This window comes from Quercus robur, chromosome 2 (genome assembly GCF_932294415.1).
Source record: "Quercus robur chromosome 2, dhQueRobu3.1, whole genome shotgun sequence".
Classification (NCBI taxonomy): Eukaryota; Viridiplantae; Streptophyta; class Magnoliopsida; order Fagales; family Fagaceae; genus Quercus; species Quercus robur.
This window is the reverse complement of record NC_065535.1, coordinates 88,797,179-88,853,020: the sequence shown is the minus strand read 5'-3', so window position 1 is coordinate 88,853,020 and position 55,842 is coordinate 88,797,179. Positions and strand designations below refer to the sequence as shown.

Genomic DNA, 55,842 nt, shown 5'->3' with positions numbered 1-55,842 from the left:
GATCAATTATATATGATTTTTTTTAATTTATTAAAAAAATAGAGAGAGAATTGGATGGGGTGACTAAAATATTTTTCCTACTTAGGCCTTACGATAGTAGCATCCTACCTATTGGATCCAAGCTTGAAAGTAGGGGAATCAATGAAGTATAGCTGTTATCCCAACTCCACAAGAACGCTAGTGAGCATTAAACCAAGTGTGGTAGATTATATGTGATATATCACAAAGATATATAATAGGAAGTAAGATGTTTTGACTAATCAGGGTGATAACCAATAGTCTCATATCTCTCACCAAATAAGAGATCAAAGTTTGAGGTGCAAGAAGGACAAGCGGAGATTAGTTCTGAGCACATCCAGCCTATGAGCTGAGCTAAGGAATAAATTTTACCTGGCTAATCAGGTTAATACAAGGTGTGCTTGTCAAACATGCCCGCAATAAGTAACCAAAAGAATGCAATATTATTGAAGAAGAGATGAGAGGTTAGTTTTTCTGGGTTTTTTTTTTTCTTGTAGTTCTGGCATCTTTGCTACCAAAAAAGAAAAAGACTTTCTTTGGTTTAGAAAGAAGATACAGTACTGTCTGATGTCTGGTGTTAAAACCAAGGACTCAATTAACTATAGGCACAATTTTTTTTTTATAGAAACTTTAGGCACATCTAACTATCTTAGTAACATCAAGTATGATTTCGAGCCCACACTTGTGGACTACGACTGTCAAAAAGGTTTACTTCGATTCAACATAAATTTTTATATCTACACCAGACCACAACCCCGTATCATCAATTTTCATAACTGCTACAATGCTGGGCCATACAATGTATTGGGTCTGGTCCCATTTATACAAGCTTTGGGCTAATAAATCTAGACCAAAATGGGGCTAACTGGCTAAGTGAGAAGTGGGCCAATTCAAAATAACTTATTTCAGTAAGGGACCATACTTCTAGGCCAGTTGAATACTTTTCCCAGAAATAATTTTCCCAGAAACAAAACAGGAAGATTAGTTGAAATTTTTTTGATGCACCTTTAAATCTCATTGTAGCAAGCAATATGATTGTTCTATCATTTATGCCACAAATGAGAGGATAGAAAAGATACTTTAGTAATTACCCTCTTTGATAAGCTTTCTTGTTCCAAAAAAAAAACACAAAGAAAAGCTTCAACAACAGAATCCTTCACCAATCCCTCTGGGCCAAGTTCTTTGTAAAATAGGACATTAAGGGTGTGTTTGGCAAAAATTAAAAAGTCAGCTTATTTTACTATTTAACTTATTTTTGCTACTATTCATGAGCCTCATTGCACTTTTTGGTATTATTTATGAGCTCCACTGTACTATTTCAGTTAACTTTTATCTTTATCTACAGTACTTTCAGCAAAAAAATTTCAGTTTCAGCAAAATAAGCAAATTCTAATCAGACCCTAAATCCATTTGGTCATAGAGGCTAGAGCCTTGTCATTTCTCGTGGCAAATAGAGACTGCAAAAATTCCAACCTCAGTTTTATCCTTCTGCATCAATTCTTTCACATCCTTATGAATCTGATCTGAAAACAGAAAAGTTACTCTACTAATAATTCTACCTTCATTTGTGGCAATAGGAGATCCTAATGATAGATTTTGTAGAACTCAATTACCACCTGTTTAATTTTAGAAGGTTTATCCAATCTTCTTCCTGTGTTGCTGTCTTGCTGATAGTCAATCTATTCTGAGAATCTGAGATGCTATAGATTTTTCCAATAGAATCCCTTTTTTTATTCCCTAATTTCTGGAACTCATTTTCATCTCACCATTCTATCATATTCAATGATTTTAGAATTGATTATTCCCACAGTTATTTACAGAGTGACTATAAAATTTACATTTAAAGCATTCCGCTGGATGCTTGCTAAATTTTTAAATTCAAGCATTTGTTCTCATTTGAGCAGGACAAGAATAAGAAGGGCATGTTTGGAAATTATGTATCTAATTTATTTTAAATTCTTAAAACCAATTCACGACTTATATAAATAATTGTCGGGGACGTTTTTGCAACAAGGGCCGAAAATGCGAGAATGGCCCAAATCTCCCCTTGGGTTCTTTAGAAGTATTTATTTGTAGAGAATCAAGCCCAAAATTCCAAATGTATAATGAACAAAAGGCTAATGGTGCTTTGACAAGAGAAAATCAAAATGTTAATAATGAAAGTGCATAAAAACATAAAAACATAACAAGTCTGAAATTTTGACCCACAATCACATAGAAGAAGAAATTGAGTAAGGTTGTAAGGAAAAGAGGGAAGGTTCCCCTGTACCCATATTTCCACCCCTAAGGTTTAGAATTGTGAGAATGTCTCTTGGCTAAGTGGGTTTTTGCTCTCAAGTTTCAGCTCTATAGGGAAAACGTGGTTTAACAAGTCTAAAACTTCGACCCACAGTCACATAGAAAAGGAAATTGAGGGAGGTCGTGAGGAAGAGAAGGAAGGTTCTCCTGTACCCATATTTCCAACCCCAAGTTTCAGAATTGTGAGATTATTGACTGGTTGAATGGGTTTTTGCTCTGAAATTTCAGGTCTTTAGGTAGAACGTGGCCTCACTTTTTATAAGCTGAAGAGAGAGTTTTATATAGAGTTTGGGGTGTTGCTCTTGGCTGGTTTTTGAGTAGTGGAAGCCATTGTGCGTTAGCGTTTTAGAAAGATTGCAGCTAGCACGCCCCTATTAGTCAAGCTTTTATTTGAAGCCAGCTGAAAAACGGATGCGCGCTACTAGCGCGGCTCGCTTCGCTTTTGTTGCAGAGTGGGTGCTTGCCCTTAGTTGGGTTGGGGGAAGAGGGCATTTCCATCACGAAGGAAGGATTCAATCCAGCCACAGGTTCCCCTACGGCTACCTTGTTATGACTTCACCCCAGTCAAAGACCCCACCGTGGTATGCGCCAATAAGACCACCAAAAACCTTTGTAGCACTAGTGGTACACAGAAGCCATGGGTGATCATTGGTCTGATGCTTCGGGCGAAACCAATTCCCAGGGTGTGACGGGCGGTGTGTACAGGGCCCGGGTAGATATTCACCGCGGCATGTTGATCCGGAATTACTAGCGATTCCAACTTCATGTTCCCGAGTTACAGAGAACAATCCGAACTGAGGCAATCTTTCTGGATTCGCTCTACCTTACAGCCTTGCTTCCCATTGTAATTGCCATTGTAGCACGTGTGTGGCCCAGCCCATAAGGGCCATGCGGACTTGACGTCATCCCCACCTTCCTCTAGTATATCACTGGCAGTCCCTCGTGAGTGCGACACGCACCTTTTTGTTTGTTTCAGAGCCATTTTGGCGGGGCGTACTAAACCCACTACGTACCACACTACCGGGCGGCTCGCCTGAATGCCGAGTCTTTCTCCGCCGCCAACTTGACGTCGTCGTCACCTGCAAGATAAGGCCAAAAACTTGACTTTACTAAACAAGCGAGAAAATCCCTTTCTGTGTTACTAGTAAAGCGCGCTAGCTGCAATCTTTCTAAAGCACACACTAGAAAGTGCTTTGAAAGGTGTCGGCTCCCTTCTTACTGACAGCACAGCTACGTGCTGGCACTCAATTAGTAGCGCTGGCACGTCACTCAGCTCCTTAGCTCACTTCGGTTGCAAAGACTTTCTCCTTAGGCGCATGTCTCAGCAACACAAAACGAGGGTTTCGCTCGTTATAGGACTTGACCAAACATCTCACGACACAAGCTGACGAAAGCCATGCAGCACCTGTATGAAAGTAAGTACCATCCCGTTAAGGGCAGGTCCTGTTGTTCATATGTCAAGGGCTAGTAAGGTTTTGCGCGTTGTATCGAATTAAACCACATGCTCCACCGGTTGTGCAAGCCCCCGTCAATTCCTTTGAGTTTCAGTCTTGCGACGGTACTCCCCAGGCGAAGTGTTTCACGCGTTAGCCGGGCCCCTGATCCGTGTAGACCAAGGGCGAACACTCATCGTTTACGGCATGGACTACTAGGGTATCTAATCCCGTTCGCTGCCCATGCTTTCGCACTCCAGAGTCAGTAGGGACCCAGAGAGCTACCTTTGCTTTTGGCGTTCCTTCGTAGATCTCCAAATTTCACCCTTACACACGAAATTCCACTCTCCTCTGTCTCACTCAAGTGAATTGGTTTCGAGAGCATTCCACCAGTTTTTGGCGACTTTCACTTTCAACCCGATTCACCGCCTATGTGCCCTTTACGCCCAGTCATTCCGAAGAACACTTGCCCCCCCCCCCCCGTCTTACCACGGCTGCTAGCATGGAGTTCGTCGGGGCTTCTTCCTCGAGTCCTGTCATGATCGCGCACTCGACGAAAGAGCTTTACAAGCGGCATTGCCCTTCTTCACTCACGCGATATTGCTGGATCGGGCTTTCACCCGTTGTCCAAGATTCCCCACTGCTGCCCCCCGTGGGAGTCCAGGCCGTGTCTCAGTCCCAGTGTGGCTGATCATTCGAAACGACCAGCTAAGCATCATTGGCTTGGTCAGCCTTTACCTGACCAACTACCTAATACTACACGGGCTCATCAAACAGCGCTTTTTAGCTTTCTTCAGGATTTGGCCCGAACTGTTCGGCAGATTCCCACGCATTACGCACCCGTTCGCCACTTTGTTCTCAGCTGTTCTCACCTCCTAGGCAAGACAAGCTACCTTTAGCTAGGAGCCTATTTTCCTTCTGCCCAGCTCCCCGAAAACGATGTCGACTTGCATGTGTTAAGCATATAGCTAGCGTTCCTTCTGAGCCAGGATCAAACTCTTCTTTTGAGTATGATTTGGCCCCGCAGTGGTAGAACCTGGTGAACTGGGCATACTACTTCCCAACCTTCTGTGGACCTTGCTTCTCTTATGATTTTTGCGACTTTGTTTAGTTTAGTGATTGATATCTTAGAGAGTCTAAGCCCGTAAGCCGTACCCTATGAGGTCTCTGATCTTGGTGAAGGGAAGTGAAACGTAAGTGAGGAAGAAAAGAAAACGAAGCTCAGACAGCATAAGATCAGCAGAAGTGGGAGAAGGGGGAATTCTTTTTCGAAGAAACGAGAAAATCAATACATTTCTCTTCTTCCTCTCTATATTCTCCGATATTTTACAGGGGGTTTTAACTTACCAAATACATGGCGTAAGGCCCTTCAAAAAGGCTCTCGGATTCGCCAACATAACCTCTAACCAAATCAGAAATGGACACTTATCGGGTCACTTATCTACAAATAGAAGGCCGATCGCTTCTCGTTGTATCATTCATTTGATTGGCGATGGATCAAACACCAACATCTAGTTGGACCCGTGGCACCCCTTCGGTCGCCTTAAAGACAAGTTTGGCAATAGACTGAGATACGATGCAGGTATGCCCTAGGATGCAAAAGTATCCAACAATCATCTCCAATAGGCAATGGAACCCTCCTTCTCCCACTTCTGCTGATCTTATTGTGGTCTGGAGAAAGATGGATGAAGTTCAAATTCGATTCCAAGACCACGACGAAATGGTTTGGAAGCCAAGACCTAATGATCTCTCTTCCCTTCGCTTGGAACCAGGTGCGTGTATCTTATCCAGCGGTTTCATGGCATAGCATAGTTTGGTTTAAGGACTGAATTCCGAGCCAACGCTAGCGTTTTTAAGAACCACCGCTGTTTATCCTTATTCGCCTAGTAGCGAGACGGCCATATTCCCTTCTTCAGGTCCCACGAGCCGAGTCGTCGAAGTTACTTGGACTCCATCAGATGTCCCAACTACAATGGAGGTGGGGTCTCCTTATTCTATGTTTTCCTCCTTCTCAAGATTACGGTGAAAATCGGCGGTGCTATACTTAGAGAAAGAGATATTTTAAAAACCCGATTTGTCGAAATGGTGCAGCGAGGTCTTTCCTTTTGTTGTTTGACTTTGATTTGCCATTGCCATAGACGTACCATTTTCCAAAGACTCTTCCTCTGTATCCAAATTCATGCTAGGTGCAGGTTCCTTAATTCTTGTTTCTTCAATATCCATAGCCGTAGCACCCTTAATTTTGAGTCAATTTTGTCCTTTATGCATAGCTCAGCTGCTCTACTGCCTTCCCTTGATTTTCGGAAGATTTTTCTTCTCTTATAATATGCGTGGCAGACACTTTAACGTGCTTAGCTTTTATTTGAAGCCAGCTAAAAAACGGATGCGCGCTACTAGCGCGGCTCGCTTCGCTTTTGTTGCAGAGTGGGTGCTTGCCCTTTGATCCCCTATGATACCAATTTGGTGTTTTGGCTTGGGTTGCTTTTGTTTAGGGAAGAGTTTGGTAAGTTTTTTACATAATTTTGGAAATAAAGGAGGTTTGCTCTAATTGGTTGCCTTTGGTCAGACATTTCAGACCATTGGAAAGCTCACCTAAGTGAGGTTTAGCAGATGGAGTTGGCCAATGGGAGCCAAATATGTTTTAAAGGTAAAAGTGGGTTACGGCAGAAACTTTAGGCCACAGTCACCCAGAGTATAAAAACTATTTTGGGGTGGAAATTTTGAATACAAGACCTATTCCATGAGCTTGAGGTGCTACTAGTGTCCCTTGCCCACTTGGTAGCACGCATGGGCTGGGCTTATGCAAAAGTCCAAAAGGAACAAACCAATATCCTCCAAACCACACTTCCTCAATTTCCCCTAATAAGTCGCATGGGCTTGGGCCATACTTAAAAGAATAAAATATAATATAATACATGAATTGAGCTCACAAGGAAGTCGGGCTTGGTTGAATCGGGTTTGTAGAAAATGTGTCGCGAAAATGGATATCAACAATAATTAAATATGATAACGTTTTTTTATTATTAAATTTGTGTAATATTTTTTGGGGTTAATTATGTCCTAGCCATTAGCTAGATACTATTGTCTTTTTAAAAAATCTTTTTTAACTATTTTAAATTACTTAGAATAAACAAACACTGTCCTACACAATTCTTACCTAATCCTACCATGATAATGTTTTCCTAGGTAAAATTTAAAATACTGATTATTAATCCCAGTATCATCAATTTCATATTTATGTACTACACCAGGTGCACTCGAGGTTGATAATTATTTTATCGATAAAATTTAGTTACAAAACTAGTTGTAACCTAAAATTAGAACTTTAATCCATAAAATAAACATTACTACATATTTTGAAATTCTAACCTTTGAATTGCATGTTTTTTACACTCTTAATACATATATTAAATTCTGTGTTAATTGGACATTATTTATTATATGATCTATAAGTTTATATTTTATGCATAATTTTAAACTACAAAGACTTGCAATTTAAACAATTTATTGATAACATAACTATTCATTTTTAATTTTCTAGAAATTTTGCAAGTATAGAGGATATAAGAAAAAGATGTAATCTTATGGTAGATTTGTCAAAATTCACCTAAAAAAAAAAAAGATATTGAATAAAGTTGTAGCCTTAGGTTACAACCAATTTTATAGCTAAACTTTGTCCTTGTTTTATGGCATCCAGATTTTCTTCTTTTTTCTGTGAAAAGATTAGACTACTGCAATTTGGACTTAAAATTTAATAATTTATATATTAGTTACTTTTAATTTCTAGTGTTTTTTCTTCTTCTTTTATATATTTATACTAGCTTTTAACCCACGCATACGCATGGATGAATTTTAAAATAAACACATTTTTAATCATAAAATATACATAATTAATTAAATTATTAGAAAAGGCAAACGTAATTAGATGCGTGTTAAAGTTTATGCCTAAGTTTAGTACTAATTATAATCATTTTTAATAAGATAGAACATGTAGTGATTTTTGTTTTGTAGTGATTTTTGTTTTGTGGTGATTTTTGTTGAGTAGATATATGATTGGTGTTTTTTTTTTTAATAATTCATTAACATTGGACTTTTAGTATTTTGCACTCACTAACACACTAGACACAAAAATTAAAAACTTTAAGTGGATACATGCAAAAAAATTAGTCCACAATCGAAATATAATTTGAAATCTAATCGAATTTTCTCTTAGTTTTGGCTTTAATATATATATATATATATATATATATATATGAAACAATACATATCACATCATGTTGATCTTCTAACCCATTAAAAACCGATAAGGGTCATAAGCTTTGCAACCTATTTAATCTAACATGTTTCTGGCCGAATATAATTTGACCCATATCCAATCAACTCAAACACCAATATGTCCGCCGACTTGACATGTTTAGGCCTAATTGGTGGTTCCTGTGGACACCCCAACAATGAACAATGTAAACCATAATCCCTTCTCACGTTTCCATTACTTTTATATTTTTTTCATTAAAAAGAAGCTGCCCAATATAATATGAAACAATCATTTTTATTATTATTATTATGGGAATGAACTGTTTTTATAATTTTATACATTATAAAATGTGTGTATATATATATATATATATATATATATTTTTTTTTTTTTTTACAATATAGAAATTTTACTCTAATCTAATCTAAGTGTATATGTGTGTGAAACTCTTTCCTAGAGACTTAAACCCCGACTCTTAACTCCCACACTTTACAAGCACTTATACTTATGGACTGGAGTGATCATCGCGTTAAGGATGCATGATAATAAATGTCAATATAATTAAGTGGTATTGAGTATTCTCTTTTATGAAAAACTAGTTATTGGCCCATGTTTTTCACAGTTTTTTACTCAACTTATTAATTTATAAATATTATTAATAGTCATGTTATAGAAAAATATTCTTTATTTAAAAACAAATGTGAGAAGTTTTTTGTTGTTATCTTATGTTGTCCTGTTTTAATTTGTGTCTAAATTTTATTAGAATTTTTTTACCTTTAAAATATAATTTCCAATTTAACAATGTTTATTTGACTTTCTTTCTCTCTCAACTTATTTATTAAAAAATCTACACACATATAGTTAATAATAGTAGTGACATTAAATTTGCTATTTAACAAAAAATAAAAATAAAAGCAATTGGAAGCTTATTTGAACATCAACAACAATAGAATTCCATTGGATCAAGAAAAGTGATTTGACAAGCTTTGCACCTCTCCTTTTATCTCTAATTAAAAAGGGAGTTTTTAAATAGAACTTCATCAGCATCAATACAGGGAAACCCACAAAGTCCATATCTCTCTTTGTCACCTGCCTTCAAGATTTGTTGAATAGAAGTTGAAAAAGAAGTTAACAATGTCATTCATTTGTTAGAATTCTATTTTTGCAATTGGAATTTTGTTATATATATTGAAATTATCATTTATTAATAAAAATTAAAAGGTTTTTTTCTTCTTTTTTTTCTTTTTTTTTTGTTTTTTGGTTTTTGGTTTTTGAAGTAGGTGAATGGCTATGACTTATGAGTTACACCGATGCTAAAGAAAATGAAGAGTATGAGTTACAAAGGATGATATAACAACTCATTAGCTTTTTTTGGCATTCAAAGTTAATACCATGTAAAAAGTCATAGCTTTTACTATGACAATCCTACTTAGCAAATTGTAATTAACTGTATATTACTTTTATATTGACTCACAACTTTTTTTTTATCACTTACAGTCTACTAAGTAGACCGTTGTGATGAAAGTTGTATTTTTTTTTTTATGTGATTTTAGATTTTTGTTTTTTGGTTGGATGTAACAACTTATTAACTATACCTATGGGTTACAAGTTACAACCCATTAAATTGGCTTTTTTTTTTCTGTGTAACACAAAAGGTTGTCGACCAAAAAACAAGTAAGTTAAAGTGTGTAACACAAAAGTACGTGCATAGGTATTGTATTAATTGGCGTACTGTATTTAAATTGGCAAGTTTTTCTTTCAATGTGTAAGACAAAAGAGAAGTTCTAGTGCCAAAAACTAGTGCACAACTTGCCCATGTGATGAGTTATGGTTAGTGGAGGGGTGATAGTGGAGAGATGATAGTGGGTCACCCCTCCACTAACCACAATTCGCCACATGGGCGACCAAAAAAAAAGAAAGTAAAGTGTGTAACACAAAAGGACGTGCATAGGTATTGTATTAATTGACGTACTGTATTTAAATTGGCAGGTTTTTCTTTCAATGTGTAAGACAAAAGAGAAGTTCTAGTGCCACAAACTAGTGCACAACTTTGTGCACAACTCACCCATGTGGCGAGTTATGGTTTGTGGAGGGATAATGGTGGGTCACCCCTCCACCAACCACAACTCGTCACATAGGCAAGTTGTGTACAAAGTTGTGCACTAGTTTGTGACACTAGTATTTTTCAAAACAAGAGGACCAAATCACTTTATTGCATTAATTATGCATTCAATTTTTTTTCTATAAAACTTAAATGACCTATTAACTATAAGTGGCGCTGTATTTAAATTGGTTGGTTTTTGTTTTCATGTGTAACACAAAAGGACGTAAATCACTCTATTTGTCTTAATTATGCATTCAATTTTTCCCCCTACAACTTAAACGACAATGATAAATTGAAAATGAATAGGTGTGTATAACTAATACCAACTTAAAAGAGAATGGTAATTTTTTTTTTCCTTTGATTGTTAACTAATCCTCTAACAGCAATGGTTAAGATGTATATAATGTTTTATTAAATAATATTAGTATACACTTTCTAAAAAATAAAGTCAAACTATACACATATATTCAAAAAAGCACACAATTTATGTTTATAAACCAATGAATCAATTAACATATGTATTTTCTTTTTTGAAAAGTGTGCATTACAACTCGTAATTAATTGAGCATGTATTAGTTAGGGCACTCGTTAACAACTTAACATGACTTTTTTTATTTCTAAAACTCAAAACAAGATTAATAATTAATAGGTGCATTGACACATGTCATTGTTATATAAGGATACATGTAATCACAACATGCATATCCTCTCATTTTGGAAATCAAACTTTTATAATAATTAGATAAAGTTTGAATTCTCTCTCCTTTATTATTGTAGTTGTACAACTATTAGAAAAAAATCATGGATAAAATGAACTAACATATTTAATGCTAGTGATAAAAGTTGAACATGATATCTAATGACTGGCATAAGAGTAATTATTAAGTACTCTCGGAATATGGAGAATAGTAGTTTGGGTCCTCTCACATTCATGATGGGATCCACTCATTAAATTCATGATGAGGTTCACCATAAATATGAGAGGAAGGATCACCATTTTTCCATACTCCAGGAGTACTTATGAATTTTCCTTGACGCAGGCAAGATATTGTTACATGTAAAAATTACTTATGCTATATTGTTATATAAACAATCATTAAGCAAATGAATAAAACAGAATTGTATACAACTATTTTTTTTTATATATTTTTATACATGGTAAGTGAAGGATGGCAATTCAAGCCTTAAAATTTTCTATTAAAAACACCAAAAAAAATATCAATGGACCTAAATATTATAAACATATAAAACTATTAAGTTTGTATGAGCTTGAAATTAAGTTATCACCTACCAGGATTTGCATTTAAAGAACCTTTTAGAATATATATATATATATATATATATATAGAATATTCTGATATGGCAAATGATATCCTTATCGGATTATGATCAAGTGATATCCTCATTTCCCTCTCACAAAATATTTTTACATTTTTACTTCTTTTTAGCTTTTTTTTATTCTATGTTCGAGATTGATTTTTTTTTTTTTTAACTTTCAATTTCTGACATGAATAAGGATTACATCCAGTGCAATTCCTGGTCTCAATCCATCCTTATCACCGCTTCACTAGTAAAGTCTTCAATCTCTGAACTCTACAATTAATGCTATGGTTTCACAATTGGGGACCCCCTCATAATATTTGTCGTTCTTCGCCTTTTGGTTTCTTGTAATAAATTTTTCTTAACATCATGATTCATGAACCAAACGCAAACGGCTCAACAACCCCCACCATACATATTATTGTGGAAGTACTTGAATCGTATGGGTGAGACTGTGAGAGCAATGGCCAATTTCTTACTTCCTTTGTGAAGAGCGAACTTCAAAGTGTATGGTACGGACTTTAATCAGTTAAATGCGCCTTATTACCCAACAACTATTCCTACCGTTTTAGGTGAACCCCCTAATAACATAATTTTGACATGTTACAAGGAAACATGCCAAGCTTTTGCTCCTTGAGATTCAGAAGTCATTGTTTTTGGTTTAATTTTTTCTTAATTATTCATGCTCATTGTATATTTGTCGTGTTTTTTCCACTCTATTGCCAAAGTATCCATGGAGCTACTAAGCTGGATCAATGGTTTAATTTTTTCTTAATTATTCAAGTTCATTTTATATATTAACTTTATTTGTGCTATGGGTATACACTGATGCTAGATCTATCCCAAGTTGTTGGTCCTATTTAAAAAAATCTAACTTTTTAAGGGAATATATATTATTTGATGAGTTGTTTGTGATGAGTTAAAAGCATACAAGTTTTCAAAACTACCCTCATCAATTTAAACTCTAGAGAAAGAATGATATTGAATTTTTAAATAAGGTAAAGAGATAAAAGAAAATTTATTTTTATTTATTTTTCAAAGAGATTGCAATTTGAGATATCCCAAAATGGAAAAGATGACCAATAATTTAGGAGAAAGAGACTAATTATTTTATGCATATAGTAAGTATATATTTACATTATACATACATACAGGCAACATTGCAAATACAAAACAATTTATCTGATGAAATCCACATTTTACTACCATCAATACCTCCACCATTGTTGACATTGCTATTACAATTGTCATCGCCACTCTACCACCCACATGACATTGTCACCACCACCACCACACTATATCCGATACCATTGTTACCACCACTTTTATTGTCACCAAACCACCATTTTTGTCCCTGCTATCGTCACCAAACTAATTTCAAAACTACCACTATACAGGGACAAACCCAAGATCTCAAGCTAGAGGAGGCCGGAGTATAAGAAAAAAGAAATTTCAAATAGGCATCCCCATATAATATTAACAAATTATAAATACACAAAATCATTATTTCTTAATACATTAAAATGTAATCATTCACCAAAAAAGACAAAAACAAATAAACAAACAAAACAAAATAATGTTTAAAAAAAAAGACTAGGCTAGCTAGGATTTTTTTTATTTTTTTATTTTAAAGTTAGTCCATTTACAGTAAAGGTGCTAAAAAATTTAACTTTTAGCACCTCAAAAAATGAATTTATTTATTTTACCACCTTACTTTACAATACACCCAACATCAAATGTTCTATTTTTTTTACCACTTCATTTTAAATAATATAAACATCTCATTAAAATAATAAAGGAAGAGAGAGAATTTGAGTTTTTTTAATTGAAGGTAGAGAGATAATTTTAATAAAATATTGTATTTTATTTTTAATAACTTGCTACAGTCAACTGGTATTTATACCATTTTACTGTAGTTGCAAAAAAATTAGCTTTAGCTTCTCCAATAACACATGATTTTTTGGTTCTTTGGTGATTTTTTTTTTTTTTTTCTAAAATACAATCAACATTGCGAATGTTTTTATTGTTTTTGTTAAGTTTTGGGATTGGATAGTTGCTAGTTAGATAGGAGCCTAAGGTTTTGGAATGGAGGCAACTACAAAATGATGTATATAATTTGTAAAAAAAAAAAAAAAAAAAAAAGGACCTAGGGGGGCTCGGGCCCCCACCTAGGTCCGTCCCTGCCACGACACCACCATCATTGTTGTTGTTAGGTTTGTCACTTCACCTTTGTCGTTATCATCATTCTGCTACATGAAATATTAATAATTTTTTGGGCAAGTCAAGCTACATATATAATATTTTTTTTAGGGTTATTTTTAAGAGTTGCTACAAAACGAAAGAAAACAAATCAAAAAAATAAAAACAAAAACAAAAAAATTGGGAAAAAAAGAAAGAAAGAAAACAAATCACGAGAAAAGAATATCTAAAGAACTAGACTCACGCACTTTGCGCATGCAATAATTTTCTTTTTTATTTATTTGTTTTTTTTTGGTTTAGTGTTATAATATTTAAAAGTGATATACAAATAACCGTGTGTATTTTGTTTTTTAAAGAAATAAATAAAGTAACGTGGAATAATGTTTAAAAATGAGATAGAAATATTATCTTAACTTTTAGGCTAAAGAGAAAAGATAAAGGAAAAAAGCCTAAAACTTGGGAAAAGTAAATTACTCTTTTAAACAGTTTGTGTTTTTTAATTTAAAATTATTTAACTAAATGGTAAAAGTATTTTAGAGAGTTTAAGAATTTGTGTAAGGATATTTTAGTAAGTAAAAAGACAAAAACCAAAAAGAAAATCATATTATTGACAGTATAGATAATGTTGAGCAGTCCCATATTTCCTTAATTTTGTATCGCAGGAGATCAAATATATGCCAGATCTTGGGTTCGAGAACTAGGACAAAGCAAAGGAGATCAAATATATGTACTAGTAGGCAGGTAGAGGTCTTGTAGTTGGAATTAAGAGAGACCTTCTCTCTTTTTCTTTTTCTTTTATGATATTATATTTGGAAAAGAATATTTTAAAACACACGTTATAAATCAAAAAAAGAAAAGAAAAGAAAAAGTAGTCGCTCAACTAGGACTATTTTATAAACAAATGGGAATATATTGGTCACCCTCAAATAGGATAAGAGAATTTAGGAAATTAACCCCCAAAACCCACCACATTAGGCTCCCCACACATTTCCTAAAATAACATTTAGCTAAGGTGCTTCCTTGAATGTAAAGGAATTAAAGTACCATTCATTTCTAAACAATTGATCTATTCTTTTTTATGTCTTGATAACTGAAATAAAGAAAAAAAATATTGAAAAGAGAAATAAAGAAAATTTGGTGCTTTGAAAAGTGAGAAAACAATGTTTTAATAAAATAGAGAATCCGGAATATGGATTTTATGTCTCACTTTATAGTTTATATTCCACTAATCACATTCTGTCATTTTTTTTTTCTTATAAAATAATTTAAAAAAAAAAAATCAAACATATAGGTCACAATTGGTGGAACATAAAGTTTTGTTTTGTTTTTTTTTTTTTTTTTTTTAGGATGGTGAAACATAAAATGAAACAATAAATAAATCAAATAGTTTTTATTTAACAATTAGATATCAATATTAAAAAAAAAAACTAAAATAGAAAAAGATAAATACTTATTCAAAAATAGGAAAAACAATTTAGGATATCCAAGGTTATTTATATCCTTCCCTATCTACTAGTCACCAAATTTATTCTCTCACCTTCCGCCAAATTTGAATTTCCCAACGGAACAGAATTAACAAAATTATTTAAAACCGAACAGCATATAATAGTAACATACGCTATACACAACTCAACCAAATACGTGTCAAAACATAATTAGCCAAACCATAAAAAAGACACGTAGCCGAGCTCAAAAACAATTTTACATACTAACCCTCACTCTATCCCAACCCAAAAGAAAATGACAAAAACGTCGAGAAGCTTCACGGTTTTCATGTAGTAGCTTTATTTAATTGGCTCACACCGGTCCTCGCTGAGTATAAATAGAAAAGGACTCAGAAATTGAAGGAAATGATCGATCAGAACCTCTCGGGACTCGGACCTCACAGATCTGCCGGAGAGTTCAGATCCGGCGGATTTCTCGCCGGAGAACAAAATCTCAAAGGAAAGCTACGGCGACGACGATGAGCATCGTTCGCCGGAAAAGCGCGATGAGTCCGAACCGAGCCGGCTCGGAAACTCAACAGGAGACGAAGAAGACGAAGGCGGAGAAGAGGCAGAGATTCGAGCGGCGATTGGTGAAGTACGAGGAGTTGCCGGAATACCTGAGAGACAATGAGTACATATTGGACTATTACCGGTGCGAGTGGCCGCTCCGAGACGCGTTCCTCAGCGTCTTCGCCTGGCACAACGAAACCCTCAACGTATGGACGTACGTGAGACCGATTCTCAACCTTTCTTTCTCTTCTTATTATTAATATTATCCCTAGCATCATCGCTCGCACGCACGCACGCGCTACGCGCCTAGTAAATATTATTTCTAGCCTCATCGCACGCGCCTACGCATTACTCAATATTAAAATATTGAATATTGTGGTGTGTGCAGGCATTTAGGGGGTTTTGTGGTGTTTGTGGGATTGACGGTGCTGAGCTGGATGGAGATGGTGGAGCTCGGAGGTGTGCTCGCAAGTTGGCCTAGGTAATAAAAATAAAAAAAGATATGCTTGTCACTTTGAATTTTTTACTTTTTTTTTTTTTTTTTTTTATCAACTTGTTGATCACGTTGTTTTTGTGGGACCAGGGTTGCAGTTAAAGGAGGACCGTTGACGAATGTGTCTGACAATATATTTCCGGTCAGTTCATTTTCCAATTCCAACTCTCTTAATCGGTGCTTTATTCACAATTTTTTTTAGGTTCTTTTATTCCATTTTTTTGGGTAATTTTTTTATTTTCTCTACTTTTTACACTCACTTTTTATTGGTAAACTGTTCTACACACGGTTCCAAAAAATAATTAAAATCGTGAAGTTACCGTTTAAGTTGTTTGTTAGATTGTGTAAAATTGTACCGCATCAATGATTCAATATGGTATTAGTCGCTCTCTTCGTGGACGGAACCGCACTAGCCCTCGAAGGGGGCCCCTTGATTTGAGCTTAAGAGCCTAAGAGCCTGTTTTGATAAGGGATTTCTAATAATATTGTTTAAGTTTTGTAAAAATAGGCATAGGTTAAAAAATATGTAGAAATATGTATTCTGGTGTTAAACAACAGTTTTTATTGTTTAAATATCGTTATCAAATGGAGCCTAATTCAATTGAGCTCATGGAAAATAAAACTTAACCCATTTCTATAGAATAGCTCAAATCTTCACATATCAACCCAAACAATCACATTTCGTGTGCATTTGGATTGCACTAATTGCACGTTTGGCATTTGTATTTGATGTTTTAAATGAAGACAAATGCACATAGACAAAATATTCAACAATATTAATCAATATTATATTATTATATATCCACAATACAAATACACTAAACATCAACCATTCATTCAAATATAATTTTCTAGTCAAAGCAAATTTCAGTCAATCACTCTACTAACTTTTTGGCTCAATGCCCAACCATTCACTATCAGTGATAGGCATAGCTCCATGTCATGAAGTAATACTTCAAAATTATTTTTGGTGTAATTTGTTTTGTTATGTCATGATCGTATTAGGACTCATGTTTTAGATTATTTTGTTACAATTTTTTTAGTTTTTAATTTTTAACAAAATAAACGGTATTCAAACAAACATTTTTCATATTATTGGTCTCTAATATGACCAAATCATTTCAAACGATTTTTCTTTACATTTAAGGGGATTTTTTTAGAGAATTAAAATTTATACTTTTGAAACAAAATGATAAACGAACCACTAGGGTTGAATTTGAATAAGAGGTACTTTAGGGTCTATTTGGTACATGTGTTTAAAAATTGAAAATTATTGTTTAAAAATTTTTGTGAAAATACGTGTGGATAAAAAAATGTATAGAAATACGTAAAATATTGTTTAACAACTGAAAATTGTTGTTTAAAAACACTCACCAAACATCTTTTTAGTTTTTTTTTTTTTTTTTTCTTTTTTATCTTTTTTTTGGGCCTACAAACGCGAAGGCCAGGTGAGTTGACACCACTCACCATCATGCGAGAAAGATTCTCTCTCAGACGAAAGCTAATTTAAAAGCTTAGCTGAAACGTGGAGCCATGCCATGTGATATTGACGGATACAAATATCTTTATCATTTTTTGTGTTGTTAGTTTTTTTTTTTTTTTTTTTTTTGGTAAAAGTGTTGTTAGTATTTTATATTTCACTAAATGGCCATTTATTTCTAATTTTTTTTTACTTTTTTATAAAATAAGTGAAATTAAAAATTAAAAAAATCAAATACATAAAATGTAATAATTTTATTTTGAGAAACATAAAATATTATAAAGAAATGAAAAAGCTGCCAAAATAATAAAATATTTTTTCATTTTTTCATAAAAATTTGTTTAAACTAATTTATTAATATATTTTTTAAGGCATACGTCAGACAAACTCTAAAAAAAAAAATTAGTAAACGTATTTTTATTCACATTGATGTCATGCTCTATTGCCACGTATTATTTTTTAACGGTAGTGATACGAAAAGAATGGCTATCCAAAGCCGAATGATGTGGCTGTACTTTCCTTCAGATTTTGTCCATCACGTGACTTACCAACAACATTTAAGTAACGCTTTAAATTTAATTTTAAAGCTTTTTTTAATAGATGAATATATTTTTAATTCATGACCTTAATACATATAAATTAATTATTGGTGTAGATAGAATTTAAATCTAAATTCTTTGTTTAAGGACAATAAACTTTACCAATTGAATTATTTATTGTTAATTTAGTGTCAGTTTATAAGTTTTTTAGTTTTTTTTTTAAAAAAATTATGTATAATTTTTATATTAAGATGGATAATTTGACAAATTGTGAACCTAAGTCTTTTTTTTTTTTTTTTAATATATTAATAGTCTTTGGATTAAAGAGATATTTCTTCTTCTATAACCATAAACAAGTAGTGATTATTGTAGCAAGTGACCAGTGTTCACTTGTATGAACATATTCTTATCATAAAGATGAATTTAGGACCCCTTTTTTTTTTTTTTTTTTTTTTTATCTTAATCATAATTTTTTAAAAATATTCATCATGTGATATCTTTATTTAGTGTAACCAATCTGAAGGATGTCTTATGCCTATTCTTATTGATTCTTATTTGCAGGACTCGCGTTTGAGACACATTTCAGAGTCATCAGTGTTCCATGTAAACAAAGAAGACAGTTCTGAGTTTATTCCTAGATGGCCTTTGTTTGTTTTCTTAGCCGGAGCTATGGGCTGCTTGGTTTGTAGCTCCCTCTCCCACCTCCTCGCTTGCCACTCAAAACGCTTCAACCTTTTCTTCTGGCGCCTAGATTATGCAGGGATTTCCCTTATGATAGTCTCTTCCTTCTTCTCTCCCATTTACTATATCTTCTATTGCAACCCCTATTGGAGTTTCTTCTATCTTACCTCCATTTCAGTACTAGGGATCCTTGCTATCATCACCCTTCTCTCCCCTACTCTCTCCACTTCTCGTTTCCGTTCCTTCAGGGCTTCCCTATTCTCCATCATTGGCTTCTCAGGAGTAATTCCGGCAGTTCATGCTGTTGTTCTCCACTGGGGGCATCCACATATAATTGTTGCACTAGGGTATGAGCTTGCTATGGCTGTTATGTATGTTGTAGGAGCTGGGTTCTATGTTAGTAGGATACCCGAGCGATGGAAGCCTGGTGCATTCGATATTGCAGGGCATAGCCACCAGATTTTCCATGTGTTTGTTGTTCTAGCAGCAATTGCACACAGTGCTGCCACACTAGTTGTTTTGGATTTTCGCCAGCAATCACCAACCTGCGTGTCTTAGCCATTCAACTATTAGTCAGAGATTGACAGTAGTGATGGCATTTTCTTAGCCCCAGTTTGTCTGTTGTTGCTCTTGTTTGTTCAACTAGCATTGTAAAATTATGAAGAAGTTCCCTCCAAATGTATTGGAAAAGGAGTGCAGTTCTAGTTGTTTTGGATTTTCGCCAGCAATCACCAACCTGCGTGTCTTAGCCATTCAACTATTAGTCAGAGATTGACAGTAGTGATGGCATTTTCTTAGCCCCAGTTTGTCTGTTGTTGCTCTTGTTTGTTCAACTAGCATTGTAAAATTACGAAGAAGTTCCCTCCAAATGTATTGGAAAAGGAGTGCAGTTCATGTTGTAATTCTGTTGAACAAAAAACTTTTATCATTCCTACTAATGCATTTTGTAGCACCAGATTTGTATGTTGTTTATCCTAAACTTGTTTAAACTATAAGGCTATAAGACCATCTCAAAGACTCAAACGCAAGATCTCTGTGTCATTGAGACTGGTAATTTTGCAGCGGAACTTCTTGTGCAGGATTTTGGACAATGCCAATTGACAAATGTAAAAGATCAAAACTAAATACAGGCAAGAAAACTGAAGTTTATTGTTGTACATTGTCCATGCAGTCATCAGTCCTAAGAGTATGTCCTGGGAAGCATAAATAGTCCAAAGTTTATTTCTGTTTTCATAAGGCAACTAACAAAAATTACAGCAGGGAAAAAAAAAAAAAAAAAAAAAAAGGATGAAATGAACAAATATAGGGAGATTTAAGCCGTTGACTAACTACTCAGTAGGTCCTTCCGCGGTAGTTGTGTTTCTTTGGCTTACCCCGCTTATTAACTCGACTCAAAATTTAATATACTCCTTCCTCATCACTGCAAATTCAAACTGTACGAGTGTATTCACAATACCTGGGCTTGCAATCAGTTATGCCGTAGATTAGCAGAAAATGAACTTCCGCAGTCATTATCTGGCCTTCTGTAATTCACTGTACCTTACACTTCTGTTGTCTCACAGAAATACAGCACTGAGCTGTGAACAAATTAGCTGTCCAAAAAGGAATTCAAGATCCTTCTTCAACTCGTAACCTCAACAACCTCAGATTCACTGTCACTGTAATCTCCCCAACATTTGGTTTGTTTTTCCTCAATCACTGCAGTACTGCAAGTATCTGTTGCCACGACAGTGTCACCAGCCACTGGGACTGTATCTGTAGTTTTCTCTTCAATTTCAGGATGACTATTCTCATTGTCTGCAGCTTCATCTTCTTGCACTTTCTGCTCAATCGGCTGCTTTTCATGTGCAACATCTGTAGAGGACTCATCAGTACTCACCTCCACTGCATCTTCATTTTTGTTTTCAACAGTGGTGTCAACATTTACAACTGTTGGTGATTCTAAAGGATTGACTGGAGATGCTGGAAGCCCATTTTGAGTCACTGGAATACCATTCAGTGATGCTGGATATCCATTTGGTGACACCAGAACACCATTTGGGGATATGGGAAAACCATTTGGTGAAACTGGAATACCATTTGGAGAAGCCAAATAACCATTTGGAGATACAGGATAGCCATTGGGAAGCCAAGGATGGCCAGGTACAAACTCAGCTGCATGTGGGTTCATCATTGTAGGAGGGCTAAATTGATTCCCATCTCCAGTGTTTTCACCATTGTGGAAGCTAGCTTTATTACGTGGAACCCGATTTCCGGATCTGTTATAGCCACCAGATAGGCGTGGACCATATGGAACCCTTGCTGTTGCTGACTGATGGGGTGATCTACGGACAGGATTGACTGGAATTATTGGGGGAATATTAATTGGTGGGGGCAGAATTCCTCCATGATCTTTAAAGCCTGGAACTGGAACTGAGCCAAAGACAGGAATTGTGGATGGATTAAATGGAGGTGCAGCAGCAGATAGTTTCTTGGCTGTCTCCTTTCCAGTTTCTGCTTCATCTTGTTTTTCTCCTTCAGTTGGCATTGGCTTAACACTTAAGCCACCATCAGATAAATCATGCTGATTTTCATCTCCATCTGCCACCCTTTCTTTAGAAATGGAGGCATCTTTATCAGGCAAAACAGTAGTCTTTTCAATTAAAGCAGATCCTGAATCAGTGGAAGTTGCTTGGCAACCATCTTGCACAACTGTTTCCAACACTTCACTTCTCAAAGAACTAGTGTTTGAATCCACCAAGGTATCAGGATTCTCAACTTTAAGAACTACAACATTTCCTGTTTCTGCTTCATTGTCTTTAACAGCATCACTCTTTAATTCTACCTTATCACCTTTCACTACCATATCTCGAGAACCACTCTTTACAACCTTGAGGGGTTTTGTAGCCACAAAATCCTTGACTTTTGTTTCTTGCTTTTCTTCTTCATTGATGGTGCTTTTTGATTCCTCCTTAGAAACCTGGAGTTGTTTCTCTCCTTTGGGGTTTTTAACTGTTTCTTCCTCCACATCCTTTACTTTCGTCACTTCACCACGAGTGACCTCTGTCACAGCTGCCTCCTGGCTAACCTGTGGATTTTGTTCCTTGGGAACATTTCCTTTTGGCAACTGTTCCACCACTGCCTTCACAATTGTTCCAGGTGGAGCCAAAGCAACTTCTTTGTAGGAGAAAAGTTTTCCAGCTGCCTGAACACTGATTGAACTTGCCACATGAGCAGCCTTAGCAGCTTGATTAGTGGAAGCTGGGGTAGCAGGGGCTGACTTTGGGTTAGCAATTTTCTCTGCGACAGCCATTGAGGTGCTAGAATTATTTAACTTAGGGCTGAAGCTTGCACTCTTAACATACTTTTTCATAACAGGAGGAGCAGGTCCAGTTGAAGCAACAGGCTCATTTTGGGTCGCCCTTGGGGATGCGAAATTAGTGGACTTTCCACGGTATCTTGATGAAGGGGGTAAATTCATAAAGTTTGTATTAAGTTTTGCTAGGCTTGGCCTCTTTGAACTAGATTTGCGAGCTGTAGGTGAGCGACCCTTTGGAACAGCTTCTTGCCATCCTTCATCAGATGTGTCATCTTGTGCCAAATCATCATTTTTATTTAGTATCAATTGATCAGAAACGCTTGAATCAGGTTTGTCATCTCTAGGTTCTGCAAACTGAGCTTCAGATTTGTTTTCTTTATCACTTGCATTTTCTGCAGAGGGATGACTAGGCGACAAAATTTCATCCTTTTGATATTCATCTGATACTGTTTCCCCATTCTGGTCCAGTTTGCCTTTAACCTGTATGATAATGGGAAATCATATTATTTTGGTAATGAGAAAGAAGATGAGAAGACATAAAAGAAAACTAGGCTTTTTTTTTTTTTTTTTGGATAAATACATAAAAGAAAACTAGGCTTAAGCTAGAAGCTTTTTGACCTTGGCACGAGCTTTCCTTTGGGCATCTCTTGCTCTCATATCTGCATCTGGGGTTATATAATCCAGAAGGTCCGATACACTGATCCAAGAAGGGTATATATTATTTTTTTAATAAGTAAATAATCATTTTATTAAGAAGAGGAGAAATCTCTAGTACACAGGAGTATAAGAAGTGAAGATATTGAATATAATTGTTAATCAGCTGAATTAACTCATTTTTTTGAGGGACGAATAATTTGATGGAATTACGAATGGGCTCAGTATTACAAGTTTTTTTGTAGTACAGGGTATCAAATATATAGGAGGCGGCCGAATTTCTTCTTATCTTTTATTGTATCTATCCTATATATTAATATGTTATTAATTTTAATTTTCTTTTATAAATTTATAAGATAACTTAATAAGGTATTCTCTTTATCCTTTATTCCTTCAAATATTTCTAACTTCGAATTTTCTTGATTCCCATTTATTTTTTTACAGTGTTAAAAATTGATTAAAAAAAATGTGGTCACATAACTCAATTGCAAATTTGATTTGATCAAATTTCAAACAGTCTGTGTAGGGACTAACTTTGAAACATTTCAATTCATATATAAAAATCTGTCAATAGGTTTCTAATCACATAAACAATAATGATGACAACAACCAGCACCAGCAGAAAGAAAAGAACAGTATGGCCAAAATCATGCATTAACGAACTGCTGGAACCCTTTCAAACAAAATTGTTAATAAAGTTTGACTGACCAATCATAAATTAAGTGTGACCAGGGGCAGTGCTAGTAAGGAGATATGTTCCCCCCACCCCAAAAAAAAAAAAAAAAAAATAGTCAGCAATTTCTGGCTCTGCCTCTGAGTGTGACTACTGAATCAGCACATAATCTTGGTAAAAGATCTCCATTAACTTATCATTTAAGCAATGAATTCCATCTACAAGGACGCAAAACCTTGGAACACATAATGAGCAGATTGAATGCATATATCTTTTAAGTGACCAGTTATAATCCTTTTGGCTCTTTACCATCAGATGAAAGACAATCAGTTCAACAATATGGATTAAAGCAAAGGCACAATTATTTGGTTTGTAATTATTACCTTAAATGACCTTTGCTGGAGATTGAGGCATCTGGTTTTGGGGTACCATGGCGTGCAGCTTCTTGCTGCTCTAGAGCCTTAGACTCAAAGTACTCGAGCCATGCAGCCGCATCCTACATAAGTTCATTGAATACAAGTATGAGGAACACTAATTACTACATAGAATGAGAGGCAATCATCATATGCCAAACATAATCCTACCTGTGTTCGTAGATCCTCAGATCCAAGTTTGGCCTGCAGTATCTGTAGGGTAGTTTGTTCATGCTGAACACTTAAGGAGTATGCCTCCATCAAAGAGAGAGCAATTGCTATTGCATGATAACTGGCAGCAGTCTGAACAAGAGAGAATTATTGTTAAACATGGAAGGACACAAGCAATCAACTATGTTTCCAACTCAATTATACCCATATAGTCCTAAGTTCAAGGTATTAGGAATATAATGGAAGGACCTAATTGACTATCATCAAATCCTTTTAAATATGACTGCGCTTATAAAAATCTATAAATATTTAACATATTTTAGGTTCAAAATTATTAACATTTTCAAACAATGGGTTGGTTGGTTGTGATTGTTTAGGATCTTTGATTCTGCAATTGAGAGCCTCAAGAGGAAATTTCAAATCAGTGAATGTAATCACAGCTAGCTAGGTCAGTACCAAGTTTCATGATGATAAATATATTTTTTGATAATATAGGGAACCTTGACCCACCCTAACTTTACCCATTCTAACCATACTACCAAATCCATCTTGCCCATTTTGTTTTAGATTTAATTGCTTAGCGCTTCAAAGAAAGTCTAAAAAGTCAGTGAAGAAAATTAGACTGAATAAAATATAAAGAAGTTCAGTTGGTACAGCACACCAATGAATTATTTAACTGCTTGAGTGCAATAAGCTTCCCAAAATTTTTATTTTCCCTTATTATTTTTTCTTTCGGTTTGAATTAATTTATGACATGGAATATTTGAATAAAAAGGAGTGGAACATTGCCTATTGAACAGTTTTTTTTTTTTTTTTTTTTTTTTTTTTTTTTTCTTTTCGTGTAACCCTTTTTCTTGGTAAGTATTTTCCTCTGCAAAGTGTTTGGATTTCAATGTTTTTTTTTAACAGGTAACAAAACTTATATTCAACTTCAGATCATTGGTCACATACAGTTTTGTCTTGTACATCTTAATGAGGCTTGTAGCATTACTCTACATTTCAGATCATTGGTCACATACAAAATTTATGCTATTAGTAATAGTTGTAGCATATGATCCTAAACTATTAGTAATAGTGTTATTTCCATAACATAATTACTAATAGTTGTAGCATTACTCTACATATACCTACTTTTGTAATTTATAGTTACAAGGAGAGAGAGAGAGAGAGAGAGAGAGAGAGAGAGAACCTGTATATGATCAGCCCCAAGTAATCTTTGGTTACATTTCAAGGCCTCATGGAGATACCTAAGAGCAACATGGACATTCCCCAAACCTTCTTCCATCATTGCTACATTGATATAGGTGGCAGCAGTATTCGGATGAGAAGGCCCACATGTCAAGTGCAAGAGGTACAGAGCACGATTGACGTACCTAGAATTAGGAAAAGATAGGAATAAGCTATTATCTTTTTTCTTAAGGACATTTCCTTGATGGAGAGCAAAAGATGAATTGAATTTAATTGTCGTTCTATTTAATAAAACAATTTCATTCTATACTTGTATCTCCATGGGTTAGTTCTAATTGGTTCCATGGTACATCCTTTTTAGTTTTCAATTTTTTGCTGAGCAGCATGAGTTGAGTAGCATTAGGATATAGCACATTACATAGTTTTCATAATTCACCCTGCTGATATAGTCTTAGGGACATGAATACTGTAATTTAAGAAATTTAGTGTTTCTTATGCAAGTTAAAATTCCTTGACTTTTTAAACTGTTAAATCAAGTTAACATTTTAGCCTCTCCCTAGACATTTTTTAGTAACCTCAAACAACAGTGCTCACTTTTAACTTGTAAATGAGTTTTTGAAACCTCTAATTATATGATTGAAAGCTCTTCCAATTTTTTTTTTTTTAACTTCCTTGCAGATGACAACAGACTGAAATGGAACTGCTGGAACTAAGAAATTGATCAATACTTTGAATGCACATCATATTGTAAGCCCACTGAACAAGTACAGAGCCATCATTTGATTGAACGGAGCACTATTTTATGATCTTTTTAGCTATGCAGGTGCGGTAATATATCTCACTCAAAAACTTTTAACCTAAGAAATTGGGATTGACGTACACTAGAGAGCATCTAATGGTAACAAATGGGAATAGCATAGAATAGCTTATTGTAGTTCCCAATATCTATGACCAAGGTGCCTCATGCATACATTCAAATACCAGAGTGTGCAAAGATGTTCCTGATACTAGAAGCAATGAAAAAACAAAAAGAATAGCCACCATAATATTAATTCATCTAGGAAGAATTTATTTTATTAGTAAATACAGAAGCATACTTCAAGGCCAACTCTGTATGCTGAAGCCGATAGTAGAAAACAGCAAGATCTCCATAGCTTTTCATGGTATCAGGGTGATCAAGTCCAAGCTCTCTCTCATTAATATCCAATGCTTTTTGTTGATAAATGGTTGCCTAAACCAGGAAACGAGTTCAGCATAGTAAATAAGTCTAAAGCTTGACATTAAATGCCAAATAGAAATTATATATTCATGCACAAAACATGTGCAAATCTTGAAGCAAAAAAAAATATAGAGATCTATTTAGAATAAAACCGTTAGTTTTAATCCACGAATTGATTATTACTCTTTTTTTTGTATAAGTTTTACTTACAAACTTATTAATATACACAAGGAGGAAAATCTCATGCTTTAAAGTTAAAATGTACTTGGTGCATGCTTATGCATCTATATATATATTGGATAGGTAAAAAAAATTATCTTCCAGCAAACCTTGACAAAACCCTAGAAAGCACATGGAAATTGGCTACTTTTGGTTTTATAAGAATGAAATACGTTTTGAAGTCTGATTAGTCAAATACAAAGCAGAAGTGTTTCTTTCAAATTCCTATTGACAATCAGCATAGTAAAATCTGTGTGACACATATACTTTTGTATTATTCTACCTTTTTCTCTTTATTTGACCTTGAGCAAGTGTGCTTCCCTATCCTCTATATATATATAAAGAGCCTAGAAACAGCAGATGATAACCAAGCACAGCAGCTAAAACCAAAACACAGAACGCCTTACAAGCTGAGAAAAAACCAAGACATCACTACCCATCTAACCAACTCAAGCCTCAAACCAAAACAAATCACTGAGAGCTTTCTAAAATAGTAAGAGAAATTCCCATGGTACAAAACAGGGTCCTCTTCAAAATAGGACACTTATTATAATCTTATACAATGTAAAATAAAATCAGAATATTTAAAATTTTAATAATGGGATTATTTTCCCTTTCTCTTTATTTGATCTTGGGCATCTCTCTGTGTGTGTTTGTGTGTGTGTACAATCTGAATAAATGTTTCTGAAGGTAATTTGGACCACCAGTATCAGTTTTTACATACCAAGAGCTTAGAACTAGATTTAAATGAATTTTAGGAATGTCACAAATCAAATTTTCGAAGAGAAGTAATATAAGACCAAAAATGTTGGTAGGTTGGTAATTCTATCAAAATCTGTCACACATTCAGCATAAGTGCATTTGTCAATTGAAATTCATGCAGACCCAAATAATATTTAATACAATAAATCAAGATGCAAAGTGTTTCGTCATCTAGACAAGATACACATTGACAGCACATATCACTTGTCATGCAATTCATTCATATAGGTATGCATGTACTTTTAAGCATATACCTGATTAAAATCCCCTGTATGGTAGAGAACCACAGCCAGAAGACTATATGCTCCAGCTGTCATTCGATGATAAGGACCGCAGACAGACACAAGTTTCGAGAGTGCCTTCAAAATTCAATTTTAAATAATATTTCAATTAATTGGAAATTAATTTAGGTAAAGAGAAGAAAGAAGAAATAAGACCAAAACGAGAATTTTTTCCGTACCTTAGTGCCATAATTAACAGCGTCCTCCAATTTACCTTTATCCAGGGAAGTCTTGGATGATTCCAACAACGTACGCCCATCAGCAGATGAACATGCAACATGCTGTGAGAAAGAGTCAACATTGTCAGAGTACTGCAAAGAATCCTAAAGGGAATTACGCATTCCAGTTTTTAGAGTGAATTAGTAATATATGTTACCTTATAGACAGGGACCATGCTGATGATATCTGATTTCCTAAAAGGTGATGTACTCTCCATATCATAGTCCCTAGGAACAAGCTCAAGTCCAACCTGACAAAAGATGACTCCCTCTAAAGCTGGAGAAAAAAATATATATGCATTTTCATGTAAGGTAGATAATAATGAGACAATCTTTTTAATGAACCTTATGGCACAGCCCACGAAGAATGGCAAACTTTCTCAGATCCTGGGAGCTTTCATATTTCCAATGCCAAGAAAACCTTTTCAAAAGGAATGTTTCCACCCACTTCCATTTTATATTATCATCATTAGTAACATCCGCATCAAGGTCTTCAGGTGATGGTGTTCCTAACAATAAATTCAAACATGATGCTATTGATGCAGCCAAGTCAGCACCATTATCAACTGCTGCTACAGCAGCCTGCAATATGTGCTTGTAGGCTCGAACAACCATCTCATGTATACAGAGTGATTGAACATGAGGAAGCTTATCTGCAAGTTCAACCTACAGTAACAGAGGAAAATAAGCTTTGAGTCTCAGCCCTGTTATATATATTATTCTCTGAAACATGTCATCATGAGAGTAAGCAGAACTTCTTGTGCTAATGACTAAGGTGACTAGGTTGAGAAGAATTTCTATGGCGTCACATATTTATAAATAGGAGGGAAAGGAGGAAAACAATATATAACAACAGCTTTAAAATGTGGAGAGCAACAAATAAAGGCAACTAACTTTGCAGTAGCTTCAGTGATTCAAATCCTTTGAAATAAACAATCTCCCAAAAGGAAGAAACCATACTGAGAACTTGAGACTTCAAACACCTCTAATCCAAAGTGATCTTTGGTAACAGCATATAGCAGCCTTCTCTGACATTTGTCTTTGTTTTTAGTGCACATTTGGTGGCATAGAGGCATGGCATGTGTCAGTGAGGTGCAAACATTTGGTTTGAATGTAAGGTCTAAAGTAATATAGGGCAATGTTTTCTTACCCCAAAAGCACCCCCAAAAAAAAAAAAAAAAAAAGATGAAGAAGAAAAGAAGCAGCAGTCCAATTATCATGAATGGTCAAAGTAGAAGTGATAGAAATTCAAAATAAAACTAATAAGATAAAGCAATTACCACGCGCCCTAAGGAACACATCTGCAAACCCCTGGTATGCATAAAATCTGTCAATGTCCTTCCATCAACCGGTGAAAGTTCAAGGGAACCAAAATCTGCCACCTAATAAAATTTTGAAGTCACACCCATCAAACATGTTTGTCAAACACCTCAGGGGTGAAGAACACTTATATAATTTAGGAACTAACCAGCTTTGGAAGAGCTGTATCAGCATAGTATTTATGAGCCATTTCAATCAGCTCATCAGGCAACTGCAAATGGTAAAGGCATCACACCACATATAATTAGAAAGGTTACATGAGATGAAGCAATAAGAAAAACTGCAATTATGTATGGAGAAGAATTCTCAACACCAAAAACTTCAGCTCTTGGTTAAATGAGCTTCAAAACCTTTACAGATCAAATTGAATTAATTAGTTATTCTCAGGAGAAAACAGCTGGCAAACCTTATGGTGAAGACCAGTCTCTGATTCTTTAAGGCGCAAATATGCTGGTTCAGGAAGCAGCTTTTTCCACATCATTTCCTTCTCCTCATCTTGTTTCTCCAATTCCTTCTGACTAATGTAATCTGATTTCTTGTTTATGTCAGGGTTGTTACTCATAGAGACTTCCTTCCCCAATTCAGTTTTGCTGCTTCTGACATCCGTTTTTCTCTTTATATCCTTCAGCAGTCCACCTTGCTTCCCAAGGCCCTTTACAGCAGGCTCAGACTTAGCTTCTTCCGGTTTCTTAGACTCGGTTTTCCCTGAAGCCTGGTTTTGTAAATGTTGCACCCAACAAGCTCCAAGCTCCCATCTGATAGACCTAGTCTGTTTAGTGGGTTCTTCCTGCAACTTCAGCAAACTTCCTTCTAATATTTTCCTTACCAAAGACCTAGAAGCACGTAAATTTTCAATATCTGAACTCTGAAATCGTTGGCCCATACTCGATGATTGAGGCATAGATGGCTTGTGTAATAGCATTCTCAAGCTGAAAGGTAACGTAGACAAAAAATTATATCAATAACTCATAATATCATCATAAAGCCAATGCACCATATGCCACCAAGAAAGGCTGCTAAGTAAGCAACGGTAAGTATATAGAATACATAGTTTACTTGTGAACAAAGTAAGTTTCCCAAAAAAATAAGTAGTTGATTGATACCATACTCTGGTTCCACAATTACACAAATGAATATTAACCCTTTATGTAGAATGACTGACCTGTTGACATTCAAGGCATTGGCACCTCCGTCAGGCTGGTCCTCAATGTCAATGTCTTGTGGAATGGGATTCCCCTCCCAATTCACTTCGTCTGAAACTTTCACAACAGCTGTGTATCCACAATGTCTAACTACCACTACACTTAAAGTAGAAGTATCCTACAAGACCAAAAGATGACCTCAGCAACTAATACAACATGTTTAGACAAGTGACAACATAATTTATTTTAATTCATTTACTGACATGAACAGTAGCGCTCTCATCAGCAGTTATGCCTTTTAGTAAATTTCTCTGAGCAAGCTTTTCCTGTGACAATCCTAGAACCTGACTCCCATCATTTTTGCAATCCAACTTTGTACTCGCATCAGGCACATCTCTTGTCAGCTTAATAATTAAATCTCCAACTCTTTCCTCATGCAAGATTGAAATGGCGGGATCATTTAAAGAGCATTGATTACTGTCCATGAGATGCTTAATTGCTGCAACAGCTTTAAGAACTGAAACGTCGACAAATAAACTGTGAAGCAGAAAGGCTTTCCTATCTCGAATCTGCCTCTCTTCTGCTGTCTTACAAGGCATCGCTGCCAGTATGGCAAACTCCTTTGCCCACTGCCTGCAATCATGTTTTCCATCTCTTCCCTGCCCACCCCCATTGCCTCCCCACTTATCATCTTCGATGGGAAGTGATGGGAAAACAGATGGATTATCAGCAACAACTGGAGGGACAACCCATGTGTTTGCCCGAAAACCATAAGGAAGATTGCCAAACTGAAATAAAACACGTGAATGTAAAATTATCTTCTTTGATTATTATCAAAGTGTCAAAGTACATAGTGATATATACATACTTTATTGTGCTCTGTGAAACCTTTCATAAGGCCTTTGTATGCCTGCAAGCAAAAGAATAGTTTGATGAGTACTCCGGCATTTGAACAGAACCAACACATGAATGATACAGACATGCACATAGAGAAGAATTAAAGAAAAAGACAAAACAAATATAAACTTACAGCATCGAAAGCCCTGCTTATCTGCTGCAGCAGACCAACCAAAGAGTGACTGAGAAGAAGGCGTTTCCCAGCAGGGTAGAAACCATTTCTGGAAGCAACAATTGTCGTTGGTTTCCCGCTGCAAACTCGAACCTTCACATTCACAATTACACACCATACCAAACAAATTCATGAATAAATTAACCACAGCCAATCAGTTCAGTGGATTAAAAGTATAGCCAGTTTCACAGCAATATAATCAAATAATGAAACAAAAGAGGGGTTGCAGTGCTCACATCAATTTGAAAGAAATCATCTTCTGTTTTATCTTCAAGGAAAGGACGAGTAGATCTCCGAATATCTGCAAAGAGAACCCAAGACAAATCAACAAACTAGCCTCTGGGTTGAAGTTTGAAAAGACAATCATGCTTTGCAAATTTCAGTTGTTAAAGGACATAATTAAATCCATCAAAAATTTCAAGAATGAAATCAAAACAACCTCATTAAGTCATTATTAGTTCTCGAGAAATGCTCGGGTACTATAAATATTAAAAAGGGTTACAAACTAATGTGACTAATTAATTGTCGACCCATACCTATCACACAATCATTACAAAATCTAACGTAAATAAAAGACATCATGAAGCAGCCACATTACTCAATTTGCATAGAAAAGAATATAAAAGAATTTTTTTTTAAGAAAAATTATTAGGCATTTAACTTCTTTGTTGAACTGAGAATTTCAATATATATATATATATATATTCACTCCAATTGGAATGCATTAGTTTCTATGATATTGCCAAATGGAAAACGGATACACAGATCTTAACAGTCTAGTGGAAATCAATCGATGTCAACTTATCTAATTTCTCTTCAAAAAATACAATGATTTTCATAGAGCCTATGATGATTTTTTTTTTTTTTTTTTTTTTATAACTATATATTTTACTTCTAAATTTTACATATCATGTAGTACCAAAGTTTAGCCAATTTGTCTAACATCACGTTATTATTTATTGTTAAATATGAAAGTCACAGTTTAAGCATACAAAAACTTACTTACACTGAGCTCATAGAGACATTTCCACAAACAGTTAGCACGCAAACGTGAGAGAGAGAGAGAGCAACTCACAGTGGAGAGGCGGAGTGAGATGCGAGAAGGAGAAGAAGTCGTAGAACTCTCCGAGCCTCGGCGGCGGGCACATCGACACGTCAGCTTTGTCGTTGGCATCGGGTGCCACGTGGAGTCCTGGACCCGGTTTCTTGTCGGCCGGCTTGGGATTGGGCTGGTCTCCGGCATTGTCTGAAGCTTCACCGTCAGCCGGTCCAGGCTCTTTGGGCTGGGTTCGAGGCGCAGGTTTGGGCGAAGACGAGGAAGGAGAGCCGAAGAAGGTGGTGCAGGCCACTATGTCCAGGAGTCTCCGGATGTGAGCGATTGCTAACTCTTCCGTGTATTCCTCTGCCAAAAAAATTTATTTAAAAAAAAAAATCGATTGTTGCACACAAGTGTGGATGGAGTCCAGCGTTTGCTACGCGCGTTTAAACGACCGTTTTCAATTTTTTAAAAAAAGATATGTGAATGATAAAGTGTATATAAATCCATGTTTAAAAATTGAAAACATATATGTGTTACACATGTATCAAACAGGTCCAAAACTATATGAAATCAATCTTGTTTCAATAAAATAGTAAAATGCGGTTTTCAAAAATGTGAACAAAAAGGCTAAAAAAATAATAATTAAGTATAATAAAATTGGTAAGTTATTATTAATTTTAATTTGAATTCATAATATATATTACTTTTTTCTCATTCATAACAATCAACCTAATATTTAAAAAAATTTGTGAAAGCATTTTGAAAAGTATTGTGAATATAATATTTCTTTTTCTAAAATAATTTATTAATACATGTCATGCATGACTCATGAGGAGAACCTTATTTGGTAGAGATCCAGTGAAGTAGGTGATAGGGTTAAGATTGTGGTTTTGGGATTGAGAATAGATATGGACCGTCGGATTGGAGGAAAAGAGGTGTGGGTACCTTCAACGATGGTGAGATGGCAGGGTTTGAGCGAGAGGATGTCCACTGAATCTTTCAGACGTGGTCCTCGCACCTGTTAAGACAAGCCACAAAAAAGAATTAGCCGTTTTTCTGGTCGTTAATTTCGTTACTACTCTAGGACTGGTGGGTCCCATCTAAACTTTTTTTTTTTTTTTTTTTTTTGAGGTTTCTTAAGAAAGGAAAACACACACAAACGAAAGATGGAAAAGAAAATATGAACGTTACAGCGAATAATTCCATATCCTAATCCTATCTAAAACAAAACAACAAAAAGGAAATATGCATGTAAATATATGATGCACTTTATTGGTAGCCGCAATCACAAAAACCAACAAGCAGAGAGAGAGAGAGAGAGAGCTCAAAACTGAAAAACCACATGACCCAATTCGGGGAAAGACATAAATTGCAACTTGGGCATGGAATGGCCCAATATCAATGGGTTGGCCATTTTTAATGTTGACTGAAAACTACATGACCTTCAAGCCCCCCACGTTTACTCAAAAGCAACACACCAACGTGAGACCCACCTGAGTCTGCCCAACTTCTTTTGTCTCCAATCAATTACTCTTCGGAATATTTTTAACGGACACGTTTCAGATTTAAATATCTTCCATTCTACTATAATTATTAAATTATCTAAAAAGTAAAAAATCACTCCAATAGGGGCTGAGCCTTCTTAGGTCCCGTTCAACTCGATCTAGTTTCTATATTGGTTTTCTTTTTTTATTTATTCTATTTCATGGATGGGTAGGTAAATAGGTTCTCAAAGCCTAATTTTATAATGTTATCAAACAATCAAAGTAGACTAGTTTTATTTATTTATTTATTTTTGGCAATTGACAACATAATCCCATCCCTTTCCACTTTAGGACCATTCGAACTTGGGTCCATGAACTCTTCAAGTTGTTAGGGAAGGGAAGACTAGTTAGAAGAAGAGCACACCCATGTGGGTCCCTTTATGTGTTGGTGCTTTCTGTTTTTAAGAAAGTCTAAAAATCTCCTTTTAAAAATGTAAAAATAAAAAGGTCCAAGAATCCAAGTTGGGCACATGTTGAGAGAGTTTGGATTGCGCTTTGCATCTTTAACAATGGGTCATGTGCACAGTGCACGGGACCCACGAGTTGTCTAATTTAGCAAAATTTTCATTAAAATTAAATCTCACGGTACTATTTACATATTTAAAAATTATTTTACTACAGTGTTTTTATTTTTGAGTAATAAGTGATATTTAAACAAACTTGTTATGTTATGACATAACCCAATAAGGTCATCCATGACTAAGGACAAAACTCTCCACAGGTCAAGACAAACAAATCCCCACTCTTCCTTACCGTTGGAGTCTTTTTCTAGCTTTAAGACTAGCAAATGAAAGCTTTTATTAGGTCTTTTTTATCTCTAATTTTTGTGTGGTCACTAGCAAAAAAAAAAACAGTTGCTAGTAATGCCTAGACGTTTCGCAATATTACACGCGTAAGTAACATCTTTTTGGATAAGCTTATATAGATTTATCTTAAACGGAAAAAAAAAAAAATACAGTTTTTCATCTTTTTAATATACAACTCTAATTTAATATTATAAACAAAATTAATTACTAAAAATAAACTCCTCCAAACATTTAGAGGGTCATAAATTTTTTTTTTAATAGAGAAAATAAAGTTCTAACACAAATACACGAATTAGAAACTATAATTAACAAGCTTATTTTTAATATATATATATATATATATATATATAAACTCGGGTCTACCGTCATTACGAATTAACAAAGAATGAAAGCACATTACTAGTGGCTATCGCAAAGCAAATTGATGTGCAGATTTCCTTGCAAAGAAAGGGATTACTCAAGATAGAGATTTTATTGGTTATGTTGATCCTCCTATGGAATTACTCGAGCTTATACGCTCGGGCTGCTCTGGATTGTATCATAACAGGCTTTGTCCTAATACTTTGTTTTCTCCTTAGTTTTGTTGCTTAATGAATTCCAGTTTATCACCAAAAAAAAAGTACATTACTAGTGAAGGAAGAGTACCTCGTGTGATAAGGAGAAGTTGGTTAGGTGACATGTTTCGACATGGACACCTAAAAGTTTTCTCACATCTAAGATCTTGTCCGTAGAGATTCCCTGCAAACTCAAAGAAATAAACACAAAAAATTAAAAAATTAAAATAAACCCAAGAAAAATACGTGTTAAATAAATAATCTTATCGTGACACGTGCTCGAACCTTATTGTCCACCTTAGATTTGGCTCTGCTCGTAATTAAGTGTTAAAAAATCGTACCAAGTACGTACATTATTGGAACAAGAGTAGATGAACATTCATACCTTGAGGGTCACATGTGTGTCTTCCGGTGTTTCAATGGGAATCTCAATTACATTTGGCAAAACTGGATATGAAAATCAAAACTTTGTTATAAACAATGAAATTAAAGCTGAGACAATATGGTTTAAATTACATATAATTTAATTCACGAGAATACATGAAACCCAGATCAACTTATAAAGTTTAGCATAACAATTTGGTTCCAGCTATTAGTTTGCTCGAAATTTTGAGCTGAATTTCGCTAGTAAGGAACATATATAGAAGACAAAACATTACACTCCAAAATTTGTTTGTGTTTTTGCAATAGTAATATCCAAAGAGAAAAGAAATGAGTTGAAAAGACTGAAAAGAGTGTACACCTTTCTCTTCCTTTTTCTTCTTCTCTGCCTTGGCTTTATGTGGTTTCGCCTTTCCTGTTTTCGGAGCCATTGCACATCAAACTGTTGCCTGTTGGGTTAGTTTAATTTAAAGCTTTTTGGTTCGATTGGTTCTTGAACTGAAATAGCTATAACTTAGGATTGAATTTATAGAATAAAACAAATTCCTCAGCACACAACACAAACACTTTTGTAATTTCTCTCTCCTTCCAAAAGTTGAGAACTTTGTTCTTAAACTACCAAAAGCAAACAGTAGCTGGAGAGCTTAATCTCATCAACAAGTGCTCCATTTGACTCCAAAACTAAGCATTAACAAATCCATATGTATATAAAAAAGTTGAAATTGCTAATAATAATTTTAATGGAATGAATGATAGATTGGAAAGAGTGGAGTTGGGTTTGCTTTAGAAGGAGGTATTTTTACATGGAAAAGATTTGGAAAGGGACAGAGTCGTAAAAGGGAGGGAACTGAATTGAAGAGGGAATAATGGTATTGTTGAGCATATTAAAGGAGCTAAGTAAAAGAGGTTGCTAGGGACAGAGAGTGAGGGTAAGACGGTGAGAGTGTGAGAGAGAGGAAGATATAAGAGAGAGAGAGAGAGAGACAGAGAGAGAGAAGTGGATAGGATAAGCTAAGCCAAGTCCTTATACAAACGTAGAGAGTATAACGCTAGCGATTTCGAGCCTCTCATTTTTTCTCCTTTCTCACCCAGTATCTCTCTCTCAAACTATCTTACAATCCTTATTTAGATTTTTAGCTTTTTTTTTCCTTTTTTTTTTCTCTCTTATTTTTTTTTTTGAAAGCTTTCTCTCTTATTTTTTATTTATGTATGAAAAAAGTTTTGCTAACAACTTCTACTAAAAAATATTAATATGACTATATATTAACAACTAAAAGTATTTTGTATAAAATAATATCACGTTATCCATATCAAAATCCAATAAATGAGAAATACATGTACAAAAATAACCACTTGCTAACAATGCCTTTTAGTTGTTAGTGGAGTAATTATTTTTTACAGACATGTTTCCCACTTATTGGATTTTAATACAGATAACATGGTATCATTTGATACCAAATATCTACTCCAAACTAACACCCCCAAAAAATATTATCATGTGTCTATCTCTTCAAAAAATTCCACTAAAAATAAAACTCATATTCACCAAATACAAAACACAACCAAAAAATATCTTAAAATTTTGTATATCTCAACAAACTTTAACAAACCAAAAGGAGCAACATTGACAAAGATAGAACCAAAAGCAAGAGCTTCACAAAATAAAAAATTACTTGGGGATTTAGAAACAAAGATTGGTTGGGTAGTGGTGGCGGTCATGAAACGGAGATCGATTTGGTGGTGATGATTGCAAAATAGAGGTCGAGATTGGGGGTGGTGGTTGCAAAACACTAATCAATTAGGGGTGGTGGTGTGAAACAGAAGTTGAGATTGGGGTATTACAAAGGAAAGGTTGATTTAGGGATGGTGTTGATCACAAACAGAGGTTGATTTATAGTGATGTTGGTTGTGAAACAGTAATCGATTTAGGGGGAGGGTTGTCATGAAACAAAGATTAAGGGAAGGGGAAATTGAGCTAAGGTTGAGGTTTTTGTTTTTGTTTTTTGGTTGCAATGGTGGCATTTAAAGGGAGGAGCTAGGGAGGTGGGCCGAGTGGGGAAGGGGTGTGGAGACTAGTAGGAAACTGTGTGGCATAAATAGTTTTAAGCCAAAAAATGGGTTATTTTACAATCAATCAAAAATTATTTTCAGTTTGTCCAACAATTTTAACTAGACCAGACACTTGAAATTGAAAATATTTTCAACCGAAATAAACATAGACTATGCTAAAAAACAAGCTATAAAAAATATAGGTATATAATGCTTATTTCTATGCATTTACCACTCTGTTTGTTTCAACATTAACGTTTTCTGGAAAATTGTTCATTTTCCAAAGAGCATTTTCTAGAAAACTATCTCATTTTCCAGTATTTGGCAACGGCCTTGAAAATGAGCTTGAGAATGTTTTTTGGTGTTTGGTATGCAATTTTTTTTAAAAATATTTCTTGTATAATTTAAAACATGTATATTATATAAACTAACTAATGTAATCATTATAAATAAAAAACCAAGAATGAATTTGGCTTTCATACTAAAATTTTGACAATAGATACAATCAAAATTAATTAGTTGTCAAATTTTCATGATCTCTACCACTCATCTTGCTTATATATATAAACAGTAACGTACGTACACACACACATATATATCAACCATTTGTCTATATATATATATATATATTTGATAGGGGAATACAATTTCAATAAGTATAAATAACAATAACTTTTAATTGTCTACTCTTTTTGTTGGTATACTAATTGTCTACTATGGTCAACCACAAATTTTTAATATTACTCTAAATTATGTATTTACATAATGTACTATATAATATGTCATCACTGCATAGTATCTACCAACAAAAAAAGTATTTGCTAACAAATGTAATTCTCCTAAACAATTATCATTCATTATATAACAATATTATTAGTCCACAGTAAAGATTGTCTCATGTAAAAGCAATTTAGAGCAATATAGGTGCTATGTTTAAAATTTTCATCTTTTACTTCATTCGTTCATTCTTCTTCTTCTTCTTTTATTTTTTTAATTTTATTTTTTTTGCACTTTATATACAAAAAAGAAGTAACTTTTGCCTGGAATCCATCAAACCAAAAATCTCTTAGAGAAAAAAGAAAACCGAGCTTGAAATTCAAAGCAAAAAATTGGGGTTTTGGTAGAGAGGAATGAAATAATTACCACTACAAATTTGTTCTCATTTGCAAGTCGGAGCTATTGACCGATCAATGAAGGAAAAAAAAAATCTAATCAGAGAATTGTGTTATAGAGGGGAAGAGAAACATGGAGAAAAGAGAGAAGAGAGACAGTTAAAGAGAGAGATATATGGGAAGAGGAGAGACTAAAGTTAGTGACAATGAGGGTGTGAAGAGAGAAAAAGTGAGAAAACTTACCATGAGAGAGAGTAGACGCCAAAAAATTATGTTTCTCACGGCTATAGACGAAAATAATATTTATAGAAAATGCAACGCATGAGAAAGAGATTGTTTTCCAAAAAAAAAAAATTGGAAAATAACCTATAGAAAATAAGCCTTATTTTTATTAGGATTTTCTGTTAACCAAAGATAGTTTTCCATTGACCAAGTTTTTTGTGTACTACCAAACATTGAAAAATGTGGAAAACTATTTTTACAGAAAGTTTTCCAGTGAAACAAACAGAGCATACATGTTTGCATATTTTTTAAGTGAAAGGTGTGTGTATATATATTGTTGGATATTTTTATAAAAAATATTATATTTATTTTTATACTCATTTATGTGTATCAATTATCCTTTAATGTCAGATACGTTGATTGCTAAATTTTGAAATTCAAATATAATTCAAAATTTGAATACTTTTTGTCAATGGTTTTAATCAGGAAACTTATGAACATTAACGTGATATTAATACCATAATTGCCAACATATTTGGTTTTATTACAAATATATACTTTCCATTCTAAACGTTTTGTATTCAAACATTCTTATTTAAATATGACATAATAACATTATATATGGAATATTTTTTAGTACTTAAATGTACAACTATTGCTAAATTATTTTACATTATAATAAGTTACCATGTATATACAAATGATTACTATTTGGTTTAATGGAAAGCAGTCAAACAACTAGCAATTTTTTTTTTTTTTGAAAACGCAACTTTATATTAAAACTTAATGTGCATCAAAGTATAGAGCTTCCAAAGCCGGTTGAGGGGATTCCTCTAACCAAATAATGTCATCATTGATACAATATGCAAAACGAGCTAGAGAGTGGGCAACGGAATTAGCTTAACGAGCAACACAGGACAGCGAGCGGACATGTAATCTCGTAGCCAGGCAGTGGATGTCTAAGTACAAATGACCCAGCCTAGAATGAAGCATGCGTGAGCTTGAAATGGCATCCATAACCACAGAGTTGTCTCCTTCAAGTACAATGTCAACGAAGCCCGAGTCGGAAGCAAACTCCAGCGCCTTCCTGCAAGCCAGCACCTCCACTTCCTCGCTGTCAAAAACAGCTAGTCCTCTTGCAGATAGAGCCGCCATAACCTCTCCACCATTATTTCGGATCACCACCTCGAACCTCGATGCCTCACCATCCTGAAAGATGGCTGCATCAAAATTAAGTTTGTAACTCAGGCCCGGCGGGGGATTCCACCTTGAACTTCTCGCACTGACTGTCGACACAGCCAACTGAACTTGGGATTGTTTAAACTCTTCCAAGAATTCACCAGCTCTTTTCACCAGCCGAGAAGGGTCCTGAATCACTCCACCAAAGGTCACTGTATTGCGTAGCTTGTACGAAAAACAACTCCAACTCCTCCTGAGACAGCTTCAACATTAACTCCTCCACCAAGTGCAAAAAATCAAGTTGGCCACCCTTTCCTTTCTGTAACTTCCTCATGCTCCCAGCCCATATGTCCTGAGCCACGCCACATTCCCACAACACATGCAACTCTATTTCACTGGTTCGTTTACAGAGTACACAGGTGCCATCTTCAACTACATGTTTTCGGAGCAAGTTGTCACGGGTAGGAAGAATACCATGACAAGCCCGCCACACGAAAACTTTTATTTTATTTGGAATGTGCATCTACTAGATCTTCCCCCACAATTACTCACTATCTCCTGCCATTGAGCTTTCCCCCTGCATGCTCGCTTCCTTCATGACTTTACATGCCACCCTATAACCTAACTTGACAGAATAGTCCCCATCTTTGTTGAAGAGCCAAAAAATAGAGTCAGCCATGAATCTTCTACTAAGTGGGATTCTAAGGATTGCATCAGCATCTTCTTTATGGAACTTCGTCTCTATCAAGTTTCTATCCCATGCACTAACATTCCAGTCAATAAGTTCCACCACCCTCCATTCCCATTCTACCTCCTGTGGTTGGTAAATCACCATGTTACCAGGGTGATTTGATATCCACTTGTTTGTCATGACTCTAATATCAGATCCAGTTCCCACCCTCCAACAACATCGACGTTTTAGGATTTCTTAAGCAGCTAGAATGCTTTTCCAAACATATGAGCTGTTGGGGGCATCCTTTGCCTCCAAGAAATTGCTGCTTGGGAAATACCTAGCCTTGAAGCAAGCATAAGCCAATGAACCTATATCCTGGATCAGCCTCCAACCTTGCTTGGCAAGCATTGCCAAGTTAAAGCACCGAATGTCCCTAAACCCCATGCCCCTTTCCCTCTTTGGCTTAGACATCAAATCCCAACTCTTCCAATGGATCTTCCTTTCATCACCCACCTGACCCCACCAGAATCGAGCACACATGTCGTTGAGTTCATTACAGAGCTTCAAAGGTAAAATAAAAACTCTCATAGTGTATGTGGGAATAGATTGAGCTACAACTTTAATAAGTACCTCCTTCCCCGCTCTCGACAACAGTTTACCCTTCCAACCCTAAAGCTTTTTCCAAACTCTATCCTTGAGAAAGGAGAAAGTTTGATATTTAGATCTACCAATCAAAGTTGGTAACCCTAAATATGATTCAAATCTTGCGACTTCCTTTACCCCTAAAATATTCTTAATCTCTTCCCTATGCCTTGCTTCAGTATTGCTGCTAAAATAAATGGAAGACTTCTCCAAGTTTATGCATTGCCATGAAGCCAAAGCATACAAGTCCAAGATCTCCATCAACACTTGCACTTCTCCTTGGTTTGCCTGGCAAAATACTAGAGAATCATCTGCAAATAGAAGATTAGAAATACAAGGAGCTCTTCTACAAATGGACATCCCATGAATCTGCCCCTTCATCTCAACTTTGGCTAGAAGTGAAGTAAAACCCTCTGCACACAGGAGAAACAAATAAGGAGATAATGGGTCTCCCTGTCGGGTCCCCCTAGATGGTGAGATATTACCAAAAGGTTTATCGTTAATGCATACAGAGAAAGAGGGAGTGGTAACACAAGACATGGCCCGGTCAATCCAAGTCTCAGGAAACCCCATCTTTTCCATAATGCCTTTGAGAAAAGCCCACTCAACCCTGTCATAAGCTTTACTAATGTCCAGTTTCAAAGCAAGAGAGCCTTTTTTGCCTTTTTTACGACAATGCATAGCATGTAAACATTCATAAGCAACCAATATATTATCAGTAATGAAGCGGTTGGGAACAAAAGCGCTCTGGGTAGGAGAGATTATCTGGGGAAGTATTTGTTTCAGTCTGTTGGCTAAGATTTTAGAAATAATTTTATAGATTACATTACAAATGCTAATAGGTCTATAATCAGACATTTTTTTATGGGGATTTAATTTTAGGGATAATAATAATATGGGTATAATTCACATCAAGATCCATATTTCCAGAATTCAGAAAATCTAATACCGCTACAACAACATCATCACCCACAATATTCCAAAATTTTTGGTAAAAAAGTGCATTTATACCGTCGGGTCCAGAAGCCTTTGTTGGTCCCATTTGGAACAACGCTGCTTTGATCTCATCCACACCGTAATCACTGGTCATAATCTCGTTCATATCATCAGTAACTTTTTGCTGAACGACATTCAAACACTCCTCCAACCAGTCACATGTACCTGCTGTAAACATCCTCTCAAAATAACTGGTGGCTACCTAACCAAAATCTGATATTCAGAAACTTTTTTGTAACAGCTAGCAATTTTTTGTAACATATATTCATAAACTTTTGAAAAGGTATTGTAATAATGGGCCATTAAATGCATGGCATTATGATCCTTTCTTTTTGTTCTTAACGTACAAAGTTTGGCTAAGACTACTTTTGATATCCAGCTATATTATATTACTTTCTTTCTCTTTTTTTTCTTTTTTTTTTATGAACGAAAGAGGAGGGGGGGGCGGGGGCGGGGGCGACCATATGTGGCTTACCCCCCAGGGCATGACTTGATAGGGGCACCCCCCCCCCCCCCCGGCTAGGGAATGTTGGATTGAGCTATAGCTACTGTGACCGGCGTGCCACAGACCTCACTCCAGCACCCCAAGAGAGCCAGTGGATGAGGCGCAATGCATGCTAGGAACCCACCTCCCACACGGTACCTGCCACGACTCAAACAAGGGACCTCATGCATGCATGCAAGATCTCACACCAACTGGGCCACCCCTCTTGGGGCAACGACTATATTAAATTACATATATAGAAAGAAAGCTATTGATTATATGTATATATATATATATATATATATTTATTTATTTATTTCAATAACTTTATGACTATTTAATTCATATCAAACCCTTTTGATTTTTTGGGTAAGGACAAGCAACATGTCTGGCTTTATATATATGGAAAGAAATAAAAGTTCATAGACACACATTTTTATTTTTGAATTAGAAAGCTGTAGACTTTTAAAAAAACAATTTTTTATTGTCTTAAACACTTACCATCTATTGATTCTTACTACTCACAAAAATATTCTATCTTTTACAAAATTTTATGGGAAAAGAAAGTACTATAAAGAGCTTATATCCTACGAGCAATGTAGACTCGCAAGGATAATCAACAAAGGTGGCTGGGCTGTTGTATCCTGGGGACAACGTACGTGCATAAACTATTTGTTTGACTACATCGGATATGTCGTAGACGGCACGATTTGTCTCAAGACAGTGACTAAGTCCACGCCTCTTCTCCGCCACCTCTTTTGGTAAAATAAAATTGTATAATTTTCAAGGAAAATTTAGGTATTATCTCTCCTTTATTTCCAACATATATTAAAAATAGTAATTATTTTTTTACTTTTTCATCCTCTCTACCAGACACACATGGTGGAAAACACTATTTTTTATACTCTCAATTTTTTATATTCTCCTACTTCTCCATCATCCAATCAAACAAAACCTTAACAGAAACTTATTAATAGACATGTATGATATGAAGCAAATCCAAAATGATATTTATTTGTTCTCATTCATTATCCATATTATGACCCACTAATTTGACAATTTTCTTTTTCTCTTTTTGATATTTCGATAATTATAACGAGGGAGATGGGTTTGAACTCTGAATGTAATGGACACACCAAAAAATATCAACTAGTTGAGTTACAAGAGTTTTGGCAATTCTAAAATTTGCATTAAAGAAGCCATTCTCATTTTGAACTTTTCTCATTTTCACTTTTCACGTTAATAAAGCTAAGAAGTTGTACATATAGAGTGTTGTATATATAGGTATATACAAAATAAGTTATAATATATGTATATACCAAAATGTGTCTATTGAAAATGTTATAACCCTATAAATTGGATATATATTAAAGGTGTCTATTGAACCAAATGTACCTATTATAATGTCATAACTTTTTGGATTTGATATATATATAAAAGGTGCCTATTTCATGAAAATTTGTTGATTGAAAGGTCATAGACCATTTGAATATATTAAAATTACTCATTAAAAGGTCATAACTCTTTGAATATACAAAAGGTGAATGTTGAAGAGCCATGATTATTTGGGTATAAATAGTGGTTTATATTCATTTGGTAATTTTTGTGTAGGGACCAATTTGTAGTAATTCATTAGCAATTCTTGTGTGGGGATAGATATTATCTAAGAATAACATTCAATTGTGCCTTTAAGAGCATCTCCAATGGTGTAACTAAATACATAAAAATCTCTATAATAGAGAATGACACCATAAAAATAGTCTCCAATGGATTCTCTATACCCGGAAATTTTTTTGGCTCATGAACAGTAGCTCATCAAGTCTGATGGGCTACTGTTCATTCTTCAAAAGTTTTTTTCTATTATAATAATCAGGTATTGAATAAAAAAATGTTGAAAGATGTGTAGTTGTTAAAAAAATAAAAAATAATGAGTGAATAAATAATATTTAAAAGAGATAGAGAGTGGGATAGAAAATTTGTTAAAAAATATATTTGAAAAAGTGGGTAGCTAAAAGGTAAAAGTCACTGTTCATTCTCCAAACAATATAAAAATTTCCCTAATTTACTGGAGATGCTCTAAGTGAGCGTTTGGATAGCATTTTGTGCATTTGGCTGAAAACTAATTGGGTCCCATGTTACTGTTTACAAACCCCGCAAAAAGATAAAAAATGCGGATGAATTATTTTGTATTGTTCATGTTACTCTTCAGCTGAAGCTACATAATTGTCGGCTCAAAAAATCAGCTAGCTTATAAATTATTTTGCTACAATATTTTCAACAATAAGTTTTCAGTTTTCAGTAAAATAAGTGGTATTCAAACATACACTAAGTCAATCAAATTTTTTATTTGGCTACTTAATCATTTTCTTCTTTCGATTTTACTTCATGAATTTCCAAGATAGAATTCAAATGTTCAATAATACAAATCACCATTAATTTGCCAATAATGGCTTAAACAAATCATCACTTGCATTTCACATTGAAAATTTCAGAAATCCCAGCAGGATGAAAAACAAAAAAATCAATCGTCAGATTCCTTGGATAAGGAAAATATGAGAAAGATACACAAAGGAACAACTATAAAAGCTGCAAACTTTAGCAAGTCCTCGTTCTCCTTTGAGATGACACCAATCCTAGACCAGTCTCCACTATACCTGAACATTCAAATATTTATACATTTAGAAATATAATGATAGTCTCTGACAAAAAAAAAAGAAATATGAAACAGTACAAAAGGAACTGAAACTCTGATTTCTGAAATCATACCCAGCATCGATAAATCCCAACCCGAGCACAGCAACAACAGACCGAGCAAGAATTGGGTTGGACACTCTCAATGGGAAAATGTTTTCTTGCTGGGTTGAATTCTCGGACAAATCTCTCTTTTTAGCAAATGTGATTCCAATATTTTTGCCATTTGTGGTCTTCACAAATGGATAAGAGGTCAGGTGACTCAGGTTGTTCAAGACAAAGCTCTTTTCTGTGATTGACATTGCGTTTCCTCTCATCACTCTTTGACCAATCTTTATTCTTTACAATCCAACTCCTTTATCCGACAAGGGCAAACTTGTAATTTCAAAAGATATCAAAGGAATCAGCAATTTTTTTTTTTTTTTTTTAAAGCATAAAATTAGTAATAATGTAACCATATTTTGTAGGAGGACAAGATTTAGGTATAGTACTTAAGTGTTATTCCTTAAGTTTTTCTCTTGAAATTCAGCCATGTGGATTTTTTCTCATAGGATAGAAGTGTATTTTTTAGTTAAATAGCCATATAACTAAATTCTAAGAAAGAAACTTAATGAACAGCATTTAAGATATTGTACCTAAATTTTGTCATTTGTAAAAAGAGTTTGTACCTTAAACAAAAAAAAATTTAATAGGGTCTTGACTCTTGACATGGTCATATAACGGTAAAAAAAAAAAAAACTACTACAAATTTTAATTAAAGTAGCTTAATTGATGCCCATTAAAACAACATAATAAACAAATGGTTAAATTATTGAAATATGTTAAAAATACTACAATTTTTTTTTCATAACCTTACAAACTAATGTGAGCATGTGACAATATATATGATTGATGAATTTTAAAACAAAATAAATGAATGTTTGATTTTTTTTTTTTTTGAGAATCAAATGAATGTTTGAATTGTTTTTTTAGAGTTTGGTGATACATTAATTTGTAAATTTTATATAATAAAATTTATAATATTTATAACATCATCCTAAACTATGTTGTAACATACTAACATATGTCTATGGATGGAAACAATCAATAATATTTGTACGGCACCGAGCTCCCAAAGCCCATACTGGCCTTGGGCCCAGACCCATCTAGGCCCCGGGCCCAAGCCCATACCGGCCTTGGGCGCAGGCCCAGCAGAAAGCTCCAGTTACCTTATGCCCTTCTTGAAACTGCCTTAGAGCAAAAACAAGTTTTGGGTATTAAGTTCCCGGGGTTGACCGGTTAATCTTTCCCGGTAGAGCGCATGAGCCATATCCGGGAAGGACATGATATGCACGGGAACGTGAGTTGCCGAACATAATCGGTGAAAAGGGAACCAAGTTCCAAGATCATAAATGCTGCACCGCCCTTTCACCTAAACAACCACTTTAACCTGATAATACTGGACCTTCAATAGCACTAACGGTGACTGTAATCATGATCTCCCCACTAATCTTGGCTATAAATAGAAGAAAGCTGGGAGAAGAAGGGGTTCAGAAAAATTGAGAGAAAATAGTCAAGGAGAGAGTATCAACTGAGAGTTGCTTTGAGTCTCTCTGCCGAGAACGACCCATTGTAGGAAATCCTTAAACCCACTACAAATAAATTGTGAGCCCAAGTGATCTAAGGCCCAGAATTCTTGTACTTGGTTCTTACAATTGGCGCCCACCGTGGGGCTCTCCTACGAAGCTGTGGTTCGAGTGAGACTCAAGCAAAGAAGATGTCTGAGGAGCGTTCAGGAGGGCACGATCCGAGCAATTCCGCAGGATCTTCTCGGGGATCGACGTGGAGGGAGAGAAGGCAGAAGCGGCTGGAGGATAGGGAGCATCCAAGAGGAGAGGAAAGGTCCGGATTGGGAGAAGGATCGGCCCAGACACACCGGACGATTTCAAACGTCTCAGCACAACGGCAACATGATGATAGAGACCGGGAGCTGAAGCGGTTGCGCAGATTGGTAATGGACTTGGAGCTGGAAGCAAGGGGTCGGCGCCACGAAAGGAACCACAACCCCCAACCCAGGAGGAACCGTGGCGAGGAAGGTTCCAACCGATCTGTTACACAACAACACCGAGACCGATCACGTTCTCAAGAGTCACGTCGACACTCCCGGGAGACGCGTCGTAGACGGGACCGTTCCCGGTCGCATGGATATGATAACCAAGGGTCAGAGTCGCCAGAGGAGCGGCGGCACCACAACGCCGCGATGGACGCTATGAGCAGGGCCTTGCGGATGGCAGCCCGGTCTCCATTCTTTGATGAGATTGAACGGGCACCCACGCCGAGCAGATTCACGCGTCCACCATTCAATTCCTATGAGGGGAGGACAGACCCCGTGGAGCATGTCAGTCATTACATCCACATGATGTCGTTGCATGCGCACAACGATGCATTGATGTGTAAAGTATTCCCCTCTAGTCTCGGCTCTACCGCACTGAGATGGTTCAATGGGTTGCGGAAAGGTTCTATACACAGCTTCGCCGAGCTGATTCAGGAGTTCGGCAGCAGGTTCGTAACATGCAGCCGAGTGCAACAACCGGTCGACGCGTTGCTTTCCATGAAAATGAGGGTCAGGGAAACCCTTCGGAGTTATGCCAGCCGATACTGGGAACTCTACAATGAGATTGGTGGGGGAAACGAGAAAATTGCGGCTAGCACCTTCAGGATGGGGCTCCCCGAGGATTCTGAACTGCGGGAGTCGCTGACAAGAAGACCCCCGGAGGATATGAGGCAACTGATGAGACGCATAGAGGAGTACAAACGCCTGGAGGATGACCGGCTGCAAAGCAGGGGGAAAGCCCCTTTTACGGGGAGATCTCGGCAAAGCATCTTGCCGCCAAAACCGAAAAGGGACTTCAGAATGCAAGAACCAGAAGTGCAGATCGAAGGGGTTAATGTGTTGTTTAAAGAGCCCGTGCACAAGATACTGGAACGGATAAGGAACGAGCCATTCTTCAGATGGCCGAACAAAATGGGGGGGGGACCCATCTCGGAGGAACCAAAGCCTATACTGCACTTATCACAGAGACGAGGGGCACACCACCGAGCAGTGTAGGGTGTTGAAAGATCATCTCGGGCAGTTAGTGAAGGCAGGGCACCTGAAAGAGTTTGTAGCAGATTCCACTGACCGGGAGACCGAGCAGGGCGCCCAGCAGAAAAGGAATCCCCTTCCACCACCCCGGGGGGTAATCAACGTCATTCATGCCGCACCGAGAGGGGCAGCAGCGGCAAGGATGGTGATGACAGTGGCTTGCGCGGAGGGAGAATCATCCATGAAACAAAAGAGAGTTGGACGGCTAGACATCTCGTTCGGAGAAGATGATTTCGAAGGAACCATCCAACCTCACGACGACGCTTTAGTGGTGACAGCCCGGATAGGCGGATTCCTGGTGAAGAGGGTGATGATTGATCAGGGTAGCGGGGCTGACGTCATGTACCCGGACCTCTTCGAAGGGCTCGGGTTAAAAACCCAAGATTTGGCGAAGTATAACACGCCATTGGTCTCGTTTGACGGGAGAATTGTGATTCCCGAGGGGCAAATCTCTCTCCCAGTGGACATGGAGGGCAAGGAAGTTGTAGTTACGTTCATAGTAGTCCGATCGTTCGCACCTTACACCGCAATCCTGGGGAGGCCGTGGATTCACGCCATGGGGGCTGTTCCGTCCACCCTCCACGTGAAAGTAAAATTTCCTACTGAGTACGGAGTTGTAGAGGTAAGGGGGAATCAGCAAGTGGCGAAGTAATGCCTCGTAGCCGCGGTCCAGTGGGAAAAGGAACAGCTCGGCCAAGCTGAGCACGCTGAGATAGAGACTGCATAGCAATTACAGATACCCCAGGAAAATGGGGCAGATTTTGCCGAGGAGATGCTAAAGGTAAGAATTCTCCCAGATAGTGACAAATACTTCCAGATAGGTACAAGCATGAATGACCGGGAAAGGGTAGAGATGTTGTTGTTCCTGTTGCAGAACATAGATGTCTTCGCGTGGAACCCATATGAAGTGCCCGGCGTAGACCCCGAGTTCATTGTTCACAAACTCAATGTGGACCCATCGTTTCCCCCGAAAAAGCAGAAGCCGAGAAGAGCATCAAAGGAACACGTCGATGTAGTAAACCTGGAGGTCCAGCGACTGAAGGAAGCCGGGGTCATAACAGAAATATTCTTCCCGAGATGGCTAGTAAACACTGTCGTAGTGAAGAAGAAGAGCGGGAAATGGAGAGTTTGCGTGGACTTCACCGATCTAAACAGAGCGTGTCCCAAGGATCCATTCCCGATGCCCAAGATTGATCAGCTAGTGGATGCCACGTACGGACACCCGAGAATGAGTTTCCTCGACGCTTTCCAAGGCTACCACCAGATTGCCTTGGCGCCCGAGGACCGAGAGAAGACAGCATTTATATCCCCGAACGCAAACTATCACTACGAGGTCATGCCGTTTGGATTGAAGAATGCCGGGGCCACCTACCAGCGTATGATGACAAGGATGTTCCGGGAAAAAATTGGGTGCACGGTTGAAGTTTATATCGACGACATGGTAGTAAAAAGCAGAAAAGAGTCGCTGCATACTGAAGACCTTCGGGGAGTATTCGAGACACTACGGCGACACAGGCTACGCCTCAATGCTGAAAAGTGCACTTTCGGAGTGGGGGCTGGCAAGTTCCTTGGTTATCTGATCTCCACTCGAGGAATAGAGGCTAACCTCGACCAAATAGAGGCCGTCAATCGCCTCAAACCACCGAGCAATCCTAAGGAGGTGCAAGTGCTCACCGGGATGTTGGCCGCCCTGAACCGATTCATCTCCAAGTTTACCGATCGCTGCCGGCCATTCTATCAACTTCTGAAGAAGTGGAAGGGGTTTCAGTGGGACGAGAGCTGCGATGAAGCTTTTCGAGAACTAAAGGAATATTTGGCAAAGGCGCCGAGGTTGACGGCCCCGGAGCCCGGGGAGGATCTGTTTATGTACCTTGCAGTCACCAATCATGCCGTAAGTGCTGTGTTTCTAAGGGACCGGGGAGTGCAAATGCCGGTGTATTACGTGAGCAAGACCTTGGTCGACGCCGAGACAAGGTACTTGCCTCTTGAAAAGTTGGTTTTGGCCTTGGTACACGCCACGAGGAAGTTACCACACTACTTCCAGGCACACACAGTGTTCGTCCTCACCGAGTATCCATTGCAATCACTGTTGAAAAGATCCGATTTCACAGGACGGATTGCTAAATGGGGGACTCGGTTGGGATCGTTTGACATAAGATACCGACCTAGAAGCTCGGTGAAAGGGCAGGTTCTCGCTGATTTCATCGCGGAATTTACACCTAAGAGTGAAGGCAAGGTAATCTGTAGTGTGGAGATTCGCCCGTGGAGGTTATTTGTGGACGGCGCATCAAATGCTATGGGGGCTGGGGCTGGTATTGTCATAGTCACCCCTGAAGGTATGCGACTGGAACACTCCTTCAGATTGGGGTTCAAAACCTCGAACAACGAAACTGAATATGAAGCCCTGCTGGCCGGACTGAGGGCAGTATTGCATCTGGCCGCCAAGGACGTGGAAATCTACTCGGACTCTCGGCTGGTTGTTTGTCAGATCACTGGGGACTTCGAGGCTCGGGATCCCCGAATGAAAGCTTATCTAAGTACGACAAAGCAAATTATCGGTCAGTTTGGAACGGTGAAGATATCCCAGGTAGCCCGGTCACAAAACAGGCATGCTGACTCTCTTGCCACGTTAACCTCATCTGCTACCGAGGACACCCCGAGGCTTATCACGATTGAACTTGTAAAGGAGCCAAGCATCTGTGTGAAGACTGCTCTCGACCAGGCCGGAGTAGAGGTCGCGCAGGTGGCGGTGGCCGGATCATGCTGGATGAACCCGATCATAGACTTTCTTTCCGAAGATAAAGTTCCAGAGGATGAGGCCGAGGCCAACAAGATTCGACGAATGGCTCCCAGGTACTGGTTGTCTTCGGACCGAAAGTTGTACAGAAGGTCCTTCGCGGGCCCTTACCTCTTGTGCCTGCATCCTAAAAGAGTTAAGGAGCTTCTAACAGAGCTGCATGAAGGAGTATGTGGCGGTCATGCTGGGGGACGATCTTTAGCACACAGAGCAATGACGCAGGGGTTTTGGTGGCCACAGATGCAGAAGGACGCCGCCGAATACGTTCGGAGTTGCGAGCAATGTCAAAAGCACGCTCCAATGATCCATCAGCCGGCAGGACATCTAAATCCTGTCAGCAGCCCGTGGCCATTTGCACAATGGGGGCTTGACATCCTCGGGCCGTTCCCCCGAGCAACGGGGAACCGCCGTTTTGTACTGTGGCTGTGGATTACTTCACAAAGTGGGCTGAAGCTGAAGCCTTGGCCAATATCCGGGATACTGACGTGAAAAAATTTGTGTGGAAAAACATAGTTACAAGGTTTGGGGTGCCGAATTCACTAGTGACAGACAACGGGCTACAATTTGACAGCAACGCTTTTCGGACTTTTTGCAGCGAGCTCGGCATCAAGAACAAGTATTCAACCCCGGCATACCCCCAGAGCAACGGCCAAGCTGAAGCAGTAAACAAGACTATTTTGAACGGGCTCAAGAGAAGGTTGGATGGAGCGAAAGGAAGATGGGCAGAAGAACTACCCAGTGTTTTATGGGCCTACAGCACTACCCCCAGGAGATCCACGGGGGAAACCCCATTTTCCCTGGCATACGGCGCAGAAGCAGTGATACCAACCGAGGTGAGCTTATGCAGTGCACGGGTCGCCGGGTTTGACCCCGTACAGAACGCCGACCTTATGATGGAGCATTTGGATTGGCTAGAAGAGTGCAGGGAGGCCGCGACCGTACGTCTTGCCGAGTATCAACAGAAACTAGCGCGAAGGTACAACCGAAATGTAAAGACCAGGGAATTCAGTGCCGAGGAATTAGTGTTAAGAAGGGTAGTGGGGCACATGCGGGACATGGCTGCAGGGAAGCTTGCTCAGAGTTGGGAGGGACCATACAGAGTCACAGCCGTCGCAGGTGCAGGGGCCTACCACTTGGAGGACCTGGACGAGAGGCCACTCCCCCGACCATGGAACGCCAACAACCTGAAGAAATTCTATGCGTAACCATCGATGTAAGCCAAAACTTGTATTCTATTAAGATTAAGAGCATGATGAACTTTTTTGTCTATGCTGTTTTTTGACCCTGTAACCACACCAAGAGAATCGCCAATAAAGCCTAAGGACAGAAACCTGACCCTCGGCTCGATCAACATCGCCGAGCAGGTGAAAACCTTACGAATAGATCCTAAGGACAGAAACCTGACCCTCGGCTCGATCAACATCGCCGAGCAGGTGAAAACCTTACGAATAAATCCTAAGGACAGAAACCTGACCCTCGGCTCGATCAACATCACCGGGCAGGTGAAAACCTTACGAATAAATCCTAAGGACAGAAACCTGACCCTCGGCTCGATCAACATCGCCGAGCAGGTGAAAACCTTACGAATAAATCCTAAGGACAGAAACCTGACCCTCGGCTCGATCAATATCGCCGAGCAGGTGAAAACCTTACGAATAAAACCTAAGGACAGAAACCTGACCCTCGGCTCGATCAATGTCACAGAGCAGGTGAAGACCTTACGAGTAAATCTTAAGGACAGAAAACTGATCCTCGGCTCGATCAATATCGCCGAACAGGTGAGAACCTTACAAACAAATCTATAAGGACGAAAGCACAATCCTCGGTTAAACCAAATCCTAATAAAAACCTAACCCTTTTTGCAAAAACTAAGTCCAATAGCGCTCTCAAATTTCCCACAGCGCCGCACAACAGGTTTTCGGGGGTACCATTCTATTAAGCGGCCATAGCACTGGTATAATTCAAGCGAAACACAAAACAAAGATAATTTCATTCAACAAATTGGAACGGAAGAAGAAAACAGACTACTAATTAAACAGGTAAAAGCAATTGTTCAATCACCACATCCCGGTGACATGGGCAAGTAAAACCGACAAACTAAAGCAATTGTTCAATCACCACATCCCGGTGACATAGACAAATAAAAACAAAATAAAAATAAGCTAACAAGTAAAAATAAAATCAGCTGGGAGGTTGAGTCGGTGTTGGCACTTCCTGCTGGACGGTCAGAGGAAAAGGCTGGCCCTCACCAAGAAGCTCCTGCACGGTAGGTATGCTCGTGGCCTCCATATCCCCGGGCTCGGCATGAGAGTCAATTTACTCAACCAACTCCCTCATACTGGCCGTCTCCTCCTCGTCAAAAGCAGCCGGGGCGTCCTGGACGGCAGGTGCAGGGTTCGGAAATGGAATCTGGCCGGGGTCTCTAAGCGGCGAGTCTTCAGGAACTCCCATTGCCTGAAGAGCAGCAAACCACCCGGCCTCGAAACCCATATGCCGAGCCCGAGCCACCACCAGCTCTGCGGAGTTCTCGGCGTCGGCAAAGCCTACGTCATACCACTTTTGCTCCGCGGCCGCCAAGCCTGCCCTGAGATCAGCTATCTCTTCGGCATGGGAAGTGTTGAGGCTGAGGGCTTCGGCTAGTTTGAGTTCCGTCTCATTTTGCCTGGCCAGGAGGTCTGCACACCTCTTTTCAGCCGATGCTCGGAACTTCTCCGTGGCAGCAGCTTTCTTCTCGGCAGCCTCAGCAATCTTTGCCTTTTCCTTAGCCGTTTTTACTGCTGACTCCCGCGCCCCCTTCTTGCGCTCATTTTCCTCATCAAGCTCCCGTGCCCGGGCAGCCACAATGTGAGCCAGTTGAGCGGCCTAGCAAGCACGAAAGTTAGCAAAGTGACAAAAGGAAATCTACATGGAGCAAGTAGACGAAAGAATTACCGCAATGGCGTGCCACTCTAACCGGCGCCCCACGGACTCCTCGGACCCATCATCAAAGGCGTGCACGTCCTCGGGAAGTTGGAGAGCACCGGCCAAGGTTTGGGCAATACAGCCACCCTCGCCCTTATCCCACATCCGAACAGAGGCCGTCGATGGCAATGGCTTGCCGTCCAGAAGAAACTTTGGCTCCCACGCTGGAGCCACTTGGGAGGAGGACGCGCCCCCCGTGCCGGCTTCGGTTGGTGGCTCGCGGATAACAATTCCCCCTGTTGGTCGGGGAGGAGTCTGAACAGCGGCATCCCCCGGGCCTGTGGAATGTTGCTCGGTTACTTTCTGTTTCTTCCGGGCACGTCCGGACTGCGAGGGGGGAGGAGGTTGAGAAACTGGACCCCGACCCTGAGTAGGCGGGGGCTGGTTGGTCGGCCGGGCACCAGGCACGAACCTGTCAAGGGTCATTACTCTCCTTGCCACCATTCTTGCACCAGGCTGGATCGCTTCAGCTAGCAAGTTAGCCGCGTCTGTCACTTGCTGTTGATGCTCGGCGGGTGGATCCTCGGGATGGGGCTGCTCTTGGGCTTGGTCCCCTTGTTGTATGGCTTCGTGAGCTCTCTCTCTAAGGCGCCGAGATACCTGTTCTGCGGAATCGTCTCGCAGGGGAACTAGTTCGTCCGCGGCAGTGAACCGCCAACCAAATTCCCTGGCTTCCCCGGTGGTAAGCTTCGGCGGCAAGAAATTCACGTACCGGACGTCTATGTACGATAGCAGAGGGCTGTCAACTATCAACGCCTGCTTAAAAGGCTGCCAAGTAGAGTAAACCGGTTCCACGCCGAGGATCAGGTGTGAGGCCCGGAGTTGCCCGTCCCAATGCACGTAGATCTCAGAACGGAGGACGAAGTTTAAGTCCCTGATGTGGACGGCTCTGAGGTCCTGAACAAACACTTTGCCGTCTGCAAAAGAACAGATAACGCATTAGCTTTTAACAAATAAAAAATTTCTTTTACTCAAACAATTATAAGAAGGGGATGGTACGAACCCACTTCACGCCGTGTGAGGGGGCAAGGGATCTCCCCGGCAAACCAATTGCCGCGCACCCTAACGAACTCCCCGGCGGAGTTCCTGTTCGAATCGGGTAGGCACGATATCAGCCGTACTCGAGCATCCCTCGTCTTTAAGT

General features: G+C 37.6%; 4 protein-coding genes across 4 annotated transcripts; 1 reads left to right on the top strand and 3 right to left on the bottom strand.

Moving 5' to 3' along the window:
• Positions 1-15,297: 15,297 nt before the first annotated feature.
• LOC126715683 (heptahelical transmembrane protein 2) lies at positions 15,298-19,789 on the top strand. Its single transcript, XM_050416423.1, has 4 exons — positions 15,298-15,838; positions 16,013-16,105; positions 16,208-16,259; positions 18,698-19,789. Exons 1-4 carry the CDS (start codon positions 15,591-15,593, stop codon positions 19,373-19,375), a joined length of 1,071 nt encoding a protein of 356 aa, XP_050272380.1. The 5' UTR covers positions 15,298-15,590; the 3' UTR covers positions 19,376-19,789.
• Positions 19,790-19,942: 153 nt separating this feature from the next.
• LOC126715682 (protein REDUCED CHLOROPLAST COVERAGE 2) lies at positions 19,943-36,762 on the bottom strand. The gene is made up of 23 exons (XM_050416422.1): positions 36,130-36,762; positions 35,773-35,834; positions 35,479-35,571; positions 33,429-33,501; positions 32,520-32,846; positions 31,681-31,745; positions 31,406-31,537; positions 31,244-31,285; positions 30,639-31,163; positions 30,396-30,553; positions 29,640-30,162; positions 29,382-29,444; positions 29,194-29,295; positions 28,259-28,579; positions 28,072-28,164; positions 27,875-27,976; positions 27,669-27,773; positions 26,312-26,445; positions 25,216-25,399; positions 24,027-24,158; positions 23,826-23,938; positions 22,734-22,812; positions 19,943-22,595 (listed from the first exon to the last, which is right to left on the bottom strand). Exons 1-23 carry the CDS (start codon positions 36,197-36,199, stop codon positions 20,439-20,441), a joined length of 5,655 nt encoding a protein of 1,884 aa, XP_050272379.1. The 5' UTR covers positions 36,200-36,762; the 3' UTR covers positions 19,943-20,438.
• Positions 36,763-40,051: 3,289 nt separating this feature from the next.
• LOC126705080 (uncharacterized) lies at positions 40,052-41,201 on the bottom strand. Its single transcript, XM_050404034.1, has 3 exons — positions 40,883-41,201; positions 40,563-40,762; positions 40,052-40,519 (listed from the first exon to the last, which is right to left on the bottom strand). Exons 1-3 carry the CDS (start codon positions 41,199-41,201, stop codon positions 40,052-40,054), a joined length of 987 nt encoding a protein of 328 aa, XP_050259991.1.
• Positions 41,202-45,557: 4,356 nt separating this feature from the next.
• On the bottom strand, positions 45,558-46,131 carry LOC126707461 (uncharacterized). Its single transcript, XM_050407120.1, has 2 exons — positions 45,892-46,131; positions 45,558-45,779 (listed from the first exon to the last, which is right to left on the bottom strand). Exons 1-2 carry the CDS (start codon positions 46,116-46,118, stop codon positions 45,647-45,649), a joined length of 360 nt encoding a protein of 119 aa, XP_050263077.1. The 5' UTR covers positions 46,119-46,131; the 3' UTR covers positions 45,558-45,646.
• Between the last annotated feature and the right edge of the window lie 9,711 nt (positions 46,132-55,842).

Excerpts from the sequence above, each read along its gene's own strand:
- LOC126715683 (XM_050416423.1), top strand. The coding sequence starts at position 15,591 with ATGAGCATCGTTCGCCGGAAAAGCGCGATGAGTCCGAACCGAGCCGGC. Across the intron at positions 15,839-16,012 it reads GAAACCCTCAACGTATGGAC|GCATTTAGGGGGTTTTGTGG; the intron begins GTACGTGAGACC and ends TGGTGTGTGCAG. Across the intron at positions 16,260-18,697 it reads TGTCTGACAATATATTTCCG|GACTCGCGTTTGAGACACAT; the intron begins GTCAGTTCATTT and ends TCTTATTTGCAG.
- LOC126715682 (XM_050416422.1), bottom strand. The coding sequence starts at position 36,199 with ATGGCTCCGAAAACAGGAAAGGCGAAACCACATAAAGCCAAGGCAGAG. Across the intron at positions 30,554-30,638 it reads ATGAGAGCGCTACTGTTCAT|GATACTTCTACTTTAAGTGT; the intron begins GTCAGTAAATGA and ends TTGGTCTTGTAG. Across the intron at positions 27,977-28,071 it reads GCATGGTCCCTGTCTATAAG|CATGTTGCATGTTCATCTGC; the intron begins GTAACATATATT and ends TCTTTCTCACAG.
- LOC126705080 (XM_050404034.1), bottom strand. The coding sequence starts at position 41,201 with ATGACAAACAAGTGGATATCAAATCACCCTGGTAACATGGTGATTTAC. Across the intron at positions 40,763-40,882 it reads AAGCTCAATGGCAGGAGATA|TTGAAGATGGCACCTGTGTA; the intron begins GTGAGTAATTGT and ends GAAAACATGTAG. Across the intron at positions 40,520-40,562 it reads AGGAGTTGGAGTTGTTTTTC|GACCCTTCTCGGCTGGTGAA; the intron begins GTACAAGCTACG and ends GGAGTGATTCAG.
- LOC126707461 (XM_050407120.1), bottom strand. The coding sequence starts at position 46,118 with ATGTCAATCACAGAAAAGAGCTTTGTCTTGAACAACCTGAGTCACCTG. Across the intron at positions 45,780-45,891 it reads TTGGGATTTATCGATGCTGG|GTATAGTGGAGACTGGTCTA; the intron begins GTATGATTTCAG and ends TTGAATGTTCAG.